The sequence below is a fragment of the Polyodon spathula genome, chromosome 35 (genome assembly GCF_017654505.1).
Source record: "Polyodon spathula isolate WHYD16114869_AA chromosome 35, ASM1765450v1, whole genome shotgun sequence".
In the NCBI taxonomy this organism is placed as follows: domain Eukaryota; kingdom Metazoa; phylum Chordata; class Actinopteri; order Acipenseriformes; family Polyodontidae; genus Polyodon; species Polyodon spathula.
Genome location: NC_054568.1, coordinates 1,513,804 through 1,582,460, shown reverse-complemented (window position 1 = coordinate 1,582,460; position 68,657 = coordinate 1,513,804). Strand labels below are relative to the sequence as shown.

The 68,657-nt window shown below is 44.7% G+C and overlaps 3 protein-coding genes and 1 pseudogene across 3 annotated transcripts in view; 3 read left to right on the top strand and 1 right to left on the bottom strand.

The window, feature by feature from the left end:
* Positions 1-10,487: 10,487 nt before the first annotated feature.
* Positions 10,488-11,729, bottom strand: foxg1c (forkhead box G1c). The gene has a single exon (XM_041234520.1). The coding sequence runs from the start codon at positions 11,727-11,729 to the stop codon at positions 10,488-10,490; it is 1,242 nt and encodes a 413-aa protein (XP_041090454.1).
* Positions 11,730-27,385: 15,656 nt separating this feature from the next.
* LOC121303741 (homeobox protein SIX5-like) lies at positions 27,386-39,255 on the top strand. The gene is made up of 4 exons (XM_041234519.1): positions 27,386-28,487; positions 30,983-31,433; positions 31,615-32,089; positions 33,862-39,255. The coding sequence occupies exons 1-4, from the start codon at positions 27,685-27,687 to the stop codon at positions 34,596-34,598; spliced, it is 2,466 nt and encodes an 821-aa protein (XP_041090453.1). The 5' UTR covers positions 27,386-27,684; the 3' UTR covers positions 34,599-39,255.
* Positions 39,256-39,890: 635 nt separating this feature from the next.
* On the top strand, positions 39,891-42,367 carry LOC121303740 (annotated as a pseudogene).
* Positions 42,368-58,660: 16,293 nt separating this feature from the next.
* LOC121303725 (tumor necrosis factor alpha-induced protein 2-like) overlaps positions 58,661-68,657 on the top strand; it is a gene marked incomplete at its 3' end in the record, with an annotated part of 25,076 nt that continues 15,079 nt past the window's right edge. Inside the window, exons 1-3 of the mRNA XM_041234505.1 lie at positions 58,661-58,746; positions 63,728-64,216; positions 65,469-65,686. Coding sequence (XP_041090439.1) covers positions 63,756-64,216; positions 65,469-65,686 — 679 coding nt within the window. The remainder of the gene's footprint in view (positions 58,747-63,727; positions 64,217-65,468; positions 65,687-68,657) is intronic.

Genomic DNA, 68,657 nt, shown 5'->3' with positions numbered 1-68,657 from the left:
CCCCTCTCTCTACTCACTCTCCCCCTCTCTCTACTCACTCCCTCCTCTCTCTACTCACTCTCCCCTCTCTCTCTACTCACCGGGAGGGGGAGGTGGTGGGGGTAAGAGATAGTTGGTGGGAGGAGAGAGATTGCGTGAGAGGGAGGAGAGATGAGTTTTCTGGGGATAGAGATGAGTGCGTGGGGAGAGAGATGAGTGAGAGGGGGCGAGAATGAGTGTCGAGGGGAGATAGATGAGTGCGGGGGTAGAGATGAGTGAGAGGGAGATGAGTGATTGGGGCCGTAGAGATGAGTGAGAGGGGGGATATGAGTGAAGAGAGGAGAGGAGATGAGTGAGAGTGGGAGAAGAGTAGGGGAGGAGAGAGATGAGTCACTGGTCCTCCCTCTCCTTCTCTCCCCCTCTCCCTCTCTCTCTCCTCCTCTCTCTACTCACTCCCTCCTCTCTCTACTCTCTCTCCCCCCCTCTCTACTCACACTATTCCCTCTCTCTCTACTCACTCCCCCCTTCTCTGTCTCCCTACTCACTCTCACCTTGCCTCTCTCTGCTCACTATCACTGCCAGAGGGACAGATCTAGAGAGAGAGAGAGAGAGAGAGAACGAACGATTCATTACAGAGTTTAATTAATTTAATTACCTTGACCCCGCAATGTGATATGGAGGAGGGAGTGGGTAGAGTTTCAGCCGCTCTGAAGAGAACAGTAGTCTTAACTATACTGATCTTTGAAGTCTTATTAGAGAAGGTGTGTGTGTGTGTGTGTGTGTGTGGTGTGTGTGTGTGTGTGTGTGCTTGGGGGGGGGGGGGGGGTCTAGTTCTCCTCTGGAATTAATTCGTTTCAATAAGCTTTATTGGCATGACAAGAATAAAAAAAGAATAAACAAGTTTTGGTAAAGCAACGTATAACAAACATAAACAAAATAATAACAGTAACACAACAAAAAGGGGAGATGAGAGATCAGGAGAGAAACAGAGGGAAAGAGAGGGGAGAGGGAGAAAGGGAGAGGGGGGAGGGAGGGAGAAGGGGAGAGCTAGCTAGATAGGCCTTGAATTGTTTTACCGAGTTCAACAAGTTACAAGACCTCTCTATTAAGACCTGTGTGCAGGACTCAATGAAACGATACTGATTCACTTGCTTCTGATCCAAGCTCTTGCACTCTCCACTAACTCTCTCCTTGCTGGTCTCCCTCATTCAGCTACCTGCTCCCTTCAGCTCATTCAAAACTGCAGCTTGTCTTGTTTTTTCCCAACCTCACTGCTCTCATGCTACCACTCTGCTTCGCACCCTCCACTGGTTCCCTATCTGCTCACATTCAATTCAAAACCCTTGCTCATGCCTACAACTCTCTTCACCACACTGCCCCCTCCTACCTCCAATCCCTCGTGTCTCCCTACACCCCCTCTCACCCTCTCCGATCCTCCTCTGCTGGCCGACTGGTCATGCTTTCCCTCCACTCTCCATCCTCCTGTGGTCGCTCCTTCTCTTCCCTCGCCCCTCTGCAGTGGAACAGCTACTGGAAAACTTCAGGACTGATCCATCTCTCACTGCCTTCCGCTACCTCCTCAAGACCCCCTTGTTTAGATTAAACTTGTAGATCTCTTCATCTACTCTGCATTGGGCTTGCATGACCTCAGCACTGCGTTACTGGATTCTCTGCTGATATGCTATCCTTGCACTATTGCACTGCTAATATGTCATTGCAGATATAACTTGCTGTGATCCTAACCTGTTGCATCATAACTCATATTGTATTCTAATAGTATTATTATTTGCACTTACTGTAAACAACACTGTATTTAAATATTAAGCCTTGCATTGTAACCCTGTACTGCCCTGTAACACCTACAAGTCGCCTTGGATAAAGACATCTGCCAAATAAATACATAAACAAATAAATACATAATAATAACAATGAATTTGCTCAGCTGAAAAGGTAGCTAGGTGTTTTACAACAGCTGCACAAAACATGTTCTTAACATTGCAACCCACTTCCTTTCTCAAACAGAAGAGCAATCAAACAGCAGCGCTGATGTTAAACTACTGGCAGCAGTCTTTCAGGGATTCTGACTGGCAGTAGAATGTGTACTGGTAATAAGAAACTTCAAAAAGGCTGTCCGTCTGTTTTTAAAGAACGTAAGAAATGTATGAAGGGGAGGAGGCAGTTCCATTCCTAGGAGCTGATTGATCTCAGAACTTCTAGTGGCATCTTAAAGGACCAATCACATGGCATGGCAACCCACTGCGTACCATCCTCACCTCTGTCAGGGAGCGTCTCCTTCCCTCTGTCCTGTGTCTGCTGGTCCTGCGCTTAAAGATTGGTTCTGGTTCAATTTTAAAATAAATCACTTACACTCACACTTGATAGAGCTATATTAACTTCCAGAGTGATTTATCTGAACTGAGCTTGTATTAATAAAATAAACAGTGTAAACTAACAGTGTAAACTTGTGCACACGTTGTGAATAGGGGGCTTTGTCTCATTCTCGTCGCTTTGATGAGTTTGTAGACTGTGTGTGAAGCTAAACTTTACATTTTAACCATTAACAAGACTACTATTGTCATTACTTAATGGATAATGAATAGCAAAATAATAATCATATAATAATAATATAATAATAATAATAAACCTGCAAATTACATTTTATCAATTACAAGACTATCAAGTTATTTTCAATAATTAAAGTAATAATAATAATAATTAATTAATAATAATATCAAATAATAATAATAATAATAATAAACGCTACTACATGCAAATTCGTAGCTGCAGTACATTTGCATGCAAACTGGCCACAGTATTGTATTTCCTTGAAAAAACTAAGAGCTCCGAGATTGTATCTGTGTAATATAATCAGGGGTCTCGTTTCAACGGCCCTCTATTCAAACTTCTGCTTTCAAACAATAACGTTACCCTGGATCCCTGAAAGGGAAGACGACCACCAATGGAATCATGTATGGGAGATGCCTGCCCATTGGGTAGATCTTTATATCAGAGATCTTTATATCAGAGCTGCTGATAGGCCCCTTCCTGGGATGACGCACTTGGTCCCGCCCACCGGGGATTAAAAATGTCATCATGAGGAAGCCATTTCCGTTTTTCCATCGAACCTGTGAGGGCGACCGATGTGACCTCGCTGGTTGATGGTCGTCTTCTCTTTCAAGGAACCAGGGTTACGAGAAGTAACCTAACGTTCCTTTTCAATTAGAAGACGACCACCAGTGACCACCAAGGAACGGCAGCATATGAGGGACGCACTAGCACTGTCTAACCCAGGGGTTAGCGATGTGAACACCCTCAAGGACCCTCGTGTCTAATGAAGGCAGGGCAGGGTCTACCACATTAAGGCGGTAGAACCTGGAGAAGGTATGGGGTGTAGCCCCGCTAGCCGCAGTACAAATATGGGACAGCGAGGCCCCTCTGAAGAAGGTAGCTAAATGACGCAGAACCCTTGTCCTATCCACTATCCGCTCTGGGCAGAGGAAATTCAATTTCTTATCCTCTGTTGAAGAAAATGGGGGTGGATGGAAGGACTCCAGTTCCACAGACTGATTAAGGTGGAAGGCTGTGATCACCTTGAAGAGGAAAGCAGGGTTGGTGCGCAGAGACACCCTGCTGCCATCCTCCCAAATACGCATGTAGGAGCTGTGCACAGACAGCGCCTGCAGCTCACTGACCCGCTTAGCGGAGGTGATAGCCATGAGGAAGATGTCTTAATAGACAGGTACTTCAGCTCTATGGAGTGTATGGGCTCAAACAGGGTCTTCATGAGGGCCTCCAGTACAATATCAAGGCTCCATTGAGGGAGAATACTCCTCTTGGAAGGATGTAATCACCATGTGCCTTTAAGAAACCGGGTAGCCAAAAAATGTGGACCCAGAGATATTGAATCTATGGGGGCATGGCATGCAGAGATAGCTGCTAAATACACCTTCAAGGTGGAAGGTGACCTATCAGCATCAAGCAGTTCTTGCAGAAACTTTAAGATAACTGGCATGGGCCAATTCTGGAAATACTTCCACTTATAGGTGTACAACGACCTAGTGGAATCTGCCCTAGCGTTCTGCAACGTACCCACAACTGCATCTGATAGCCCTAGGACTAACTAGTGGTCCCTTTCAGGGGCCAGACCCATAGCCGGAACCTGCCCGGTTCCGGGTGCCAAAGAGTGCATCTTGTCTGACTGAGGAGATCCGTGTGAAGCAGGATCTCCCAGGGCTGGCCTTGTAAAAGTTGACACAGGGCTGAGAACCAGATTCTCCAGAAAGGCCGGAAGCAGCGGTATAGGTGGGAAAGCGTACAAAAACTCTTTGGGCCGTTCGTGCCCTAGGGTGTCGATGGCGAGTGGACTACCTCAGTGGTGGAGGAAGTAACACATGGGGCAATGTGTTGTTTCTGCCGAGGTGAAGAGATCGAACTACGCCCTCCTGAGGGTAGGGTCACCACTCTGAGGGAAGGGGACCGTCCGTCAAGAGGAAGTCCACGGCCCAGTTCACCACTCCGGGACTGTGTGTCGCCCACAGCAAGTTCTTCTGAGCCCATGTCAAGAGCTTGAAAGCCATGCGATGCAACCCCGGGGACTGTGGGCCACCCTGGTGAACAACTGTTGTGTTGTCTGTCCAGATGAAAGCATGTGTACCGCTCAGCACCTGGAGGAAGTGGTGGAGAGCAAGGGAGACCGCCTGCAACTCCAGCATGTTTATGTGCAGGGAGTGTACTGGGGAAACCCTGCTAGGACCAGTTTGTCTGCGCCTTCCATGGAGGCAAGCTGCACGGCCTGATTCAGCATGCTTGGAGCTGAGGCCGGACGCTCCCAGGAGGAGTGTACCTCTTCCATGAAGTCCGGGAAGGCCAGGAACTTTTGAGGGCGTGGTGTCATCGCCTGCGTCCCAAATATACTGGTGTTCAAGTAATTACAACAACATCAAGTAATTACAACAATAAAACGACAACTTACCTTAAACTTAAGAGCAAATTACCTTCAAGAAAATATGTTTCTTTTTACCGAACATTTCCTTTAAAAAATATATTTATTGCATATTGCATCTAATTACGTTAAAACTGGAATCCCATGATCCATTGCAGGGCCGATTGTAAACAGTAGTGTTTAAACAGTGTTATTTGTGTTATTGTGTGTTAAATGTGCTGTTGCACAATCATATGTCAGTTTACATGTCCTTTGTGTTCCTTCACCATTGTGTGTGTTTTGTTCATGTTTTGTGTGCTCACCATCTCTTGGTAGGTCAGATCGTGGAGGGGCTACCCCTCTATTCCCCTTACTTGTATCTCTTTACAAATACGAAGTATTGATGCTGTTTTTATATGGTATATTACTGGCAACCCTTTTTACCGTAAAAACAGGGTTTGTTTTTTGGGCGTTTTTTTTTTTTTTTACATTTCTATTCCAGAAAGAGGCTCGATTGCATTTCTGAGCCTTTAAAATGTCAGTCGTGTAACTGCAATGGCAAAACGATTCTGATAAGCTGACACTTCGGGAGATTTCTCTACTGTAAAATACAATGAAATAAAGTTATAAAATGTTCCCGGACATTCCTGTACAATCCAGTGATTAATGTTTGCCTGTCGGCTCTGGCGCATTTTTAAAATGAATTACGCAGTTTGAATCGCATCAGTGTTAAACAAATCACCTTGCATTATATTCAAGGGATTTTACCACTTTTAAGCATTTATAAACCGTATTTTGGTAACATGTTCTGTAAGTATTTTCTCTAGCAATTTAAATAAACCCGCAAGTGTGTTGCATCTGCTTTGTGTTTGTATCTTAAGCGTTTGTTTGTTACAGTACACGGGTCATTTCAAAAGGAAACAGACCCAGCTGGTAATAACGCAGAACTGTGCATCTTTAGGGTACCCTCTTACACGACACAGACTGCAAACACTGTACACAAAGTGTGGGTGTTTATAACGCGTCGGTATCGGAAAACTGCGAGATTGCACTGCAAGAAATACCCCCCCCCCCCCCCCAAGAAAAAAAAAAAATAACGAGAAAAAAAAAAACAACAAAGAATAGCCTATAGGAAATTAAAACTGTATTTATATATATATATATATATATAATTATCTCTATAGATATATATATAATATATATATAAATAAGATATCTATATGCTTTTGACGAAAATAAAATCTAAAAATCTATTTGGCGTGAAAACTGTACGAAATCCCATTGCACGAGTTTAGGATTAAAATTAAACCTTTTAACATATTTTTTCATTTTTAAATATTTATAGACTCTCTTACAGGGCTCACGAAACGAGTTTAATCTTCATTAATGAAAGATGTAGCCAACGACGCCGGCTGAGTGTTTGTAGAGTGTATGTTGTGCAGCGAAACTGTACAAAATATTAGTCAACTCACGGAATTAAACATTGTCCTATATGTAAAAGAACTATATAATATAATACATAATAATAATAATAATAATAATAATAATAATATAATAATAATAATCTGAACGTATTAATCAGAACGCAGCATTTGGAGTGTTTTGTGTAACTGTGCACAACATCAAACAACAAAATGATTTTTAATATTATTATTTTTATTTTAAACACCGGACGCTTTATAGCAGCCCGTCAGGGGGAGGGAATGCTGCTTTTCTGTTATTTCATTATAACACTTCCCGACCCTTCAGAACTCACATATAGCATTATAGTTTCAACACGGAGACCCCAACTTACAAACGCGTCACTCATTACAAGATTATGAATGACATGAGAAGTTATTTCAAAGGCTGCACTTCAGAAGCCCATATTCACAGAGCTTTAAGCAAACGCAATGTATTGCTATAATGAAAACGCTGTTAAAAACTTCACACGATCGACGCGAGTGTTCATTTCAGCGCACCGCACCTTTCCTTTTGCAAATAATAACCTCATCCTGGAAATGATTGATGAATCTGGGCCCAAATGTTTTAATAGTTAAACATAACTCTCATGCAACAGCAAATAAACTCAGTTCTACTGTTTAATTTGCAGATAAAAGAGGCTAAAAACAATTAAAATACATACAAAGATGGTTCTTTATTTGAATTGTTTTAGGATATATTTAAAACACACAAAATCCACATTACAGCATGCAGTACATAAATATTACAATTAAATCGTGTTCTATTCCACAAATTAAACTTAATTATATATATATATAATATATATAATAGTATATATTATATATATATGATTAGATTATATTATAGATATATCTAGAGACGAAACTGCGCTTATGTTTTAGATTTTTAGATCTAAACAGCACTTTTGACATGCTACACTGTAACGTGCTCAAATTGCACGAGTTTATGAATTTGAACATAAACCTAAAGTAAAAAAAAATTTCATGAAATATTTTGAGAGAATGTCCCGAGTGCTCTGCTCACGAATTAGACGTAATCTACTTTCTGACATCGTGCGCGCGTATGTGTGCAGCGAAAACTGTAGCATTATATGTAATACTTGGTAATTAAAGATATTCTCAAAACAAATATTATAATAATAATAATAATACTAATAATAATAATAGTATAATAATAACAATAATAATAATCTGAACGTATTAATCAGAACGCAGCATTTGGAGTGTTTTGTGTAACTGTGCACAACATCAAACAACAAAATGATTTTTAATATTATTATTTTTATTTTAAACACCGGACGCTTTATAGCAGCCCGTCAGGGGGAGGGAATGCTGCTTTTCTGTTATTTCATTATAACACTTCCCGACCCTTCAGAACTCACATATAGCATTATAGTTTCAACACGGAGACCCCAACTTACAAACGCGTCACTCATTACAAGATTATGAATGACATGAGAAGTTATTTCAAAGGCTGCACTTCAGAAGCCCATATTCACAGAGCTTTAAGCAAACGCAATGTATTGCTATAATGAAAACGCTGTTAAAAACTTCACACGATCGACGCGAGTGTTCATTTCAGCGCACCGCACCTTTCCTTTTGCAAATAATAACCTCATCCTGGAAATGATTGATGAATCTGGGCCCAAATGTTTTAATAGTTAAACATAACTCTCATGCAACAGCAAATAAACTCAGTTCTACTGTTTAATTTGCAGATAAAAGAGGCTAAAAACAATTAAAATACATACAAAGATGGTTCTTTATTTGAATTGTTTTAGGATATATTTAAAACACACAAAATCCACATTACAGCATGCAGTACATAAATATTACAATTAAATCGTGTTCTATTCCACAAGATTTGAGTTCAATTCTTACGTTTACAGATCGACACCACGTTCAAATACATATAGAAGTTACCCTTATAAAAATGACCTACAGTAAACGTATAGCAATGTAATAAAGCGTATGCATACACTATCGTAAATGCACAGCATAACCGTGGGAACAGCATGGGGGTGGTCATTTTAATAAGTCATAATTTTAATATGTCTAACTGAAAGCCGCGGGTATTGCCATGCAGTAACAACAAATACAAATGAAAAGACGCGTGCATGTCCGTGTGCTTATTAAAATGCAATCTGAATATGGACTGTAAACACGTATTGAGGAATACACAAACAAACAAACAAACAAACAAACAAACAGCACTGTTCTCGTGGCTTTTAAAACGCTAAACCATGCGTGTTTCACAATAACAAAAGCGAGCGTCTGCAGGGAAATGAATGAATAGTTTTACAAGTTTACTCTCATGTATTCCCCGCACTGCTGTAAAACTCGCTTTAAAAACCAAGAACAGACATTTAAAATGAGGCAGGTGTGTTATTTCAAACATACCCCGTGATAAATTCGTAGCATATATATTTTTTTAGATTTGGAGAGATTTGTTCAAGTTTGAAACGATGCTGCTTTTAAAATAAATTGTGCATATATTACAAAATACTCGCATTATTATTATTATTATTATTATTATTATTATTATTATTATTATTATTATTATTATTATTATTCCACCTTAGAATTCCCTGTAGTTCGGTTATAAACAAAATAAACAACATCATACAAATATTAACGGGACCTTTTGATTTTTTGCTCCAGTAAAAACTAAGTAACTTTTTGTATCAAAATAATAATTTAAAACAAACAAAAAAATTATTTCGGCTGAATTCTTTGAAACTAAAACTCAAAATTGGGGAAATTTCAGTAAATTTTAATAATAAAAACAATAAATAAAATGATACTACAGTCTCCTTTTGTAAGCGTTTTCGCAAAGTTAATATTTACTAGACTTTATTTAGACTGGCTTTACCTCGAATATTGCAAGTTTATCAAGTTTAATAATAATTTCGAATATATATATATATATATATATATATATATATATATATTTATTATATATAATAGATATATACTTAAATATATAATATATATTACCACGATTTGCCTGTATTTGTTAAAGTCTGAAATGCAGTAGTTTATTTTCATATTGATTCACAAATTAGGGGTCCAATCGACTCGCCAGAGAGATGAATTACACTGTGTAACAACTGTGTTTTTTTTTTTTGTTCCTGGGTAGTAAGTGTTATTTCCTAATTGCTTATGCCTCAAAAGTATAGAAAATGGCTATTATTCCCCACAAACTTTGCTTTTGTGACCAGGACAGGTACATTTCAAAATATCACTATTTCCAATGAGAAAACGGGCGCTTTTGTGTCTTTTCGTTCACATAAAGTCAGAAAAAAACAACATATGAATCCAAATTAACATGTATTTATACTAAAGTAATACAAAAATGACTTCAAAAGATTTAGAAGTGAGTAGTTTTTCGAGATTTACGATTACAGTGTAAATTTACAGTATAATCGTAAATCTCGAAAAACTACTCACTTCTAAATCTTTTGAAGTCATTTTTGTATTACTTTAGTATAAATACATGTTAATTTGGATTCATATGTTGTTTTGTTCTGAACGAAAAGACACAAAAGCTCCCGTTTTCTTATTGGAAATAGTGATATTTTGAAATATCACTGTCCTGGTCACAAAAGCAAAGTTTGTGGGGAATAATAGCCATTTTCTATACTTTTGAGGCATAAGCAATTAGGAAATAACACTTACTACCCAGGAACAAAAATTGTGTTACATAGTGTTATTCATGCATTGAGAAGAGAAACACGCAATATTAAGTTGAAAATGAAGAGAGGTTCAATCACATTGAGTTACCAGCTCTAAGGAAAACCTTGCAGTTCTTGACGGATTAGCCATCTGGATCGCTTCCCAAGGCAGACGCTGCGAACACTGGGCTACTGTTACAGAGGGACGCGTACTGAGTCTCTGGCCGCTTCAGTTAAGTGCGACTAATCTATTTGTAACATCACAAGATTTCATTTATGTTCAGATTTAAAAAACAAAACAAAAAACTGGGGCATATTTTTTGTGGAGCGACAAGTTTTGAAATTAGAAATTATTATACCCAAGTCCAATAGTGGCGTAAAATAATTTAGCTAGTCTTTTTCTGTTCTTTCGCATAGTAAATAATAACCCAGCCCGCTATTTAGAAAGTCTCAGTGCAAAAGCGAGTTTATCGAGCTGGTCTGGTGATTTTGTGTGAAGCAACCCGGGAAGTCACCGGCTGTGCTCGACCCGCTCCAGCAATGCAGGTGCTGTTCCACCGGGGAGCCCTTCGGAGGCGAGGACTGGAGAGGGGCAGGCGGGGGCTGTGTCCCCTGCACGGCTGGGTGGTGTGGGACGTGGTGAGAGAAGAAATAACTGGCCTGCCCGGCCGCCAGGAGGTTGAACGAACACGGGGTCATGGAGGTGGGCAGCGACAGACCGCAAGGCAGCGAGGACGCGGCGAACGAGGCGGCGGCGGCGACCTGGTGACGGTGGTGGCTCCCCCCAGCGGTACCCGTATAAGAAGACTCGGCCGCGCCTTGCAGTAGCCGGTCCACCCCGGCGGCTGTGGCGCTAAGCTGGTGTGAAGTCTGGGACAGAATCGAGGTGGCGTAGGAGCTCGGGTGTCCGAAGTAGGACGAGCTGTATCCGAGAGTGGAGCCGGGGTGGTGGTGAGGGTGAGGCTGCTGAACGGACAGGAAAGGCGGGACCGGCCAGTAAAGGGACCCCGCGAAGGCCAGGCCAGCGGCGGCAGCAGCAGCGGAGGACGACAGCCTGTTCCCCTGCTTGAAAGCGAGCTTGGCTCGGGAGGAGGAGGTTGAGCGCCGGCGGAGTTTTCCAGTGGTGCCGCCGATGAAAACGTCGTCGCTGGAGGGGTCCAGCATCCAGTAGTTGCCCTTCCCAGGATCGTCGTAGTGGCGCGGCACCTTGAGGAAGCACTTGTTGAGACTGAGGTTGTGGCGGATGGAGTTCTGCCAGCCCTGCTTGTTCTCCTTGTAGTAGGGGAAATTCTGCACGATGAACTGGTAGATGCCGTTGAGAGTCAGGCGCTTCTCCGGGCTCTGGCGTATCGCCATCATGATCAGCGCGTTATAGCTGAACGGGGGTTTGTCACACTTGGCTGCCTTCTCTCCCGCTCTGTCCTGGTCCAACCCTTTGGTCTTCTCGTCTCCTCCTCGCTCTTCCTCTTCATCCTCATTATTAATTTTATTATTGCTGTTATTAATATTGTCCCTCTCGACACCCCCCGCTTGAGGGCTGCCTGTGCGCTGGGTCTCCAGTGCCCTGGAAGTATCGCCGTGCGCCCCGCTGTCAGGGGCTCCGCAGCCACTCCCCGCCCCCTCTTGCAAGAGACTCTTGATGCTGAATGAAGACGTGCGGACAGTCCCGGGGGCCTCTTTCAAGCGTTCCATGACCAACATTTCACATCCCACCAAATCAAGCGAATGACAGGAAGAAAGCACGAAGAGAGAAAGAGAAAGAGAGAAAGGGAAGGCGCGCCCCCCCCCCCTGCTGTACGCAGACCCTTACACGCTCGGCAGCGGTTACAGAAAGAGGTACTCTTCATGTAACCCGCTCCATTCAGGTGTCAATCTCTCAGTGTCGTCGCGGAGCTCCTCGTTGAATTTCCTAGCGTCCTAGCACTTTGTAACACAACACGCTCGCATGCTTTCCGACCAATGAGCCGCGGCTTTCAAACCCCCCTCACACCCCCCCCGTGCTCCCAGCGGGTCTGTATCATTCACTCTTCAGAAATGTGCTTGCCAGAGCGAGCAGTTTTTCAAATGTTTTTGGTGTTATGGAAATAGACTGTTGTCAGGTAAGACACGCAGCTTGCTGGGAATGAAGGGGACTCTCTCGCGTGTCAGCGCTTGTTTAAACGGACTCGCTTCTGCCGGTGTTGTATCGGGCTGTGCACAGGCTCAGGTTAGTCCGGCAGTGTTCACGCAACGCTCGAGTGGAATGCGTTCTCACATTAGTTTAAACCCGCTTTAAAACTGACCTTTACATGCATTGCAATCCCCCCGTATACAGGCCTATGTATCTAAGAGCGCAGGAAGAGAGTTTTGCTGGTTAAGCTGAAGATGCATTTTTCGTAAGGTTTGGAACATTATTATTATTATTATTATTATTATTATTATTATTATTATTATTATTATTATTATTATTATTTCCTGTCAACAGAGGACACTGTCGTCAAGTGGACCCTGACCCACTTTACTGTGACTGGACTGTACAGCTAACCCTGCTCACTGTGACTGGACTATACAGCTAACCCTGCTCACTGTGACTGGACTATACAGCTAACCCTGCTCACTGTGACTGTGCTGGACTATACAGCTAACCCTGCTCACTGTGACTGCTGGACTATACAGCTAACCCTGCTCACTGTGACTGGACTATACAGCTAACCCTGCTCACTGTGACTGGACTATACAGCTAACCCTGCTCACTGTGACTGGACTATACAGCTAACCCTGCTCACTGTGACTGGACTATACAGCTAACCCTGCTCACTGTGACTGGACTATACAGCTAACCCTGCTCACTGTGACTGGACTATACAGCTAACCCTGCTCACTGTGACTGGACTATACAGCTAACCCTGCTCACTGTGACTGGACTATACAGCTAACCCTGCTCACTGTGACTGGACTATACAGCTAACCCTGCTCACTGTGACTGGACTATACAGCTAACCCTGCTCACTGTGACTGCTGGACTATACAGCTAACCCTGCTCACTGTGACTGGACTATACAGCTAACCCTGCTCACTGTGACTGGACTATACAGCTAACCCTGCTCACTGTGACTGCTGGACTATACAGCTAACCCTGCTCACTGTGACTGGACTATACAGCTAACCCTGCTCACTGTGACTGGACTATACAGCTAACCCTGCTCACTGTGACTGGACTATACAGCTAACCCTGCTCACTGTGACTGGACTATACAGCTAACCCTGCTCACTGTGACTGCTGGACTATACAGCTAACCCTGCTCACTGTGACTGGACTATACAGCTAACCCTGCTCACTGTGACTGCTGGACTATACAGCTAACCCTGCTCACTGTGACTGGACTATACAGCTAACCCTGCTCACTGTGACTGGACTGTACAGCTAACCCTGCTCACTGTGACTGGACTATACAGCTAACCCTGCTCACTGTGACTGGACTGTACAGCTAACCCTGCTCACTGTGACTGACTGTACAGCTATACCCTGCTCAACTGGACTACAGCTAACCCTGCTCACTGTGACTGGACTATACAGCTAACCCTGCTCACTGTGACTGGACTATACAGCTAACCCTGCTCACTGTGACTGGACTATACAGCTAACCCTGCTCACTGTGACTGGACTATACAGCTAACCCTGCTCACTGTGACTGGACTATACAGCTAACCCTGCTCACTGTGACTGGACTGGACTGTGAACTGGACTGTACAGCTAACCCTGCTCACTGTGACTGGACTATACAGCTAACCCTGCTCACTGTGACTGGACTATACAGCTAACCCTGCTCACTGTGACTGGACTATACAGCTAACCCTGCTCACTGTGACTGGACTATACAGCTAACCCAGTTTATAACATATTTATAGCATCATTAGCTGTTCCTTTAAACACATTTAATCCCGTGCATATTATTGAATAGGCTTGGAGGGGATCATCTTTAACATGAATATGTTACATAGCGTTTACTCTACTAAAACCAATTAATTTATGAAAATAAATACATCCGCAGCAACATTTGAATCAGTTAAAAAAAAAAACAGTTTTTCCCAAACAAAACCTATTCTAAGGTTATTTATAGACGCCTGTGAACGAGACAGTAATCTATCGATTAACAGCATATCAGAACCTGTGAACGAGACGGTAATCTATCGATTAACAGCATATCAGAACCTGTGAACGAGGCGGTAATCTATCGATTAACAGCATATCAGAACCTGTGAACGAGACGGTAATCTATCGATTAACAGCATATCAGAACCTGTGAACGAGACGGTAATCTATCGATTAACAGCATATCAGAACCTGTGAACGAGACGGTAATCTATCGATTAACAGCATATCAGAACCTGTGAACGAGACGGTAATCTATCGATTAACAGCATATCAGAACCTGTGAACGAGACGGTAATCTATCGATTAACAGCATATCAGAACCTGTGAACGAGACGGTAATCTATCGATTAACAGCATATCAGAACCTGTGAACGAGGCGGTAATCTATCGATTAACAGCATATCTGAACAGATGACTGTATCTCAAAACGTATGCATAGTTCTGTATTCATTACAAGTCATAAGCAAAAACATTGTGAATACACAGTTAACACAAATGAATACTGTTTCAACATATCAGTATTGAAAATTGACGTACTTTATTTCATTTATATAAACGAAAATTATTATTATTTTCTGTCTGAGCGCCAGTCCGTCAATAACTACCTTTATTGTCAAGGTTTGTGTTCTAGTCTTAGAAGAACAGTTATGAAATTCTTTCTTTACGTTTAGTTATTATTATTATTATTATTATTATTATATAGGGGGGGATTATTATTAATTATTAATATTATAAATAATATTATCATTTCCGTTATATTCAATTAGGTTTATATCAATATATAAATTAGTTTCTGTATTATTATTATTAGTTTCTGTATATATTCCTGGTAAATTGAAAAGCCTCCTGGGAAAAAAAACTTCCCAGATTCCCATTTTCTGTAGCAAAATAATAATAATAAAAAAATCTGAACATGAAATATATACTCTCAATGCTGCCAATTACAACCCGAATACAATGATCTGAAAGCGGGAATATTTGAGATATTTTGTCACAGAAATTAAATAAATCTTTTTTATTTTTTAATATACTGTAGCCTATTCATAAACTGTTTGATATTTGCAATCATTGTAGATACAAAAAATAATGTGTTAATGATTTAAAATGTGTTCTCAAAGAATGCAGTGGAAAATAGTACTTTACAGCTTAATGTCGAATTATATTTTATTATTATATTATTATTATTATATTATTATTATTATTATTATTATTATTATTATTATTATTCAAAGACAGATTGTAGATCCTGTGGTTTATGAATCCATTTTACATCTATTTCATTCTATTATAGATGCAACATTTTTTTTTGTATTAATGACTTAAAATATATATATTTTTCAAAAGTGCCAATTATCATGAGATAAAGAAATGCCTTGATCAAATGCGCGTGGTGTTTCGTGTTTCTTTCACGCAAGCCTCGGTCACCTGCTCATTATAGAACTGAGCGGTCTGGTGAGACTGGGTTGCAATGCGTGTCGTGGAATCGTTAGCGCACTGCCCTCTCCAGAGCCCTGCGCGTCTGCTCCAGGAGAATCGTCGTTGCAAGCCAAATGCATGGACTGAGCGGCTTCTTCTCCTGCATTGGAAAGCTCGTCGCTTTTTGCACTGTCGCTGTCGTATTTACCGCCCACTTACATGTTGAAATAAAACCTTAAACACAAATGACATAGCTATAATAAAACACCCCTAAACTTCATTATTATTCGCCTTTATCAACATCGAAAAATACAGAGCAGCATAAAAATCAGTTGTGCATTTGATGGGAGGGAAAGCACAATGCAAGAGCCGGGCTCGTTTGCAGTAGTGGTTTGAGAGCTTTTTAACGTCGTGTCATCTCACCAGCACAGGGCAGGATCTGTGACTGCAGGGTGTCACACAACACTGCCCGTCACACGGTAATAACATAAGCAGTCACGAAGTGGACAAATAATTTGAATATTTATCGGTTAAATTGAATGTTTAAGCAAGAGGTAGAAGTTAAAATAATTAGAAACGTTTAATAATATTGATTGTTTACAATTGATTGTTAAACTAAATATAATGTTTAAAACTAAACCAATAAGAGTTGCTAAGTGTGTTTTTTTAAAAACACTGTAAAAAATGTTCTGAAATTCAACGGTCAACTTCTGGTAAACAGTGAAGGTAAATTGCCATCTCTTGTAAAATGACAATTTACCTTAAATTTAACAGCAGCTTACCTTCATACTAAAAAAAACAAGAAATATGTTTATTTTTTAAAAAAATGTTGAAGGTCTATATTGATTGCTGGTGCTCACACAGCCAGCTCCCAGTCCTGAGTTTGTGTTGAAGGTCTATATTGATTGCTGGTGCTCACACAGCCAGCTCCCAGTCCTGAGTTCGTGTTGAAGGTCTATATTGATTGCTGGTGCTCACACAGCCAGCTCCCAGTCCTGAGTTCGTGTTGAAGGTCTATATTGATTGCTGGTGCTCACACAGCCAGCTCCCAGTCCTGAGTTTGTGTTGAAGGTCTATATTGATTGCTGGTGCTCACACAGCCAGCTCCCAGTCCTGAGTTTGTGTTGAAGGTCTATATTGATTGCTGGTGCTCACACAGCCAGCTCCCAGTCCTGAGTTTGTGTTGAAGGTCTATATTGATTGCTGGTGCTCACACAGCCAGCTCCCAGTCCTGAGTTTGTGTTGAAGGTCTATATTGATTGCTGGTGCTCACACAGCCAGCTCCCAGTCCTGAGTTTGTGTTGAAGGTCTATATTGATTGCTGGTGCTCACACAGCCAGCTCCCAGTCCTGGGTTTGTGTTGAAGGTCTATATTGATTGCTGGTGCTCACACAGCCAGCTCCCAGTCCTGGGTTTGTGTTGAAGGTCTATATTGATTGCTGGTGCTCACACAGCCAGCTCCCAGTCCTGGGTTTGTGTTGAAGGTCTATATTGATTGCTGGTGCTCACACAGCCAGCTCCCAGTCCTGAGTTTGTGTTGAAGGTCTATATTGATTGCTGGTGCTCACACAGCCAGCTCCCAGTCCTGGGTTTGTGTTGAAGGTCTATATTGATTGCTGGTGCTCACACAGCCAGCTCCCAGTCCTGAGTTTGTGTTGAAGGTCTATATTGATTGCTGGTGCTCACACAGCCAGCTCCCAGTCCTGAGTTTGTGTTGAAGGTCTATATTGATTGCTGGTGCTCACACAGCCAGCTCCCAGTCCTGGGATTGTGTTGAAGGGCTATATTGATTGCTGGTGCTCACACAGCCAGCTCCCAGTCCTGGGTTTGTGTTGAAGGTCTATATTGATTGCTGGTGCTCACACAGCCAGCTCCCAGTCCTGAGTTTGTGTTGAAGGTCTATATTGATTGCTGGTGCTCACACAGCCAGCTCCCAGTCCTGAGTTTGTGTTGAAGGTCTATATTGATTGCTGGTGCTCACACAGCCAGCTCCCAGTCCTGAGTTTGTGTTGAAGGTCTATATTGATTGCTGGTGCTCACACAGCCAGCTCCCAGTCCTGAGTTTGTGTTGAAGGTCTATATTGATTGCTGGTGCTCACACAGCCAGCTCCCAGTCCTGAGTTTGTGTTGAAGGTCTATATTGATTGCTGGTGCTCACACAGCCAGCTCCCAGTCCTGAGTTTGTGTTGAAGGTCTATATTGATTGCTGGTGCTCACACAGCCAGCTCCCAGTCCTGAGTTTGTGTTGAAGGTCTATATTGATTGCTGGTGCTCACACAGCCAGCTCCCAGTCCTGAGTTCGTGTTGAAGGTCTATATTGATTGCTGGTGCTCACACAGCCAGCTCCCAGTCCTGAGTTCGTGTTGAAGGTCTATATTGATTGCTGGTGCTCACACAGCCAGCTCCCAGTCCTGAGTTCGTGTTGAAGGTCTATATTGATTGCTGGTGCTCACACAGCCAGCTCCCAGTCCTGAGTTCGTGTTGAAGGTCTATATTGATTGCTGGTGCTCACACAGCCAGCTCCCAGTCCTGAGTTTGTGTTGAAGGTCTATATTGATTGCTGGTGCTCACACAGCCAGTGCCCAGTCCTGAGTTCGTGAAGGTCTGTACTGTATTGTTGGTCCCTGATTAAAGTCGCCTTGTTGAAGACGATACCTGGAAAGGGTTTCGATTGCTGAAACCCACGTGAAGTCTCCGAAAAGTCTCACACAGCTTTAAGTCACCTCGATAAATCCTATGAGATATCCCTTTTTAATTTTTCGGTGGCCTATGAGTTTATTCATTTATTTATTTCTCATTCTGTATCACTTCCTGTGAATTCTCTGCTTATGAAGTACTGTTAACGGACGACTTGTGAGAGTGTGTGGCCTGTGTGTGTGTGTGGTGGGCGTGGTTGACGTGGTGTGTGAGAGTGTGTGTGTGTGTGGTGTGCGTTTGCTTGTGTCACAACGACCACTCTATTGTCGGTTGTTTGGTCAGGACTCCTGAACACACAGTGTACGCGTGTGAGAGTGGTGTGTGTGAGAGTGTGTGTGTGTGTGTGTGTTGATTGTGTGTGTGTGTGTGTGTGTGTGTGTGTGTGTGTGTGTGTGTGTGCGTGTGTGTGTGTGTGTGTGTGTGTGTGTGTGTGTGTGTGTGTGTGTGTGTGTGTGTGTGTGTGTGTGTGTGTGTGTGTGTGTGTGTGTGTGAGTGTGTGTGTGTGTGTGTGTGTGTGTGTGTGTGTGTGTGTGTGTGTGTGTGTGTGTGTGTGTGTGTGTGTGTGTGTGCGTGTGTGTGTCAGTGTCCCAGATTTTTTTTTTTTTCCACCTGCCTTCATTGCACACGGTTAATGATACCACGAATACTCAAAAGCGTTTCAAACGGTGCTATTGCACTGTGTGTGCGTAAGTGTTTGTGGTGTGGTGGTGTGTGTCCTGGCGTGCGCACAGACACACTGTCCACACACTGTGTGTGTGTGGAGCACACCAGGGACACACACAGCACACACCACACGCACGTGAAAACCGCACTGGTGTGCTTGTGTGTGGTGCACACTCGCACGTGTGTGTGTGTGTGGTGTGTGTGTGTGTGTGTGTGTGTGTGTGTGTGTGTGTGTGCGTGTGTGTGTGTGTGTGTGTGTGTGTGTGAGAGTGTGTGTGTGTGTGTGTCTGTGCGTGTGTGTGTGTGTCTGTGTGTGTGTCTCGTGTGTGTGTGTGTGCATGCGTGCGTGCATTCGTGCGTGTGTGTGTGTGTGTGTGTGTCACTGTCTGGTGCAGCTGGGTGGCTGTGACTCTAATTGCTTGTGCTCGGCGCTCAGCACAAAGCGAGCGGCAGGGTTCACCTGCCTCACGGGACGGGGCACAAGATGGCTCTTAGCCGACCGTGTCGACGTGAAACGTGATATTATTCCAACAAAAAAGGACAGCTTTTAAATAAACGGCTGGTTGAACTCGTGAATGGAGAAGGTATGTGAGTGACACTCTGTGCTCGTCTGCATGCCGTCTTGAGTTACCAGTGCGGGGAGAGATGGATAGTGGAAGAGTGGGTGAAGGGGATGGAAGGGATATACAACACTGACAGCATGTAAAGCATAGGGAAACATAGTAAAGCACAGAGAGGTGTGATAAAGCATAGGCAAGCATTGCAAAGCACAGAGAGGTCTGGTAAAGCATAGGGAAGCATTGTAAAGCACAGAGAGGTGTGGTAAAGTATAGGGAAGCATTGTTGAGCACAGAGAGGTCTGGTAAAACATAGGGAAACATTGTAAAGCACAGATATATGGTAAAGCATATTAAAAAACGAAGCATGGTAAACTAGCCCTTATAAAAGTTTCCCACAGTGAAATACAACAAAATGTGATAAAGCACAGTGAAAGCTACACGCTGTCAGTGTTTCTCTGCTATGTACGACAGAAGGGACAGACTATCAGGGACTATTTACTGGTTTTGTGAGGAGAGACAGGGTCAGGTCTATTCTTTACTGGTGTTGTGAGGAGAGACAGGGTCAGGTTTGTTCTTTACTGGTTTTGTAAGGAGAGACAGGGTCAGGTCTGTTCTTTACTGGTTTTGTGAGGAGAGGAGAGACAGGGACAGGTTTCTTCTTTGACAGGAACACAGAGAGTGTCTGGGCGTGTGCAGACATCCCTACCAGGATGAGAGGAGACAGTACTGATTCACTGTGGGGTGAGTGGAAACAGCGCTGATTCACTGTGGGGTGAGTGGAGACAGCGCTGATTCACTGTGGGGGTGAGAGGAGACAGCGCTGATTCACTGAACCTACAAGGCCACTGGGATCGAGCAATTAAACAATCCTTTATAGAGATCAAACCCTAACTTTAACAAGGATTGGGAATCCAATTTTTCTGTTCTAGAATGCGTGTGTGCATGTGTGTGGCGCTGCACTGCCATCTAGTGGACTTAATCTTAAACTGCAGCTCTAGTGTTCGCTTTCCAAAAGCATGAATTAAGTAGTTTTAAGTTCATGCTGCTAAAAATACCCATAGAACAGTTAGATGAACTCAGCTGTGAATGATCTCTTATTTTTTTCAGCTGCACAAAAACCAGCTAAAACCAGTTTGCTAGCTGTGCATTTAGCTTTCCAATTTCCAGCGATAATCAAGGTTTTTTCCAATTTTTCTATGGTGAGAAGACACTCTAACCTTGACGCTGCTCGATAAGAGAACTCCGCTCTTCATGCCAACTATCCCTTTACTTTCTGGCACGACTTCAAGACAGGCTCACAGCAAGTTATAAAGTTTTTACTTTCTTAAAACCCATCTTCTATTCTTTTTCTTAAAATTACTTTTTTATAGTTCAATATCATAGTAAGCACATCAGGGATTTCATTCCATTCATCTTCCTCATTCCCCAACTTCTCAATATAGGAATAGAAGAGATGAACTAAGAGAAACCCCATAGTTTTTTAAATGTGAAACAGTTTTTATATATTTTATCATAGCAGGCAGTGTTTAAGCATGTGTGTGCATTTTAGGCTATTGTTCAAACTACTCCTTAAGGCAAGTTTACTATACAAAATCCTACTCCATCCTACTTCACACAGTAAAAAAGTGCTATAGAAAGTTGTCTTTTAATTCTGGGAATCAAGCCCATCTTGATAAGAAACTGCTCAAAGACTGGCCACTGCCCAAAAGCTGGCTATGTATCAAATTATACCAGTTTCTTACTGCATCATTTTATACCAGTTTCTTATATTTTATACCTAAAGAACGCATGATTTTCACAATTATTGATTAGAGTAGCATTAAACATTACATTTGATTACACATTTACATAATTTTCCAAACTAAAAGATTATACAAACACTACAAAAGATTATAACACATATTATTGCATTAATGCATTTCATTTTAAATTCTCCAATCCATGTCCAGGATTTCAGGTCGCTCCCAGCAGGACTCCACTTCGGTCTCAGGTTCGACTCGGGCAGGCTCAGCGAACACGACAATGGGCTCTTGAATCCATCGTCTCGCATCACAGGTGTGGGTCGCTATTGCCTTGATGTCGTATCTACAAGACACTTGTACACGCTTAGTAGGGACACCTTCTTTACATTCCAATTTGCCCAGATGTGCCCATTTTAATAAGTGACCTGTTCCCTCACAATCCATACATACAATTCTTTTTACATCTCGTGGATTCACATTCAAATGGGAGAAAGAGAACCCCTCTGAATTATTACATTCAACAGAAACCCATAGTGTCTTGTTACATGACTGCAGGCTGGACATGGCTTAGGCCCGACTAGGAATGAATCATCTCTGCATCTATCACATCCACACATTTGGAGGCGAGGATTAGTTCTCATGGCATTACTCAGAACCAGCTCTGCGCCTTCCACAAGCATTCTAGATCTATACATATTTCTTGTATTCATTTCCTTTTGTTCACACAGAGACACTTTACTAGGGATGCCATTTATCCAGAATACAGTAGGGGGCCAAAACTCACTTTTTTCATATCAGCAGGCACCCAGCTTATAACTTGTTCCTCATCATCTGTGGGCAAACTTAAATTCTCCATGCAAAAGGATCCAATGTCTTAGTACATATAATACCTGGTTTGAGGCCACCTGTGACATGGGGGTGTGTGATTGTGATTGGTATGGGGGTGTGTGATTATGATTGGTATGGGGGTGTGTGATTACGATTGGTATGGGGGTGTGTGATTGTGATTGGTATGGGGGTGTGTGATTGTGATTGGTATGGGGGTGTGTGATTGTGATTGGTATGGGGGTGTGTGATTGGTATGGGGGTGTGTGATTGTGATTGGTATGGGTGTGTGTGATTGGTATGGGTGTGTGTGATTGTGATTGGTATGGGTGTGTGTGATTGTGATTGGTATGGGGGTGTGTGATTGTGATTGGTATGGGGGTGTGTGATTGTGATTGGTATGGGTGTGTGTGATTGTGATTGGTATGGGGGTGTGTGATTGTGATTGGTATGGGGTGTGTGATTGTGATTGGTATGGGGGTGTGTGATTGGTATGGGGGGGTGTGATTGTGATTGGTATGTGGGGGGTGTGATTGTGATTGGTATGTGGGGGGTGTGATTGTGATTGGTATGTGGGGGGTGTGATTGTGATTGGTGGGGGTGTGTGATTGGTATGGGGGTGTGATTGTGATTGGTATGGGGGTGTGTGATTGTGATTGGTATGGGGGTGTGTGATTGTGATTGGTATGGGTGTGTGTGATTGTGATTGGTATGGGGGTGTGTGATTGTGATTGGTATGGGGGGTGTGTGATTGGTATGGGGGTGTGTGATTGTGATTGGTATGGGGGTGTGTGATTGTGATTGGTATGGGGGTGTGTGATTGGTATGGGGGTGTGTGATTGATTGGTATGGGGGTGTGTGATTGTGATTGGTATGTGGGGTGTGTGATTGTGATTGGTATGGGGGTGTGTGATTGGTATGGGGGTGTGTGATTGTGATTGGTATGTGGGGTGTGTGATTGTGATTGGTATGGGGGTGTGTGATTGTGATTGGTATGTGGGGGGTGTGATTGTGATTGGTATGGGGGTGTGTGATTGTGATTGGTATGGGGGTGTGTGATTGTGATTGGTATGGGGGTGTGTGATTGTGATTGGTATGGGGGTGTGTGATTGTGATTGGTATGGGGGTGTGTGATTGTGATTGGTATGGGGGTGTGTGATTGTGATTGGTATGGGGGTGTGTGATTGTGATTGGTATGGGTGTGTGTGATTGGTATGGGGGTGTGTGATTGTGATTGGTATGGGGGTGTGTGATTGTGATTGGTATGGGGGTGTGTGATTGTGATTGGTATGGGGGTGTGTGATTGTGATTGGTATGGGGGTGTGTGATTGGTATGGGGGTGTGTGATTGTGATTGGTATGGGGGTGTGTGATTGTGATTGGTATGGGGGTGTGTGATTGGTATGGGGTGTGTGATTGGTATGGGGGTGTGTGATTGTGATTGGTATGGGGGTGTGTGATTGTGATTGGTATGGGGGTGTGTGATTGTGATTGGTATGGGGGTGTGTGATTGGTATGGGGTTGTGTGATTGTGATTGGTATGGGGGTGTGTGATTGGTATTGGTATGTGTGAGTGTGATTGGTATGGGGGTGTGTGATTGTGATTGGTATGGGGGTGTGTGATTGTGATTGGTATGGGGGTGTGTGATTGGTATGGGGGGTGTGTGATTGTGATTGGTATGGGGGTGTGATTGTGATTGGTATGGGGGTGTGTGATTGTGATTGGTATGGGGGTGTGTGATTGTGATTGGTATGGGGGTGTGTGATTGTGATTGGTATGGGGGTGTGTGATTGTGATTGGTATGGGGGTGTGTGATTGTGATTGGTATGGGGGTGTGTGATTGTGATTGGTATGGGGGTGTGTGATTGTGATTGGTATGGGGGTGTGTGATTGTGATTGGTATGTGGGGGGTGTGATTGTGATTGGTATGTGGGGTGTGTGATTGTGATTGATGTGGGGGTGTGTGATTGTGGATTGGTATGGGGGTGTGTGATTGTGATTGATATGGGGGTGTGATTGGTATGGGGGTGTGTGATTGGTATGGGGGTGTGTGATTGTGATTGGTATGGGGGTGTGTGATTGGTATTGCGTGATTGCTAAGATACATTATAGGTGATTGGTATGCACCTGTGTTATTGCTAAATGACAATATGGTGTTTCTGATTGTGGAATGTGGGTACTGGGGGTGTGGTGTCCTTGTTTAATTTGAGATCGGGGTATGTGATTTGTGAAAGCTGGTACATGGGGGGTGTGATGGAAGTATGCGTGGGTGTGGATTTGACGTTAAGGTTGTGTGAAGACTTGGTCTGGGGGTGGTGGCTGGTGTAACGGGGGGGTTGGTGACTTTGTGGATTATGGGGTGTGTGATTTGGCAAGATGGGGTGGTTTGGGCGTGTTACCATGGGGGTTAACGAAATTGTGCCAATGGGTGTGTATGATTGGCAATAAATGTGTGAAACGATATATTCTCTGTGCTTTACCATGCTTTCACTGTGCTTTACTACACTTTGGTGTGCTTTTACTGTGGGAAACTTTGATAATGGTTAGTTTACCATGGTTTGTTTATTAGTATGCTGTACTATACCTGTCTGTGCTTCCCTATGCTTTACCATACCCTCTGTGCTTTACAATGCTTGCCTACGTGTTACCATACCTCTCTATGTTTTACAATCCTTCCCTATGCTTTCCCATACCTTTCTGTGCTTTACAATGCTTCTCTATACTTTACCATACCTCTCTGTGCTTTACAATGCTTCCGTGTCCTTTACCATACCTGTGATTTACAATGCTTCCCTATGCTTTTACCACACATCTCTGTGCTTTACAATGCTTCCATATGGTTTACTACACCTCTCTGTAAGCCCGAACGTCAATTTACCGAAGGGTTACTGCAGGCGAGCTCAACGAGTCCTTGGTACATCCCCGGCACGAATGTAGCGCTCAAATGTTTTTTTACCCAAACTCCCTAGTCCGCCGTAACCCTTTTTTTCCTGCAAATGGCGTCTCTCAGTTACATAAATAAATCCTCCGTCCCTGAATTTTACCGTCGTTTGCATCAAACGTTTAGTTAGTGCTTGAAACGAGCTAGGGGCTTATTTTCGTTTGTTTCATGTTGTTGTTGTGTATTAAAGTAGCGCGCAAGCGCTTTTAAAGTCCATTTCTGTGCACCGCCTCTGTTTCTTAGGGGACAACGAACGGGTGTGAGTGCAGCTCGGTTTACTATATAACTATATATAAAGCTTTTGTGTAATGTATGCACTAATTTATTTTACAAAGATAATATATTTACAGATTTTTTTAAAAACTTTATTCTATAAATTACAGCTCCGTAGAGTACCTTACATCAGCAGTGAACTGATGGGCTGCTGTCCACGTCCTGTGATGTTGTACATGCAGTAGTTTATCACAATTTCATATAAAAAATAAAATCAATAAAAGTTTACAAAACGATTAAGATTATACCCCCAAATAATCGCAGGCACAAGCGAGGTGTAGGTGGAAAACCATTAAACTTAAAACAGTCAGTGTCTGCATCACCACCGTGGTTTGCAATCTCATAAACTTTTCTCGCCCCATCTTTTTGGTAATTTGAGACACAAACACAGTAGATAAAAGCCCGGAAGGTGTTTGGACCAAAGATTACGATTATAGAATTTAACGCGGCCCAAGCGAGATTATGCGCCTACGTGTTACCATATCTCTATGTTTTACAATCCTTCCCTATGCTTTCCCATACCTTTCTGTGCTTTACAATGCTTCTCTATACTTTACCATACCTCTCTGTGCTTTACAATGCTTCCGTGTCCTTTACCATACCTGTGATTTACAATGCTTCCCTATGCTTTACCACATCTCTGTGCTTTACAATGCTTCCATATGGTTTACTACACCTCTCTGTGCTTTGCAATGCTTCCCTATGCTTTACCAGACCTCTCTGTGCTTTACAATGCTTCCCTATGCTTTACCAGACCTCCCTGTGCTTTACAATGCTTGCCTATGCTTTACCACACCTCTCTGTGCTTTACAATGCTTCCCCATGGTTTACCAGACCTCTCTGTGCTTTACAATGCTTCCCTATGGTTTACCATGCTTTCACTGTGCTTTATTACACATTGGTGTGCTTTTTTGAGGGACACTGATAAGCGGCTGTGCTGTGTCTTGCTCATTGAAATCTTGTGTGTTCTAAATAGGGGTGCTTATCTGTGGAGTTGTACAGAGATACTTCAGCAAGCCATTGTAATGGATTTATGGGCTGCAAAGGCCTCGGCCGCACACATCAGAAAGAGGTTTTGAATCGTTTGAAATGCCACCTTGTTCAGGCTTGCCCTGCTATGGTGGTGTGGCTTTATTAACCAGGCCAAATATCCAGGGGCAAGAAACAGGAAGAAACAAAGATAAATAATCCAATAAACAGAATAAAACAACACACAGTACTGGTGGCAAGTCTGAGCTCAACTTCAAAACCCCCTGCAGGCAAAGAAACCCAAACATTACAAACTAGAGGGAGCTCTGCACAGAAATCACATGAGGTGAGGGGAGGGAAGGAGTGGGTTCGATAGCTGGACCATCAGAGAATATTTCAAGCTGCACTCTGACCAAACTGAAAAAACATCCCTGTAAAATGTAAACCGAGCCTGAGAAGTAACTTTGTAACTGCAGTTATAATTTTTCGAAGTGATACGTTACTATAACTAGCTAAAATTAAGTCCAAGTAACTGTATATAGTGAGCAGGGAGAGGGTTAAATTCCTCCCTGCCTAAAAATATGTATGTATGCACGTTTTGGTTTAATTGTAAAATTTTAATTATTGTTTTAATTATCACCCGCAGCTGGTAATTATTGCAAATTAATGCCAGGTGCAGGGTTTCAAAAGTGTGCAGTCAGTCTGCTCGAGGCTGCTGTGTGGCGAGCCCGATTGTGTGTCGTAGTCCTCAGAGATACTGTGTGAAGCCTTTGTTTTGTGGTGTATTTTGAGTTCAACGTGTGGGGTTTTGTTTGCTCTGTTTTATACCAGGTAAACGGCTTCGCCGTCCTGCGAGTTAGTCAGGGACCTGCATCAAACGTTTAGTTAGTGCTTGAAACGAGCTAGGGGCTTATTTTCGTTTGTTTCATGTTGTTGTTGTGTATTAAAGTAGCGCGCAAGCGCTTTTAAAGTCCATTTCTGTGCACCGCCTCTGTTTCTTAGGGGACAACGAACGGGTGTGAGTGCAGCTCGGTTTACTATATAACTATATATAAAGCTTTTGTGTAATGTATGCACTAATTTATTTTACAAAGATAATATATTTACAGATTTTTTTAAAAACTTTATTCTATAAATTACAGCTCCGTAGAGTACCTTACATCAGCAGTGAACTGATGGGCTGCTGTCCACGTCCTGTGATGTTGTACATGCAGTAGTTTATCACAATTTCATATAAAAAATAAAATCAATAAAAGTTTACAAAACGATTAAGATTATACCCCCAAATAATCGCAGGCACAAGCGAGGTGTAGGTGGAAAACCATTAAACTTAAAACAGTCAGTGTCTGCATCACCACCGTGGTTTGCAATCTCATAAACTTTTCTCGCCCCAGCCGGGGAGACGAGTTTGCAAAGTTTGGAAACCATGGGCGTGACGTTTCAGTCACTTCAAAAACACACAGACACTCACAAGCTGGGAGGGGAGGAACTTAGGAAAAAAAAGAAAAAAAAACTTCGGCTGAAAATGGCTTCCTTTCCTTTGGAGCCTGCAGCCCAGAAAGAGAGTCCTTCAGCAGAGCCAGCCGCCGCGGACCCCGGGAGCCCCCCAGACCAGGCGGCGGGGTCGCTGGACGAGGCCTCGGAGCGGCTGCTGCAGACTCTGCAGAGCTCCTCCGGGCTGAGTTTCTCCGCGGAGCAGGTTTCGTGCGTCTGCGAGGCGCTGCTGCAAGCGGGCAATGTGGAGCGCCTGGGCCGGTTCCTCTCCGCCGTCCCCCTCTCCGAGGAGCTGCTACGTGGCAACGAGACTCTGCTCAAGGCCCGGGCGCTGGTGGCTTTCCACCAGGAGGAGTTCAAGGAGCTGTACGCGCTCCTGGAAAGCCACCCCTTCCAGGCAGCCAACCACGCGTTTCTCCAGGACCTGTTCCTGCGAGCCCGCTACAAGGAGGCAGAAAGGTCCCGGGGCCGGTCCCTGGGCGCCGTGGACAAGTACCGTCTCCGCAAGAAGTACCCCCTGCCCAAAACCATCTGGGACGGAGAGGAGACGGTGTACTGCTTCAAGGAGAGGTCCCGCAACGCGCTCAAGGATTGCTACAAGAGCAACAGGTACCCGACCCCGGACGAGAAGCGCAACCTGGCCAGAGCCACCGGGCTGTCCCTCACGCAGGTCAGCAACTGGTTCAAGAACCGGCGGCAGCGGGACCGCACGCCCTCGGGGGCCAACAGCAAAAGGTAAGGAAACAAAGAGAGGGGCGAGGGCAGGTCGCGCACCCCCCCTGTTGAATGATATTGAAATTAACAAACCGATCGATACACATCAGTGGCGCAAAACAGAACCCACAACTTGTACTTTTAAAGTACAAAAAATAAACTGTAACACTGCTGTGCATTAACACCGTGTGTAAGAGCCTTTATTAAAAGAAACTGACTACAAACGGACATATCTGAAATAAAAGAAAACTATTGGGAAGTAGTACACACACATATATATATATAATTGTGAAGAATGCTTTAAGTGTGTGTACACTGCTGTAGTTACAATTAACAACACAAGCCACCGGCAGTTTAAACGGAGGAGGCTGAACAGTTTCACGATTCTTGTTGCCTGTTTAAAATAAACACGATTCTTATCATTGGTATTATTAAAAGCAGAGCAGATATGTGCCTCAACCCCTCCAGGTCACTCTCCTATTAAATATATATGAAAACCCCCAGTTTCGCCAGTGTGTCACCCCACTCCCGTGTATTTAAACACTTTGTCTTCGTGTTTGCCTGCTGGGATAGCCACGCTGCCTGGCTGCGCTCGCAATGTTACCGCGGGCGAGTCGCAAGCTGTGTCGTTGTATTAAGAGCAAACGTGTCCTGATGTTGTGAAATGTGAGCCGGCTGTCCCGGCCCGGGTCATGTTTCTGCCTTCAGCTTGTGAACGAGGCGAGCCGGGCCGAGAAAGCTGACACCGCGCCCCCCCGTAGAGGGGACGCGGGGAGGGAGGGTGACTGCACAGCGTCGACTGCTACGATTTAACTGGGGACGCAGTTTATAATGATGGCATTACAGCTATGGGAATAAGACTCCAATTGCATAGCATTTTGATCCATTCCTGGTTTCAAGATGAGTTCTTACACACTAAGCAAACTCCTACTAAATATGGAATTGGTGACAATACTTAGCAACAGGAGTCTTATTTCCGTCCTTTAACTATTAGGACTACTAACAACACTACTACTGCTATTAATAATAAGACTGGTGCTATTGATGTAATAATACAAACACAATAATAAGTCAACGATTAGCTGGAATCAATTCTTCCCACCCTAAAATATGTTTATTTTCATGCAAAAGTATGGGTAACTTCAACAAAGACTGACAGTAAGCATTAGGATATATAATCTTAGTTATCTAATATTTGGGAATACCAGTTGGTGTGAAATGTATGTTAGACATTTTTTCTCCCTGAACTGCAAGTCATTGCTAAATTCACACTGTAATTCTCTTCTGCCCAGAGTGTAATACAGCTGTGGCCAGAAGTTTACGATCGATAATAATAATAACAATAATAATTCTATGTGTTCCCGCCCAAGTTTAGCAGACGCTTATTGTAAATGGCTTCTTAAAATTTCCTGTTTATGCAACTTATTTTGGAGCCCTCCCACTGCAGGGAAGAACATTTTGAATAAAACATGGATAATGCACCACAGCACCAGAAGCACGAGAGAAAGAAACGTTTTGACCTTCGAAGGTTCAGAACACATTACCGAAGGAAGCTTCGAACCTTCAGTGGTACTCATTTGCATAATGTTCTGGCGACGTCACCATAGCTACTTGTTTATATTTGATTGAAAATCCCCCAAAAATTCCTAACAGAGGGATTGCAAGACATTTCTTTCAATACAGCACGCTTTGCTGTCCTGATGGCGAATGAAGAAATTAAAGGTTTGCCTCTGAAACGAGCTGCAGGGGGGAGGTGCGGACGGTGCTCAGTTTTCGAAATTAAAATGATTAGTGCTATCGTATATTTTGTATGTTTCAAACATATTTTACCATAGCACTTCTCTTACACTGTATTGTACAGTAGGTAGTCTGATTATCAAGTCTCAGGGTTTACCTGTGAAACTCCCTGTTTTTCACAATTTTGAGAGTCTCACTGCCGTGCAATGGATTATCACGTTTGTGCATATTAAGTTTATTGTTTGCGAGGCTGCAAAACCCTTTATACATGATACAGAGGTAAATCCAATACAGCTGCCCAAGTGTATTTATTTCATTCTGGGGGAGTGGGGTGGGGGGGGTGTCACCATGAAGAGTACATTGCCCATTCTATATTCCTGTAGTTTCTGCGCAAACTCCCCCCTTTCTCCAAAGATAGAATTGCCTTGTTGTCTCAAACTGACAGTTTCTCTGAGGGAGCTGCCTTTGTTTCTGTACACAACATGTCGTTACGAAGGAGAGGCTGTCAGACTGTCACTGTCTCGTTCACGCAGAAATTACCACAGAATTAAGAGAAATGGACATCAAGGAGAATGGAATTATTAAAGTCGAAAAATATAATAATCTTTAAGATGCCAGTGTCTGATGGAAGAGACAGTGTGGACAGTGCATGTTAACTGGTAGAAGAGACAGGGTGGATAGTGCATTTTAATTGATGAAAGAGACAGGGTGGACAGTGTATATTAACTGTTGACATGCATTGGGGCCTGTTTTAAGTGTCTCCCTCTCTCTTTCCACAGTGAGTCAGACGGCAATCCCAGCACAGAGGACGAGTCCAGCCGGGGGGCGGAGGAGCTCCCAACACTCCCAGTGCTCCAGACCAGCGCGGGCCACATCCTGCTGAACGGGGGCCTCCTGGGGCCTGGGGCCCAGCCTCTGGTGCTGAACGGGGGTCCAGGGGGGGTGATCATCAACGGGCTGGCCCTGGCGGAGGGGCAGACCCTCACCCTCAGCCCCGTCGACAACCCCCTGCTGCTGAACAGAGCCAGGCCACCTGAGGCAGAGGCCCCACTGTCCACGCTCTTGCTTACTGCTGGGGAGGGCAAGGGCTTGCCAGCCACCTCCTTCAGGGAGCACAGCCCCGCAGGCCTCCAGAACGGGGGACACCCTGAGATAGAAGTGCTACAGACGGGCATGCAGAGCCCCACCCCCACATCCTCCTCCTCCTCCTCCTCCCCCTCCCCTCCAGCACCCTGACTGTCACCCCTACCTGGGGATGGAAAGTGTCAGGTCGACCCGTTGAGTTCTGGAGACCTGTGGACACGCCCAGCGGGTCCCGAGGGGTCAGGTCGGTGCCATCACGTCGACGGTGAGAGGCCACTTGGGCTGTACCTGCTGTCCCTCCCGCAGGTAGTCCCCTCGATCGATCCAGGGCATTCCTGTCTCCCAGCTCCCGCCCTCATCCTCCTCCTCCCCCTGCGCCCAGATTGTCCCGGCAGCCCCAGTCAGCCCTGCGCTCCTCGGCCAGCCCCAGAGCTTCCATCTCACCGCGGGGCTCCAGGGCGAGCAGGAAGCCCCCCACACTCCCACCCTGGGACCCCCCCAGACCCTCCACACCCTCCAGACACTGCCACAGACCCCCTCGCAGATCGTCCCCGTCTCCCTTCCCGCTCTCTTCTCCTCCACCCCCTCTACCCCGCTCTCCTCCTCCTCCCCCTCCACTCCCCTCTTCCTGCCACAGGTGGTGCCCTGCTCCCAGACTGTCTCTCTCTCCTCCCCTGCTGGCACTCTGCAGATCCTGGCCAGCGCTCCCAGCACTCCCAGTCCTCTCCAGTTACCCGGTGGAGGCTCTGCTGGGGTGCAGCTCATTAACCCAGGCCTGTTCCAGCTGTCCTCTGGGGCTCAAGGTGAGTCTCCCTTCCCTCCTCCCTCCCTCCCTGTTTGTTCGCTTGACTCTAGTTGAATCTCAATAACACTGATGAAGGCCTGAACTGAAGCGCTCAGTTTCTGCTAGTTTCAGTAACACTGATGAAGGCACTAGAGCCTAAATGCTTGACTCGGTGTAGTTTCCTAATCCTGGTGAAGGCACCAGAGCCTAGGGGTGTAAATAGTTTAGAGCTTAAACGTTAATGAAGTGTTTAAACGTTTTTAATTTTTCTTAATCGTTTAAACTTCATAAAAAATGTACAGGTCACATATTAAGAAGCAGGTGTGTGCAAATAAAAGCTACTCGGTTTTTTAAAATTTTTGATTGCTTCCTACCTTTGTCATGTGGCATCATTCTCATTCCCCTCCCAATGTATCTAGCATGGAGGAGCTGGGTTCTCCCCAGGAATTCTGTACAGCCGGGCGTTATAGCCGGGAGCACTTTTAACGGAAAAATAAACTTGCCTTCCCTTAAATATAATACGACAAAAAAATTGAACAATGTGTTGTGTTAGAAAACCCTGCATTCCATTGTCATCATTTTTGCTTTGAAAATAATTGTTAGAAAATGTGGATAAAATTAGGGCTGAAAACATAACACGGTTGATTATTGAGATGATCGCAAACGGCGTGCAACCAATTTCAACTTGAATGTCTTTTGCTGAGCGGATTACAGAAGGCTGTGTTTATTTCTTTTTTGCTATTCTGTGACAGAGACTCGTGATGTTAATAGGTTGGTTTTTTTGTTTTGTTTTAAACAGAAGATTGCTTCTATTATGTTATTTTTTGGTCTTTTTTATCTGACTGTCAGTCAGATAATTATGATTTGGTGTGATACTGTACTTGGGATAAAGTCAGTTTGGTGTGAAGTTCTTGTTTCTTCAATACAGTAAGTAGGATAGATTAGCGATTTGGATTGTAGCCCTATTTTGAATAATGACACTGTATAACATTTCTGTAATGAAATCAATGTTCTCGCCCTGGAATCCAAACAGAACCTTATCGTACCCCAATGCTAATATTGTTTCACTATTTTTATGCATTTATTTATATATAGGGCTTAATTGAATAATTTATTTTAATTTAGTTGTTTTCATGGGCTTTTAAATAGACCAAGCCTTTATTTTTCACGTACAGACGAGATCACAACATGTTAATGAACGGTTAAAGCTAGAATGAACAATAAAGCATTTTGCTGGACACACTGTTATGACGAGTAACTGTATTTAAATTAATAAAGAGGAGTCGCTTTGGCATTTCAATGAAAAAGTAAGACTCGCCATTTAAAAGCCTATTTAGTGGTTTCACAGAAAATAAAAAGTAAATTAAACCAATTTTACTATTAACGGGTTTCTCGGTTGTGATTGAGATACACAAATGGATTAACAGGTTTCAATTGCATTTAAGAAAAGTAGAAAAGTACCTGTTTATAGGCAATTAATTTATAGAAAGCTATTTATTTTAAAATGTTCAGAGCCCTTACAGCCAATGCACTTCCACCAAGATGGCAGACTTCCAGTTTTCTCCTGCTGATGAGACTACAAATCGAGGGGGGCGCGTACTACCCCCTTTTCAGAAAGTTTTTATTTTAATGTTTAAACTATATATGTTTAAGCGTTTATTAAATCAAACAGAATCTAGCTCTCCCATTAGAGCCCAAACGCTTGTCTGCTTGACTCAGTTTAGTTTCATGACCCTAATGAAGGCACTGGCCTGTACGTTAGCCTCAGTCTCCTCTCCCTTGCTGTTCCAGGTAACCTTCTTCTGAGCAACCCAGCAGGGGGCAGCACCTTCCTGACGGGCGTGTCCTTCCAGCCTGGCAAGCTCCTCCTGACTGCCACCTTCCCCGCTGGGATGCTGCTCCCCTCCCCTGCCCTGCCCCTCAAACAGGAGCCAAGCTCCGGGGGTCTCCTCCTCACCCCGGTCCTCTCCCCGAGCCCAGCCCCCGTCTCTGGGGTGATCTCTCTGACTCCCTCCTCCTCTTACTCCAGCCCCTCCTCTGTCTCAGCATTTCAGACAGACGGCTCCGTCACCTTCATAAACTCTGCTAGCCTGTACCCTGCCGGAGCTCCCTGCACACTCCCCCCTCCTAGCCCTGCCGTTGGACTGGGGGCACCTCTCACCCCAGTAAGCACCATCAGCCACCACCACCACCTCCCAGTCTCGAACTCCCAGCTTCCCCAGGTAGTGTGGAGCCTACCCAGCTCTGCCCCCTCCTCCCAGCTGCCCCAGGTAGTGTGGAGCCTGCCCAACTCTTTCCCCTCCTCCCAGCCTGGTGCTGCTGCTGTGTTGGAGCTGAAGAAGGGGGATCACTTGGGTGTGGGTGAGGGTGAGGATGAGCATGAGGGAGAGCCCAGGGGTCTGCTGAGCCTGGCTGGGGGGGAGGAATTACTCCTGGGGGGTGCAGAGGAGCCTGAAGACATGGAGTGCGATGCCAAGGTGCTCACTCAGCTGCAGCCTGTCCCTGTCGACGTGGATCTGGGGCTGTAGGAGGGAGACGTCTCCACCCAGACTGGACTTTATCTGGGATTAGCTTTTTGAAGTGCAGTTTCCATTGAGAGGGCCCCAGGGGTGGGGACTGAACAGATATTCCTTCGTCGGGAGATTGGCGAGTTCTTCACACTTATCCATGGGATTGCAGTCCGGACTGACATTGGATAAACCTGGGGATGTGAACTGAAGAAAAGTCTCTGTGGTGTTGGGATTATAATCCAGATTAAGCGCGAGTGTCTGAGATGAACGAGAGCGGCCAGCAGTAGTGCTGCATGAATCGATTAGCAGGATGAAGCTCTCCACAGAAATCAGATGCTGACAATTAGGTGAGAGTCACTGGTGTCAGAGGTTCAGAGTGAAGAAACAGCTGCTTGGGTTTGTGGTGATCTCTGCTTTTCTTGCTCTGTGGAGAACAGAAATCCACACAAACCCAAGCAGCTGTTTCTTCACTTGTTTCACTTGGGATGGTAAATTAGCCCTATCAACACCAGCGACCCTCACCTGTGGAACTCGATCTCAATAAGTCGGTTCTTGTCGCACTAGCCACAACAATGTAAATGACTATTAAAAAGGACCTGGCCATGTGAACTGAAGAGGATTCATCATGTACGGATCTGAATCCTGATTTACAGCGTTTAATCTGAGATTAGCAAAACCTGTTTCGCTAGAGTCTCCATCTCTGCAGAGCTGGGTAACAATCCAAAGAGGACTCCCTGTCACAGGGGATTTCAGCACGGATTTACTGTGTGCATCTCAAATGAGTAAAACCTTTTCACTACAGTCCCTTCCAAAAGGATGTGGATATATAAACTGGACAGTGGGGAGCTGGGCAGAGTAGGAGCTGCCACTACACTATAAAGGACAGAATCCATTGAAAAGGATCACAGGAGTGTACATGAAAGGTGTTTCTTTACACAAATACGATTATGGTCGAGATTAACGTCAGATAATCTGAGATTAGCAAAACCTGTTTCACTGCAGTGTTCATCTCTGCAGGTCTGGGTTGTAATCGCGATGGGGTTTCAATCTGGAGTAACGGCGAGCATACGAGATTAGCAAAGCCTCTTTGAAAGGGACCTGTTATATAAATTAAAAATGATTGATCATGTATGGATTTAGAGTGGGAAATCTGAGATTTAGCAAAACCTGTTTCACAGCATCCTATTGAAAAGGACCTGGAAGCATAAACTGGAGAGGAGTTGTTGTCTGTCCTGATGGGCAGTGAATATGAGCGAGAGCTGCCACCACTGACAAAGGTCCATTTCAATAGATATGAGCTAAAGAGGTCCTTTTACACAATAGGATTAGGGTCCAGATTAACATTGGATAATCTGGGATTAGCACTACAGACCCCAATGCAGGGTTTAGCACAGTCCAGATTAACACTGGCTCCCCCACTACTACTCAGTGCCCTTGGTTTTCTTGCTTTAAAAAAATGTTGATGTCCCTAAACAGATCCTCGACCCCTCTTCAGATTCACGCAAGAGATTTTAATGAGCGAGCGAGACAGCTAGCATACCGTCCCACAAGGTCAATGGGAGAGACTGGGTTGGGACATTTCCGATTCGTTTTACTCGAGTGCGCAGCGGGACACGGTCTCCCTGCATTGTTTGATTGAATCTCCCATTTTAAAGGAATCTCTGTTTGCTTGTCTTCGTGTCTGTCCGTGTGTGTGTGGCTGCTGTCAGTTGCAAAGTGTTTCTCGACTAACCTTGGAAAAGTCTGTTATGCAAATTACATTAGAGAAGCAGACCGTGTGTGTGTGTGTGTGTGTGTGTCTGTGCTCTGTGTGTTTTCACAGTTCAGATCAGTCACGGTGAGTCAATTGCAACAAACTTGTAGATGTAGTACGGAGGTCTTTTTTTTTTTTTTTTTTTTTTTTCCCCAGAAGATTTCAAATAATTTCATGTCATGTTTGGTTAGGGTTATGGCTCGGTTTCATAAAGCTGGCAATATATTTTGGGATTTTTCATATTTGTTCCAGTTTGTACAATACCACACGTCTTTAGTTTACAGACATTGCTGGACTAACTTAGGAACATGTTTTAAGGCCTGGTCACACAGGCGATTTTTGTCGCCGGCAGCAACAGGAACACATTCATTGCCTGCATGTCGCCTTGCAGTTTGCGGTGGGCACACGAGAGACAGGCCTGCCGTCGACAAGCTGGCAACACACAGGCAATGCACACTTTTGTCACAAGACATAACCATGCTGTGAAGGAAGACTACAATATAAAAATTTAACAATCCAGTAGTTCCTTCTTAAATAAAAATGTGTACATTAGTAGAATTATTTAGTTAGTAGGTGTACATGGTTAAGATGCCAAACATTATCAATATATCGGTATCGTTATCCTAAACAGGGCTTTTGAGAGCAAGAAGGCAGACCTGAGATCTTTTAATTTTCTCCTCTTTGTTTGCAGTTAAAATGAAAGATGATATGATTGGGGGTGAATGTAGAATAACAGCCATACTGCATACACTGCAAATGAATTAAAAAACATTAAAAAAAAAATATGGTACACGTTTTATTATAAGAATTTTATTTTAAATATGCTATTGTAATCGTGGACATTAACATCCGCTTATCAGGGCTTCCAAGTGGCGCATCCAGTGAGAAGATCTCACGTAGAGTGCAGGAGGCGCCCTATAGTCTGGACTTCGCTGGCTTGAGTCCCGGCTATTCCTTTGCTGACCCAGGAGGGCAGTAGCGGTTACTGTAGGTTCGTTGCAATTGAGAACATTGTTAGTATGCAGCTAGGGACTCTTGAGCTGCTTGGTTCGTTGCAATTGGTATTAACTTGCATACTGGTTTAGTATCGTCCTCCGTACTAACCACGGGATCATCCCCAGAGAGTACGCTGCTTTTGGTTTGTTGCAATTGACCCAGTGATTTTAATCCTGTACTCCTTTATCCTGCCTGTCTCTCTCAGCTGTCCACACGTTTACTACAGTAGGACTAGAGAGGAGCAAACACTACCTGTAAATATCAACAGCACTATGCAAAGACACTTCCAACTAGCTTTCTAGGGATTTTTGTATTATTATTATTATTATTATTATTATTATTATTGTTGTTGTTGTTGTTATTTTGTTTCTGTTTGTAAGTGAAACTGAATATTCCTGTAAATATCAGTGCCTTCCACACCCCCTGTCCCATGAAGTGGGGTGCACTGTTTACTCTGTTACATTTCTATAAGGAAAGGGGGATGATGGGGAGGAGGTGGGTGGTCAAACGAATTTTAAAGAGGCTGGACCAAGGCTTTCAAATCCACAAATCCCTGGAATTCGAGATCAATAATATATAAAAAAAAAAACAAAAGCAAGCTGTATTCCAGACGGTAAGAGGCGGGGCGGATGTGAAAGCCAGCGCTCCTGTAAGGGGCAGACAGACGGCAGCGTTTCTATCTTGCTGAGAGGAATGAGAGAGTCATGGTACTGCAACCCGCCCCCATAGCGGGTTCAAGTTCATCTCGTGTGTGCTCTCCTAAGGAAAATGACTAACCACACCCGCCCCCCAAAATAATGAATTAAAACTCCCAAGCTCAGATATAAAATGTACTGCTCACAAAAAGTTAAGCATATTCTTAGAATGTCAAATATTCAAATGAAACAGTTTGTGTATTGCCCCTGCTTCAAGACCATTGCCCTGCTGAGCATAATGGGCAAACCTGCCCCACTGTTAAATGAGGGCACCTGAGACAGAACTGTGCAAGGTACCTGCTGATCATTGACTGTGTGAATTCAGTGCTGTAGCTGGAGTCACGCCTGTCTGATGCCATGAATCGAAAGCATTGGACATTGCGCAGTCTGTGGTCAGCAGTTTGTGGATGAAGTACAGACAGACTGGTCGGACAGCCAATGGACCTCAAAATGGGCGGCCAAAAGTGACCAATGGCAGACAAGACTCATCAATTCAGGGCTGAGACATCACATAGAAATGGCTCAACTCTGTCAAGGTGTTGGGTCCAGTGTATTGACCCAGACAGTCAGAAATCACCGACACAGCCGTGACATGTTGCTGCTAGAGGGGGTCCAGCCGCTATTAACTGTTGTGTGAAAATAATGATGCAATATTCCTTTCAGCGAATTCACTACCGAACATTAGCGATTACATTGGGTTTTCACTTGTACAGTCTTTGATTTTTGTGAGCAGTATATATTGAAACAGGAAGCCAGTGTCTCGAATGCAGCATTGTTTGACTGTCGTAGCTAACACTCTGTCTCAGATCTGTACCTAGAAACTCCGGGTTTCAGTTCACAGCTCACACTGGTGTCCTGAACGAGTGGTTTGCATTTTGTCCTTTTGAGAAATTTGCAGATGATGGGGGCTAAGAGGCACAGACAAGCTTCTCACTTCTTTTATAGAGAGAGGGGCCCAGGCCTGACCCACAGACAGGGTGTGTTCAGGTGTATGATTCCTCGCTTTCTCTCTGCATATGGAGCTCTGCCTGCCTGCCTGTTTTTATACTTTGCTGTGCTCCCCAACCCCCCCCCCCCCCAGCACCGTGACACCAAAGATCAGCCAGCCGCTTCCGTTTCTGAACAAAGGGAAAGAGGTACAATGTGAATATTTTTATGTCTTCCAGTTTTGTACTCAAAGGTTATTTTATTTTTCTAAACCATTTACTGTATTATTATAATAAAAAGTAAACACTACCAGACACAGCCTTGCCTGTCTGTGTGTCTGGCTGTGCGTGTGCGTGTGTGTGTGTGTACCTCTACAAACCAAGTCACTTGGACTCTGAACTGCTGAGAGCGTGAGACTATTTTAATTAGATGTTACCATATCGAGATATTTATCTGTCGATACAAGACCGATCCGTTTATCTGTGTGATCTAACTGATATGAGGGACTCTGTCCAGTTGACCTAAACTTAATTAAGCTGCTTTTCTGCAGACCTCATTTCACTATGAAGGGAGAATGAGAGGAGGACTGAGTGAGGGGAGGGGGATATTGTAAGATCCCCCAACTGCAATTAGAATGTAATTTGAGGATTTTTAAATGCTATTATCGCACCAAGCACCCAACAACAAAAAACAAAGAAAGTTCCACTCCAGGCTTGCTCCAGGCGCTGTCATGCAAAGCCTGATTTGACTGTGAAATCACAGTATTGTCAGTTCATTCAGCACCCTGTACATAGCGTGAGAGGAAGGCAGTTTGCAGGGTGCTGAATGGACTGACAATGCTGTGACTTCACAGTCAAATCCAGCTTTGCATAACAGCGCCTGGAGTGGAGCGCAGGGACAGGATCCAATAAACACCCGGCAGGCAGGGGAGGTGAGGAGATGAGTGAGCGAGAACCGAAGAGGAGCGACGGGCCTGAACCAGAAACCAGGAACGAGGGAGGCGGCCTGGGACACTGCTATACCCGACTGCCTGCCTGTCTGCACCTCTGTCTCTCTCTCTGTGTGCCTGCCTTTCTGCTTCTCTCTGTCTCTCTCTGTGTGCCTGCCTGTCTGCCTCTGTCTGTCTCTTTCTGCCTGTCTGTACCTCACAGTTCCAGTTCAGAAGGGCCAGCAGGTTTGATCCGGTCGGATCGGGCTTGTTTCTCTCCTTGTCTGTGGGACTGAGCTGCAGTCAGCTACAGTTCAAAACTACCTTTTCTACTGAGCTAATCAAACAGTGTCTCAAACTCAGACTCTTCTTTCTGGATGTCGTTGTCCTGCTTGCTACTCTGAAGCAGCTGGAAAAGAGGAGAGATGATAATAATGTGGATCTTGGATTCTGTGTGAGCTACATTGAACTCTGTGTATCACTCCTGAAAGAACACACCTATAAGTAAATAATGTAAATAAGACAGCACAGCCGTAAAATTAGTTTTGTTTCAATATTATTGACCACATAAATAAACCAATAATAATACAAAATCTTGGATCCTATTTGATCTACAAACCCTGAACTAACACTGGACTCAAAAGAAGGATCAAAGAAGAGACAGAAGAAACCAAACAGACCCCCCTCCCCCCCCCATAACCTGGAGCCTGCGATGCCCCCCCCCTGGTGTTCACTGCGGAGCAGGTGACCTACGTGTGTGAGGTGCTGCAGAGAGGGGGCAGCATGGAGCGGCTGGGGCACTTCCTGTGCTCCCTGCCTGCCTGTGATTGGCTGCAGCATGACGAGAGCGTGCTGAAGGCGCGGGCTCTGCTGGCATTTCACTGTGGGGAGTTTGGGGAGCTGTACCGCCTGCTGCAGAGCCAGCCCTTCTCTCCCCACAGCCACCCCGCCCTGCAGCAGCTGTGGCTCCAAGCACACTACCTGCAGGCAGAGAGGCTGAGGGGCTGGCCGCTGAGGGCCGTCGGCAAGCACCGCGTGCGCAGGAAGCACCCCCTACCACCATCTGGGACGGGGAGGAGACCAGCAACTGCTTCAAGGTACCGGCTCACTCTCATACTCTCCATCGCTCTCACTCTCTCTATCCCTTTCTCTATCACACTCTCTCCCTGTCCTGTCCACTCTTTCTCTCCGTCCCTTTCTCTATTGTTCTATCACTCTGATCCTGTCTCACATATACACTCCTCTCTGCTTTCTCTCCCTCTCCTCCCTCTATATCTCTCTGTCCCACTGTCTCATACATACACTCCTCCTCCATTCTTTTCTCTCACCCTCTTTTTCTCAGCCTCTTCCTCTATCTCTCCATTTCCTAACAACTGACTGCTGTTGCCTTCATTCATTATTTAATATAACTCTCTATATAAAAGCATGTCTTCAATGTCTCCGGTGTTGTCTGATACCTGTCTGTCAGTTGAATACGAGTCGGCTGTGTCTCTCTGATACTCTGGATCAGAGCACTGCACTGGCAGAACTGTCCAGTGATCCCCAGCCCTGAGCAACGCTGCGCACTGAAACTGCTGCTTTTGGCTTTGTGAGATTATTTAACAAAGCTTTTAAAACAGCTGCCGATCACAAGTCCCTGTTTAGCAAACCAGGTGAGAGAGCGAGCCAGCCGAGCCCAGTCTGAACATGACAACATGCAAAGTGCTGTGCAGCTTAGCACCACGACTGGGGCGGAGCATTTGTTTCCTGCGCTACCACACACAGACCGCTCACTCACTGCAACCCTGCTGTCAATAATACAGCTCTGGACAAACGTGTTGCAAAAGCTAGAATTTTAGAATTGAGCCATAATAAAACAAAAAACAAAAAATACAGTGTGAATATAATTTCAATCTTTTATTTAACATCACGTAATTTAAAAACTACAACATGATATTGGAAAAGTCTACCAGAAGCCATGATCCTAACAGTGTTTCATGTTAGATTTTGAAATTACACATTTTTCATTTTTTGTCAGTTTTTTGTTAAGTATGTGGAAAACCACAAAGCAGTCTGTAATTCAATATGCTAATGCAACATTATTCGGCAGGTTTCATTCAACTTTATGAAGCAATATTTGTTGATTCTAAAGAGTGATGCTAAACTTTTGACCATAGCTGTAGTCTTGAATACCATACTTTGAACCTCCAGTGTATAAAAATTCTATATATAATGCAATGATTTTTATTTTTATTATTATTATTTATTATTATTTATTATTATTATTATTATTATAGTTATCTCTCCCCTCCCTCTGTCCCTCCCTCCCAGGAGAGGTCATGCAATGTCCTGAGGGAGTGCTACTCTCTGAACCCCTACCCCTCCCCGAGAGAGAAGCGGGAGCTGGCTGGAGTCACGGGGCTGACCGCCACACAGGTCAGCAACTGGTTCAAGAACCGGCGGCAGAGAGAGCGGGCCGCCAACGACAGGGACAGGTGAGGAGCCCTGATAGAGACAGCGGGACACGGACAGGGACAGGTGAGGAGCCCTGATAGAGAGAGAGAGAGAGACACACTGAACTGACAGGGACACAGGTGAGGAGCCCTGATAGAGAGAGAGAGAGAGAGAGAGAGAGAGAGAGAGAGAGAGAGAGAGAGAGAGAGAGAGAGCGGGACACTGACAGGGACAGGTGAGGAGCCCTGCTGCACCTCCTAGTGGTCACTTTTCAAACTGCATCACTTCAGGAATTCAGCTCTAGTGTGGGGGTTGTTTTTGTTTTGTTGGACTAGTTAGTAAATAATGATCCACTGGAGAATGACAGAGAACACACACAGTAGCATAGCAGACATTATACTGAGCCACACTGTCTCCCTGTCTCCCTGTCTGTCTGTCTGTCTGTCTGCCTGCCTGCTTGCCTGTCTGTCTCATTGTCTCCCTCCCTGCCTACCTCCCTGCATGCCTGTCTGTCTCCTTGTCTCCCCCCTTCCTGTCTGTCTGTCTGCCTGCCTGCTTGCCTGTCTGTCTCCTTGTCTCCCTCCCTGCCTGCCTGTCTGTCTGTCTGTCTCCCTGCATGCCTGTCTGTCTCCTTGTCTCCCCCCTTCCTGTCTCCCTGTCTGTCTGTCTGCCTGCTTGCCTGTCTGTCTGTCTGCCTGCCTGCCTGTCTCCCTGTCTGTCTGTCTGTCTCGCTGTTCATACACACTATACACAGATGCTCACAGTCTATAACTCTGTTGTTTACACTTTTGTATTGTCCCTCTCCAGTTAAAATCCAGCTCTATTAGTTTTCTATTCCTGAACAGTCTTTCTTCAGTCCGTTGTGGTTCTCATTGAAGAGGGGAAAGGTTACTCCAGAGAACAGGGTCAGGGCAGGTGATCGATTGAGACGTCCTTTACTTGACTTTGCAATTGAAGATAATCACTTTGCTTCTTGTAAAGCCATTGATGTCACCCTTATAGAAGAGTCCCATAGTAAAAGCAGAGTGTAAGTGTGGTAAAGCAGTAGAAACTCAATAAGCAGGGCCAGGGAGTAACGCATTACATGTCACTCATCACTGTAATCTCATTACATCAGGAACGTGTCACTGTAATGGTTCTATTAACGGAATGTGGTAATGCGTTACATTTTATGTGACATAATAACATAGTTTTGGTTACATTTAAAAAAAGGAGCTAATGCATGAAATCAGAAAGCGCTTCAGCATTGCAAGTCACACCTTACATGTCACTTGAACAGCATCTTGCTAGAAAAGGGAGTCAGAGGAGGGACCGAGCGGGATCTATAGCTGGATCTGCAAAGAATATTACGAGCTGCAGTCTGACCAAACCAAAAAAAAAAACTCTTTAAAATGGTAGGGCTGCTGTGTTCAGCGAGTTTGTTCCTCTGCTCTGTCTGTGTGGTAGGGCTGCTGTGTTCAGCGTGTTTGTTCCTCTGCTCTGTCTGTGTGGTAGGGCTGCTGTGTTCAGTGTTTGTTCCTCTGCTCTGTCTGTGTGGTAGGGCTGCTGTGTTCAGTGTGTTTGTTCCTCTGCTCTGTCTGTGTGGTAGGGCTGCTGTGTTCAGCGTGTTTGTTCCTCTGCTCTGTCTGTGTGGTAGGGCTGCTGTGTTCAGCGTGTTTGTTCCTCTGCTCTGTCTGTGTGGTAGGGCTGCTGTGTTCAGTGTGTTTGTTCCCCTGCTCTGTCTGTGTGGTAGTGCTGCTGTGTTCAGTGTGTTTGTTCCCCTGCTCTGTCTGTGTGGTAGGGCTGCTGTGTTCAGTGTGTTTCTATGTGTCACTCCTCCTTGCTGTTTCCTGATCCTCTGTCTTGCAGGGAGGGGGGTGAGAGAGGGGCGTGTCCGCTGGGCTCCCCTGGGAGTGGGGGGGGTACCCCAGCTCAGACGAGGAGCTCCCTCACCACCCGCCTCTCCTGGGAGGTGGCGCTAATGGGGCCACACAGCACTCACGGGATGAAGGGGCTGGAATGAAGACAGAAATGCTTTGACAAAAGTTTGGAGCCTGAGTCTTTCACAAAGTATTTTTCTAGTCAAAGCGTTTATTTAAAGATGTTGCATTGTTAGTAGAGGGTGCTGACACTCATACTCAGAGTTGCATTTAAGAAGTATTTAGCGTCCAATACTAAACAAATCCATTCATTAACATGTCCATTTCAAAACGAAAGCTGTCCTTCCTTCAGTTTACAACTGCGCACCAATCAATATCGAGTAACTGGGTTCTTTAAAAGCCGACTGGAAACCAGTTTTCCTCTCATACAGGGTGCTGACACTTTCACTGCCAAAATATTCTTCCAATCGCCTTTTAAAACACTTGCTCTGAAATCAACACAATACCTAACATATATGTTTAATACCTGGCAATGAATAATTCTTAAAAGCGATTAGGAGTACGAGCATCAGCACACTGATTCTGTTTCACTTAATTTTTATTTCAAACAGATCCTAATTGCGTTTCATTCTTGCAGTCGCCAAGTTTATCGTTGTGTTTGTTATGTCCGCGCTCTTTGATTTGTAGCAAAGACAAACATCGTCTTTAATTACTAGTCATCTCTTTATTGGATGCAGAGCTAGGATAACAATAACTAATTACATTTAAAGGGAGGTAGAGATTTGCAAAATGAAAAACAAAACGTTCAAGCCCCAGTTCTACTTTATAATACATGTGCAGCACAGTAGAGCCTGTCTAATCCAGCATCGCTGGGACCGGAGAGTTGTGCCGGATTATATATAAGTGCATAGCTACTGTACCTAAATAAAATCAAAGTAGAAATAACCAACTATTTGCACACTTTTAAAACTCTATTACAATCCACACAGTAGGAGCACTGTCCAGGCACAGCTTGTAATCCCAGTTTGTATTCATTTGGCTTTCTCAATTCAGTTTAAAAATAAAAACTTTTACTTCGGATGTATTATACACGCAACGTGCTTGATTAAAAGAGAAGGAGCCTGTGTTCTGGAATCATGCCGGATTCTAGAAGGGTTCCGGATTGTAGAGGGGATCACTCCGTTCATTTCAATCGAATGTGATTGATCTGTAAAGAGGCTGGATTAGACAGGGTTTGCTGTGTGTTTTTTACAATCTGGGCAGGATCTATTGAAATGCTAACATATCTTAAAGCATCATGACAAAGTGAACCTCGCTTTTTCAGAGTTGAGGAGGGGGAAAACCTATAGAGACGTATCCAGAATCAGCCAGGGGCATAAAGGTTTGTTTGTGAAAAACTAATTGACCATCCAGTGTGCTGTGGAGAACAACCATAAAACAATGCTGAAAACACACTGACGGGGCTTGCTTTAGATTCCTCTGTGCTGCTTGTGTGTGTTTATTCAGTAAGTGAAGGTGTCTCCCCTGCCTGGTGCTTACACCTGTCACAATCACCACTAGCACACTGACAGTCGACCTTAGAAACTGGGAGTCAACTAAACATCACTCTGTCCTGTTAATGCCACGCAAATGTAAAGACCGCCTTGCATCGTGTATTGTAATTGAATTCAGCTCTTGAATTGCAACAGGAAGTCATTGTGAAGCGTGCCATTTCAGATGAAGTGCATTATCATATAAAGGACATTTAAAAACACAAACCGCAAAAAACTTTTAAAAAATATATTGCACACACAGCCCAGTGGTATGAAACAGTAGGTTCACAAATAGAGGACCAGACATTATCAAATACATGATTTATACTGGACGCTGTCAAATTGGTTTTCCTTAAACCCTAGTCTCCAATACAAGAGGAATTTATTTCAGTCGTGAATACAATGGGCTTCACAATTAAATGAAGGCACCTGAATACTTTCTACAGGAATACATAAGAAGGTTACTGGTAGCTGATTGATCTCTCAACTTTGTCAAGTTTTGTCTTAAAGGACCCCAGTGATTCAGCATGACTGGATAACCCATTCCATCCCCTCACCACTCTCTGTGTGAAGAAGAGTCTCCTTCAACAACATGACTAGGCAGCCCATTCCATCCCCTCACCACTCTCTGTGTGAAGAAGAGTCTCCTCCAACAACATGACTAGGCAGCCCATTCCATCCCCTCACCACTCCCTGTGTGAAGAAGAGTCTCCTTCAACAACATGACTAGACAGCCCATTCCATCCCCTCACCACTCTCTGTGTGAAGAAGAGTCTCCTTCAACAACATGACTAGGCAGCCCATTCCATCCCCTCACCACTCTCTGTGTGAAGAAGAGTCTCCTTCAACAACATGACTAGAGCCCATTCCATCCCCTCACCACTCTCTGTGTGAAGAAGAGTCTCCTTCAGCAACATGACTAGGCAGCCCATTCCATCCCCTCACCACTCTCTGTGTGAAGAAGAGTCTCCTTCAACAACATGACTAGGCAGCCCATTCCATCCCCTCACCACTCTCTGTGTGAAGAAGAGTCTCCTCCAACAACATGACTAGGCAGCCCATTCCATCCCCTCACCACCTCTCTGTGTGAAGAAGAGTCTCCTTCAACAACATGACTAGGCAGCCCATTCCATCCCCTCACCACTCTGTGTGAAGAAGAGTCTCCTTCAACAACATGACTAGGCAGCCCATTCCATCCCCTCACCACTCTCTGTGTGAAGAAGAGTCTCCTTCAACAACATGACTCCTTCCATCCCCTCACCACTCTCTGTGTGAAGAAGAGTCTCCTTCAACAACATGACTAGGCAGCCCATTCCATCCCCTCACCACTCTCTGTGTGAAGAAGAGTCTCCTTCAACAACATGACTAGGCAGCCCATTCCATCCCCTCACCACTCTCTGTGTGAAGAAGAGTCTCCTTCAACAACATGACTAGGCAGCCCATTCCATCCCCTCACCACTCTCTGTGTGAAGAAGAGTCTCCTTCAACAACATGACTAGGCAGCCCATTCCATCCCCTCACCACTCTCTGTGTGAAGAAGAGTCTCCTTCAACAACATGACTAGGCAGCCCATTCCATCCCCTCACCACTCTCTGTGTGACTGAAACTGGTGCTTTTGATTTCCTACATTAACAAAGGCCTTATCATTGCTGTATGGTTTGAGCCCTTGTAACAGCTGAGCCCCCCTTTCCTGTGAATGTATCTCCAGAGGAGCCCTCGCCCCCATCTCAACAACACTCGGTCAGTACACTGCAGTGTATACAGATAGGCGATGCCGCTGTTGATGCAGGGACGCTCGGCTGGCAGGTGCTTCCATATTCGAGACTGCGTGTTGTATTCGTAGCAGTGCAGTCGGTTGACAGTGCTGGGGCGGGTGTTTTATATTGTTGGCAGAGCCTTCACTAAAGCGCTGATTCGAATGTTTGGAGAAATGAGGGGTCTTGCTGCCATGTATCTTGCAGTGTAAAAGCACAGTCATGGGGCACTGTGGCAAAGGTGTTTATTGAAGTTAAATGCAATGTCCAGAGCCTTATGGCAAACATCTATAAATAATAAATGATGACCCCTAGGTTAACAAGCGCATCCATTCCTCCAATCCTCGAATACTGCGCCGTTTCCCGTCCGAGTCAATGAGCCTGGGTGCCGTAGCTCAGCCCCCTTCCTAAATGACTGACTTCCACCTACCCTAAGGAATAAATTGTCATGCAATTTGATTAAGGATACTCTGCTCCTTTTACATAGTGCCCTCACAGTCAGGACTGTGTTTCGTGGATGGAGATGTTTTTGAGGATGGTTGATAACACTAGCACAGTCAGGACTGTGTTTCGTGGATGGAGATGTTTTTGATGATGGTTGATAACACTGGCACAGTCAGGACTGTGTTTCGTGGATGGAGATGTTTTTAATGATGGTTGATAACACTGGCACAGCCAGGACTGTGTTTCATGGATGGAGATGTTTTTGAGGATGGTTGATAACACTGGCACAGCAAGGATTTATTGTGTTAATAAAAGTTCAGTAGTATCACAATTTCAATGGCTGCTGATCTCCTGCATTTTCACCTGATTGTTTTTGCCTAACCTTCAGAAGCAGAAACACTGTACATTATAAGAGACCAACAGAAACACTGTACATTATAACAAAGACCAGCAGAAACACTGTACATTATAACAAAGACCAACAGAAACATTGTACATTATAACAGACCAACAAAAACACTATACATTATAACAGACCAACAGAAACACTGTACATTATAACAAAGACCAGCAGAAACACTGTACATTATACCAGACCAGCAGAAACACTGTACATTATAACAAAGACCAGCAGAAACACTGTACATTATACGAGACCAGCAGAAACACTGTACATTATAACAAAGACCAACAGAAACACTGTACATTATAACAAAGACCAGCAGAAACACTGTACATTATAACAGACCAACAGAAACACTGTACATTATAACAAAGACCAGCAGACTGTACATTATAAAAAGACCAGCAGAAAACTGTACTGTACATTATAACAGACCAACAGAAACACTGTACATTATAACAACAGACCAACAGAAACACTGTACATTATAACAGACCAACAGAAACACTGTACATTATATAAAAGACCAACAGAAACACTGTACATTATAACTGAAACACTGTACATTATAACAGACCAACAGAAACACTGTACAACAGACCAACAGAAACACTGTACATTATAACAGACCAACAGAAACACTGTACATTATAAGAGACCAACAGAAACATTGAACAGAAACACTTACATTATAACAGACCAAACAGAAACACTGTACATTATAAAAGACCAGCAGAAACAACATTATAAGAGACCAGCAGAAACACTGTACATTATAACTAAGACCAGAACAGAAACACTGTACATTATAAGAGACCAACAGAAACACTGTACATTATACAGAGACCAGCAGAAACACTGTACATTATAACAGACCAACAGAAACACTGTACATTATAACAGACCAACAGAAACACTGTACATTATAACAGACCAACAGAAACACTGTACATTATAACAGACCAGCAGAAACACTGTACATTATAACAGACCAGCAGAAACACTGTACATTATAAGAGACCAGCAGAAACACTGTACATTATAAGAGACCAGCAGAAACACTGTACATTATACGAGACCAGCAGAAACACTGTACATTATAACAGACCAACAGAAACACTGAACATTATAACAGACCAGCAGAAACAACTGTACATTATAAGAAAGACCAGCAGAAACACTATACATTATAAGAGACCAGCAGAAAAACTGTACATTATAACAGACCAACAGAAACACTGTACATTATAAGAGACCAACAGAAACACTGTACATTATAACAGACCAACAGAAACACTGTACATTATAACAGACCAACAGAAACACTGTACATTATAACAAAGACCAACAGAAACACTGTACATTATAAGAGACCAGCAGAAACACTGTACATTATAACAAAGACCAACAGAAACACTGTACATTATAACAAAGACCAACAGAAACACTGTACATTATAACAGACCAACAGAAACACTGTACATTATAACAGACCAACAGAAACACTGTACATTATAACAAAGACCAGCAGAAACACTGTACATTATAACAAAGACCAGCAGAAACACTGTACATTATAAAAGACCAACAGAAACACTGTACATTATAACAAAGACCAGCAGAAACACTGTACATTATAACAAAGACCAGCAGAAACACTGTACATTATAACAAAGACCAGCAGAAACACTGTACATTATAAGAGACCAACAGAAACACTGTACATTATAACAGACCAACAGAAACACTGTACATTATAACAAAGACCAACAGAAACACTGTACATTATAACAGACCAACAGAAACACTGTACATTATAACAGACCAACAGAAACACTGTACATTATAACAGACCAACAGAAACACTGTACATTATAACAGACCAACAGAAACACTGTACATTATAACAGACCAACAGAAACACTGTACATTATAACAGACCAACAGAAACACTGTACATTATAACAGACCAACAGAAACACTGTACATTATAACAGACCAGCAGAAACACTGTACATTATAACAAAGACCAACAGAAACACTATACATTATAACAGACCAACAGAAACACTGAACATTATAACAGACCAACAGAAACACTGTACATTATAACAGACCAACAGAAACACTGTACATTATAACAGACCAGCAGAAACACTGTACATTATAACAGACCAACAGAAACACTGTACATTATAACAAAGACCAACAGAAACACTGTACATTATAACAGACCAACAGAAACACTGTACATTATAACAAAGACCAACAGAAACACTGTAGATTATAACAAAGACCAGCAGAAACACTGTACATTATAACAAAGACCAACAGAAACACTGTACATTATAACAGACCAACAGAAACACTGTACATTATAACAGACCAACAGAAACACTGTACATTATAACAGACCAACAGAAACACTGTACATTATAACAGACCAACAGAAACACTGTACATTATAACAAAGACCAGCAGAAACACTGTACATTATAACAAAGACCAGCAGAAACACTGTACATTATAACAAAGACCAACAGAAACACTGTACATTATAACAGACCAACAGAAACACTGTACATTATAAGAGACCAGCAGAAACACTGTACATTATAAGAGACCAGCAGAAACACTGTACATTATAACAGACCAACAGAAACACTGTACATTATAACAGACCAACAGAAACACTGTACATTATAACAGACCAACAGAAACACTGTACATTATAACAAAGACCAACAGAAACAATTGAACATTATAACAGACCAACAGAAACACTGTACATTATAACAGACCAACAGAAACACTGTACATTATAACAGACCAACAGAAACACTGTACATTATAACAGACCAACAGAAACACTGTACATTATAACAGACCAACAGAAACACTGTACATTATAACAGACCAACAGAAACACTGTACATTATAACAGACCAACAGAAACACTGTACATTATAACAGACCAACAGAAACACTGTACATTATAACAGACCAACAGAAACACTGTACATTATAACAGACCAGCAGAAACACTGTACATTATAACAGACCAACAGAAACACTGTACATTATAACAAAGACCAACAGAAACACTGAACATTATAACAGACCAAAAGAAACACTGTACATTATAACAGACCAACAGAAACACTGTACATTATAAAAAAGACCAGCAGAAACACTGTACATTATAACAGACCAACAGAAACACTGTACATTATAACAGACCAACAGAAACACTGTACATTATAACAGACCAACAGAAACACTGTACATTATAACAAAGACCAACAGAAACACTGTACATTATAAAAGACCAACAGAAACACTGTACATTATAACAAAGACCAACAGAAACACTGTACATTATAACAAAGACCAACAGAAACACTGTACATTATAACAGACCAACAGAAACAACTGTACATGATAACAGACCAGCAGAAACACTGTACATTATAACAGACCAACAGAAACGCTGTACATTATAACAGACCAACAGAAACACTGTACATTATAACAGACCAGCAGAAACAACTTTACATTATAACAAAGACCAGGAGAAACACTGTACATTATAACAGACCAGCAGAAACAACTGTACGTTATAAGAAAGACCAGCAGAAACACTGTACATTATAACAAAGGCTAACAGAAACACTGTACATTATAACAGACCAGCAGAAACCAGTACGCACCCCCTGAGTAATTTGGCCATGAGGACGCGTTTGTGCACCAGTGAGTGTTTTGACAGCCCAGGCTAACCTCATTATAATCACAATATCAAAACGCTACTGTTACACAATGTGAATGAAAAGGGTTTCATACTACAGCTAACGGTATGCTACTGCTACATTTTACAAATAAAAAAAAATACATATTTTAATATTATTCTTTTAGACACAGACTCCAAATAACATTGATTTAGTACAATCCCCACACAAATCTGATCGGCTGAGTTTGAGAATGAAGATAAACTCCACAGGGCTATGCTGCTGCTGTGCTAGGGGTGTAGGGAAGTGTGCAATGCCTGCAGTTCACACGATGGCCAACAGAGGGGGGTATGGCTCCAGTTCAGCGACCAAACCCGGCATTTTACTGCCACTGCTGAAGATGCTGGTCTTCTTTTTCTCTTGCTGGGTTCCTCTTTCTCTCTTACTGATTTAAACAACGGCAGCATGCAGATCAACCGAGAAGGGCACGAGAGGACAGGAGAGGAGAGAACACGAGAGAAGAGAAGAGAAAATAGAGAAGAGGAAGAGGAGAGAAGAGAGGAGATTAGAGGAGAGAGAGGAAGAGAAGAGAAGAGATGAGAGCTGGTTACCTCAGCTCTGTTAAGAAGAGGAAGAAGGAGGTCAGTGTGCAGTAAGAAGGTCAGTGTGCAGTAAGAAGGAGGTCAGTGTGCAGTAAGAAGGTGGTCAGTGTGCAGTAAGAAGCAGTAAGAAGGGTCAGTGTGCAGTAAGAAGGAGGTCAGTGTGCAGTAAGAAGGAGGTCAGTGTGCAGTAAGAAGGAGGTCAGTGTGCAGTAAGAAGGTGGTCAGTGTGCAGTAAGAAGGAGGTCAGTGTGCAGTAAGAAGGAGGTCAGCAGTGGTCAGTGTGCAGTAAGAAGGAGGTCAGTGTGCAGTAAGAAGGAGGTCAGTGTGCAGTAAGAAGGAGGTCAGTGTGCAGTAAGAAGGTGGTCAGTGTGCAGTAAGAAGGAGGTCAGTGTGCAGTAAGAAGGTCAGTGTGCAGTAAGAAGGAGGTCAGTGTGCAGTAAGAAGGTGGTCAGTGTGCAGTAAGAAGGAGGTCAGTGTGCAGTAAGAAAGGTCAGTGTGCAGTAAGAAGGAGGTCAGTGTGCAGTAAGAAGGAGGTCAGTGTGCAGCAGTAAGAAGGTCAGGTCAGTGTGCAGTGTGCAGTAAGAAGGTGGTCAGTGTGCAGTAAGAAGGAGGTCAGTGTGCAGTAAGAAGGTGGTCAGTGTGCAGTAAGAAGGAGGTCAGTGTGCAGTAAGAAGGTGGTCAGTGTGCAGTAAGAAGTGTGCAGTAAGAAGGAGGTCAGTGTGCAGTAAGAAAGGTCAGTGTGCAGTAAGAAGGAGGTCAGTGTGCAGTAAGAAGGAGGTCAGTGTGCAGTAAGAAGGAGGTCAGTGTGCAGTAAGAAGGAGGTCAGTAAGAAGGTGTGCAGTAAGAAGGAGGTCAGTGTGCAGTAAGAAGGAGGTCAGTGTGCAGTAAGAAGGAGTGGTCAGTGTGCAGTAAGAAGGAGGTCAGTGTGCAGTAAGAAGGTGGTCAGTGTGCAGTAAGAAGGAGGTCAGTGTGCAGTAAGAAGGAGGTCAGTGTGCAGGTCAGTGTAAGAAGGAGGTCAGTGTGCAGTAAGAAGGTCAGGTCAGTGTGCAGTAAGAAGGAGGTCAGTGTGCAGTAAGAAGGAGGTCAGTGTGCAGTAAGAAGGTGGTCAGTGTGCAGTAAGAAGGAGGTCAGTGTGCAGTAAGTGGTCAGCAGTGGTCAGTGTGCAGTAAGAAGGTGGTCAGTGTGCAGTAAGAAGGAGGTCAGTGTGCAGTAAGAAGGAGGTCAGTGTGCAGTAAGAAGGTGGTCAGTGTGCAGTAAGAAGGAGGTCAGTGTGCAGTAAGAAGGTGGTCAGTGTGCAGTAAGAAGGTGGTCAGTGTGCAAGAGTGTGCAGTAAGAAGGTCAGTGTGCAGTAAGAAGGTGGTCAGTGTGCAGTAAGAAGGAGGTCAGTGTGCAGTAAGAAGGTCAGTGTGCAGTAAGTGCAGTGTGCAGTAAGGTGGTCAGTGTGCAGTAAGAAGGTGGTCAGTGTGCAGTAAGAAGGTCAGGTCAGTGTGCAGTAAGAAGGAGGTCAGTGTGCAGTAAGAAGGAGGTCAGTGTGCAGTAAGAAGGTGGTCAGTGTGCAGTAAGAAGGTGGTCAGTGTGCAGTAAGAAGGAGGTCAGTGTGCAGTAAGAAGGTGGTCAGTGTGCAGTAAGAAGGTGGTCAGTGTGCAGTAAGAAGGTCAGTGTGCAGTAAGAAGGTGGTCAGTGTGCAGTAAGAAGGTGGTCAGTGTGCAGTAAGAAGGTGGTCAGTGTGCAGTAAGAAGGAGGTCAGTGTGCAGTAAGAAGGTGGTCAGTGTGCAGTAAGAAGTGCAGGGGCAGTAAGCATGGTCGGTGGCAGTAAGAAGGATGGTCAATTCCTGGGGCAATGAGGAAAAAGGAGGCAGGAAGCAGAGCGTGCACATACTTCAGAGAGGAGGAGAGTGTAAGCAAACTGAGAGAGAGACTGAGACTGAGAGAGATTGGGATGGGGTACAGATAAAGAAATAGAGAAAGAGACTGAGAAAGGGAGAGAGGGAGCAAGAATGTCCTGACCTGCCGCCTGCCTTCAAGACAACACAGGTAAGACTGAGGAGAGAGGGATGGTTTGGACTCTGTTGGGGGTGTAGTGGGAGTGAGACTGGGATGGTTTGGACTCTGTTGGATGTAGTGGGAGAGAGACTGGGATGGTTTGGACTCTGTTGGGTGTGTAGTGGGAGAGAGACTGGGTTGGTTTGGATTCTGTTGGATGTAGTGGGAGAGAGACTGGGATGGTTTGGACTCTGTTGGGTGTGTAGTGGGAGAGAGACTGGGATGGTTTGGATTCTGTTGGATGTAGTGGGAGAGAGACTGGGATGGTTTAGACTCTGTTGGGTGTGTAGTGGGAGAGAGACTGGGATGGTTTGGACTCTGTTGGGTGTGTAGTGGGAGAGAGACTGGGATGGTTTGGATTGTGTTGGATGTAGTGGGAGAGAGACTGGGATGGGTTTGACTCTGTTGGATGTAGTGAGAGAGAGACTGGGATGGTTTAGACTCTGTTGGATGTGTAGTGGGAGAGAGACTGGGATAGTTTGGATTGTGTTGGATGTAGTGGTAGAGAGACTGGGATGGGTTGGACTCTGTTGGGTGTGTAGTGGGAGAGAGACTGGGATGGTTTGGACTCTGTTGGATGTAGTGGGAGAGAGACTGGGATGGGTTGGACTCTGTTGGATGTGTAGTGGGAGAGAGACTGGGTTGGTTTGGATTGTGTTGGATGTAGTGAGAGAGAGACTGGGATGGTTTGGACTCTGTTGGGTGTGTAGTGGGAGAGAGACTGGGATGGTTTGGACTCTGTTGGATGTAGTGAGAGAGAGACTGGGATGGTTTAGACTCTGTTGGATGTGTAGTGGGAGAGAGACTGGGATGGTCTGGACTCTGTTGGATGTAGTGGGAGAGAGACTGGGATGGTTTGGACTCTGCTGGATGTAGTGGGAGAGAGACTGGGATGGTTTCTGTGCTCTCAACGACACTGAGGCTGTGGCTCTCTGCTCTACATGCCCTGTGTTAAAGTTCAGTGGGAGGCCTTGCACTGACCTCTCTGCTGGCTGCAGGTCATACTGCTTTGGATTCAGTGTTTCAACACAGCAGAAGAAACATCAGTGTTCTTTGAATATCTACCTGCCTGCCTGCCTGCCTGCCTGCCTGCCTGCCTCTCTCAGCCTGTGATGTCAGACCAGGGTTTTATATGAGGAACACTTAACTGTGTGTGTGTGTTTGTTTGGGTCGTTGTGTGTTTGTTTGGGTCTCTGTGTGTTTGTTTGTTTGGGTAGGTGTTTGTTTGTTTGGGTCTGTGTGTTTGTTTGGGTCTGTGTGTGTGTTTGTTTGGGTCTGTGTGTGTTTGTTTGGGTCGGTGTGTGTGTTTGGGTGTGTGTGTGTGTTTGTTTGGGTCTGTGTGTGTGTTTGTTTGGGTCTGTGTGTTTGTTTGGGTCGGTGTGTGTTTGTTTGGGTCTGTGTGTGTGTTTGTTTGGGTCTCTGTGTGTGTGTTTGTTTGGGTCGGTGTGTGTTTGTTTGGGTCTGTGTGTGTGTTTGTTTGGGTCTGTGTGTGTGTTTGTTTGGGTCGGTGTGTGTTTGTTTGGGTCGGTGTGTGTGTTTGGGTGTGTGTGTGTGTTTGTTTGGGTCTGTGTGTGTGTGTTTGGGTCTTTGTGTGTGTTTGTTTGGGTCGGTGTGTGTTTGTTTGCGTCTATGTGTGTGTGTTTGTTTGGGTCGGTGTGTGTTTGTTTGGGTGTGTGTGTGTTTGTTTGGGTCTGTGTGTGTGTTTGTTTGGGTCTGTGTGTGTGTTTGTTTGGGTGTGTGTGTGTTTGTTTGGGTGTGTGTGTGTGTTTGTTTGGGTCTGTGTGTGTGTGTTTGTGTTTGTGGTGTGGTGTGTGTTTGGGTGTGTGTGTGTGTTGTGTGTGTTTGTTTGGGTGTGTGTGTTTGTTTGGGTGTGTGTGTGTTTGTTTGGGTCGGTGTGTGTTTGTTTGGGTCTCTATGTGTGTGTTTGGGTCTGTGTGTGTGTTTGTTTGGGTCTCTGTGTGTGTGTTTGTTTGGGTGTGTGTGTGTTTGTTAAGGTCGGTGTGTGTTTGTTTGGGTCTCTATGTGTGTGTTTGGGTCTGTGTGTGTGTTTGTTTGGGTCTGTGTGTTTGTTTGTATCAATGCTGTACCTGTGCAGAAGAGCCAGCATGCTTACTGGTGTTTAGCCAACTGGAGAGTCAAATCCTGCATCACTGAGCCTCTCCTTTACTCATCAAACTGTGGCACATACTGGAAAAAACAAGCTGCAGCTATTACTGCAGACATTCAGCCTGTGTGATGTAAACATGGCCCCTGTACACAGGATAGGGAGAAAGGACACTGTGTACATTTGCCTGCTTCACTTTCTTCTTTTTCCAATAACACTGATGAAGGCACTGGAGCCCAAACGCTGGTCTGCTTGACTCAGTTTAGTTTCAGTAACACTGATGAAGGCACTAAAGCCCAAACGCTGCCCTGCTTGACTCAGTTTAGTTTCAGTAACACTGATGAAGGCACTAAAGCCCAAACGCTGGTCTGCTTGACTCAGTTTAGTTTCAGTAACACTGATGAAGGCACTAGAGCCCAAACGCTGGCCTGCTTGACTCAGTTTAGTTTCAGTAACACTGATGAAGGCACTAGAGCCCAAACGCTGGTCTGCTTGACTCAGTTTAGTTTCAGTAACACTGATGAAGGCACTACAGCCCAAACGCTGGTCTGCTTGACTCAGTTTAGTTTCAGTAACACTGATGAAGGCACTAAAGCCCAAACGCTGGTCTGCTTGACTCAGTTTAGTTTCAGTAACACTGATGAAGGCACTAGAGCCCAAACGCTGGTCTGCTTGACTCAGTTTAGTTTCAGTAACACTGATGAAGGCACTAGAGCCCAAAAGCTGGTCTGCTTGACTCTTTCTGAGCTTTTCGAAATGGTGGATGACGAAATGAAACGAAAGTAAACATTGCTTGAAAAATGTGAAACCTGTCTCGCCCTTACCTTTGCTTTCGAATTACATTTCGTACTTTATACCTCCTTTGGCACAGAGAGGTCTGGTAAAGCATAGGCAAGCATTGTAAAGCACAGAGAAGTCTGGTAAATAATAGGGAAGCACTGTAAAGCACATAGAGGTCTTGTAAAGTATAGGGAAGCATTGTAAAGTACAGAGAGGCCTGGTAAAGCATAGGGAAACATTGTAAAGCACAGAGGGGTATGGTAAAGCATATTAATAATAACACAAAAACATGGTAAACTAATATTTATAAAGGTTTCCCACAGTAAAAGCACAGCAAAGTGTGATAAAGACCCAATGAAAGCATGGGGAAGTATCTCAAAGCACAGAGAAGCATGGTAAACCAGATTAATAAATAATGCACACCAGGACAAACTGTGGTAATTGCACAGTATAACCATGGGAAAAGCAGGGGGGTTTGCACTGCAAAAATACTATGCAAATGTACCATGATAAAGTTTTATAAGGGTGAAGTCGACTGCCTCTATTAATTGCTGCCCCTATAATACCAGCCTCGGAAACAGGAGGGGCTTTGAGCAAAGCAACGTCTCCAGCGCTGTGCAGGAGGTACTGCTCTTTTTCTCTGCAATTCAGAACCGCTCAGTGGACTTGCTGGGAAGCTGGATTTTTAAAAATTATTTAAATACTGTACCTCGAAGTAAACGTTTCTCCTTTTCCTGTTCTCAAGGTAAAACAACACAGGTCTTTGTGGTCTCAGTATTTTCATTCTTTGGAAATCAAACACACACACACACACACACACACAGAGGCAGACAGCAGGCACTTCCAAGTTTGGGGGTTTAACTTTTAGACAAACATCCCTCTGCATAATTAATGCTCTAACTGCTGTTGTTGCAGCGGGTTGCTCGGTTCGCGGGTCACTGCTGTCCGTGCAGGTCCAGTGGATCTCTCAGCACCTGTTTATCGAGGACGCGTTGCTGTCGGCTGCCTGTGCGCTTTGTGAGGACGGGCGGGGGAGGGATGACGTTTACTTGGGGAAAGTGAGAGCTGCTTGCCTGTATCAGAGTTCAAACTGCGGGACACGGAGGAGGGCACAGCACGGTCTCTGTCAGGACTGAAATAAACCCGTTTCTGGGGGCATTGGAAATCAGTTAACCATGGAGGCACTAGGTGGTGTGTGTGTGTGTGTGTGTGTGTGTGTGTGTGTGTATATATATATATATATATATATATATATATATATATATATATATATATATTAATTGCCTATAGATATAAATGTCCACTATAAAAAAGTCTGAAGATGATATACTGTGTTCGACTGCCGAGAGTTTACAGGTGAAGTTTTTTCAGACTGCATTATCACAAGCTGCGCATCTTGCAGGAAATCAAGGATTTAATACGTTCACTGAACAAAGTTTAGACTAGAGGTACTTTTCAATGTAAGACTTATTACGTATCGTTCCGTATTAATATATACTCAGCAAATACTTCTATTCAAAACGTTTGTCACTGAAGTGTTAGGGTTATTTCACTATTCTAAAGGTAGCACGATTCAGTGTTTGATAGTTCTGCCAGTGTCAGAGTCATTTAAATGTGTAAGCACCGGTAAAATGACTTCCCGTTGAATTTGTGCGGAGAAGGTATTGGGGTACAGTCGATACCTCACTCGTATCGGCGAGTTTTTCAAACCCTGCCTGTCTCTGCTTGTTCGTGTGAATTAGTGGATGTTAAGGTTCGATCGCGTGGCGTGTATGGGTGCAATACTTCTTGAAGGTAGCCTAATGGTAAATCACATGCTTGTAAGAAATACAATTCAATTTCAATCACATTAGCCTGTTATATACAGTGTTAGCTAATTTCACTGCTTTGCCTCAGTGTGTGTGTGTGTGTGTGTGTGTTAAAAGCATCAGAAAGGGAAGTACTGTCTCCATTGACAGGTATTGCACCTGTCTGTCTGTCTGTCTGCATTGCCAGTGTAGTGGCCGTCTGTCTGTCTGCATTGCTTTGTAGATGATTTGTGAAGGGCTAGTTAAATATATTTTAGAAAGCTCTCCCTCTCACCAGTCCTCTCTACCTACCATCTCACTGGATGTTGCAGTACTTCCTGTTCTGAGGATTTCCTATAATATCAGGGGGTTCCCAGGGGCATGAGTCTGACAATCTCACTCCTTACTGCAACCTCTCACTGCCTCTCTGAACATATCAACCCTCCCCCTCAACCTCACACTGCCTCTCTGAACATCTCAACACTCTCCCTCAACCTCTCACTGTCTCTCTGAACATCTCAACACTCTCCCTCAACCTCACACTGCCTCTCTGAACATCTCAACACTCTCCCTCAACCTCTCACTGCCTCTCTGAACATCTCAACCGTCTCCCTCAACCTCTCACTGCCTCTCTGAACATCTCAACCCTCTCCCTCAACCTCACACTGCCTCTCTGAACATCTCAACACTCTCCCTCAACCTCACACTGCCTCTCTGAACATCTCAACCCTCTCCCTCAACCGCACACTGCCTCTCTGAACATCTCAACACTCTCCCTCAACCTCACACTGCCTCTCTGAACATCTCAACATCTCAACACTCTCCCTCAACCTCTCACTGCCTCTCCGAACATCTCAACCCTCTCCCTCAACCTCTCACTGCCTCTCCGAACATCTCAACACTCTCCCTCAACCTCACACTGCCTCTCTGAACATCTCAACACTCTCCCTCAACCTCTCACTGCCTCTCTGAACATCTCAACCCTCTCCCTCAACCTCACACTGCCTCTCTGAACATCTCAACACTCTCCCTCAACCTCTCACTGCCTCTCTGAACATCTCAACCCTCTCCCTCAACCTCTCACTGCCTCTCTGAACATCTCAACACTCTCCCTCAACCTCTCACTGCCTCTCTGAACATCTCAACCCTCTCCCTCAACCTCTCACTGCCTCTCTGAACATCTCAACACTCTCCCTCAACCTCTCACTGCCTCTCTGAACATCTCAACACTCTCCCTCAACCTCTCACTGCCTCTCTGAACATCTCAACACTCTCCCTCAACCTCACACTGCCTCTCTGAACATCTCAACCGTCTCCCTCAACCTCTCACTGCCTCTCTGAACATCTCAACACTCTCCCTCAACCTCACACTGCCTCTCTGAACATCTCAACCCTCTCCCTCAACCTCTCACTGCCTCTCTGAACATCTCAACACTCTCCCTCAACCTCACACTGCCTCTCTGAACATCTCAACACTCTCCCTCAACCTCTCACTGCCTCTCCGAACATCTCAACCCTCTCCCTCAACCTCTCACTGCCTCTCTGAACATCTCAACACTCTCCCTCAACCTCTCACTGCCTCTCTGAACATCTCAACACTCTCCCTCAACCTCTCACTGCCTCTCTGAACATCTCAACCCTCTCCCTCAACCTCTCACTGCCTCTCTGAACATCTCAACACTCTCCCTCAACCTCACACTGCCTCTCTGAACATCTCAACCCTCTCCCTCAACCTCACACTGCCTCTCTGAACATCTCAACACTCTCCCTCAACCGCACACTGCCTCTCTGAACATCTCAACACTCTCCCTCAACCTCACACTGTCTCTCTGAACATCTCAACACTCTCCCTCAACTGTACACTGCCTCTCTGAACATCTCAACCCTCTCCCTCAACCTCACACTGTCTCTCTGAACATCTCAACCCTCTCCCTCAACCTCTCACTGCCTCTCTGAACATCTCACTTTCTCTTTTCCTGTTTTCCTCCTCTTTCCCCCCTCTCTCCCTCTTGCTCCTTCCCAGACTCTCTCCCTCTCTCCCTAATCCTCTCTCCCTCACTCTCTCTTGCTCCCTCTCTCCTCCCCCTAATATCTCCCCCTCTCTCTCTCCCTCTCCCCCTCTGCCTCTCCCATGCTCTCCATCCTCCCTGTACAGGCATGTTTGGCTGCATTGCTCAACTCTGAGCACGCAATCTCTTGAGATCTGGTACTTTTCAGCTGTTTGTTTACTGGAAGCAGCCTTGTTGTAAGGACAAGCGTTCACCGAGTCAGCAACTGAAACCGGGATTTAAACTTAAACTCAAATTCATACGGCATGCCAAGCCGTACAGACCTTGCCAAAGTGAATGCAGCAAAAGCACAGAAATACTCAGCTTGTATTTCTGTCAAACAGTCCTCAATACCAGGTGTGTGAAAGCTGTACTGTGCACTTCCAGTGAGGAGGCTGCAGGCTGCAGTGCACTGCACACAGATTTCTGCTGCCTCATTCTTGTCTCCAAAAAGATTTGTAGTTTTTACTCAGCTCAGTCCAGATGGTTGTCATTCGCTAGGGAGACCGCACTGTGGTTGATCCCCGGAGCCAGCATTGCAGCCGTTGTGTGTGCTGATGCTCTGGGGAAGCAAAATAAGCTGATCCCTGGAGCCAGCCTTACACTTCAGCCATCAACACCAGGCAGAAGGATATCTGCATCATCAGATTTAAGGAAACACAGATGGATCACTTTAGTTTACAGTAAAAGAAGCTATGTGTTAGTTGGTACTTATCTTGGCGAGCGCTGAGTCCCATATCAGCATGAAGTTTTAACACCTACTCTCATGTAATGGAAATCTTAAAGAAACCTTCTCTTTCTGCCAGATTGATAGAATATGTGTCTCTGACTTCTGTATTTTGTACAGAGGATGCAGTGTGTCTGATCCAATCTCTCCACTGTCGTGCTGGCTAGAGTCGAGCCTCTCTGGGCTTCCAGTGTAGCGTGTGTCTGCCTGTTTTAATCCGCAGCTTGTGGTCACTGATTCTGGAGTTGGTTAGGATCTGCCTGTGTTTTGGGTTTTTAATTATGATGAGATAATCGGCTCGGGACAATTTCTTGTTCTTGGAACTGGAACAATCTTGTTTATTTTGAGTTCTACCTGTGCTTTTCCAATGGGATACCAAAGCAGTACACTATTAGAAAGGGTATCTCTGACCTGCTAAACTGTTCAGCCTGTTCTTAGCTGTCTTGTTGCAATGTTTTGTGTTCAGTTCTGTGTCCTATCTGGAATAACACTGCACTTTGGCTTTGGGGCTGTGAGATGCATATCTTTATAGAGAGCTGGATCACACGATGGAGTGTTTGAATGGTTTATTTATTGCAGGAATGTACACACAGCTGTTTTCAAGAGGCTCCAGTGTCTTTGCCTCTGCTTGTGCTTGTTGTTTGCATTTCTATCTGAAGTGATTCTGGGAAATTTCACAGAAACACGTCCATCCAGAATATAAGTAATTAGACAGGGGAGAGGAGAGGCTTTGGGATTGAAGCAGTCACATGATTATTGCTTTTTGCTTTATAGCTGCTCAGTCAAAGGGCGCTGTGTTATGAAATTCCATCTGATTATGATTAATGCAATCCTTCAGTGATAAAGTCCAGACAGAGATGCATGCCTTTCTTTCTGCCTGCTTGCCTCTCTGGCTGTCTGCCTGTCTGTCTATGTGTCTGCAATGTGTTTGTTTCGTTTTTTGAACCCCAGGCTCTCATTCCTCACTCTCGAGTGAATGTGTCTGTGTTTGTGTGTCTCAGTGAGTGTGTCTCAGTCAGAGTCAGCTCAGTCACTTCACAGTGTGTCACACATACAGAGTCACTCGCACACAGAGTACAGTGTCAACACTCACACAGAGACACAGAGTCACTCACTTGCACATGTGTGTGTGTCAGTGTGTGTATGTCTCAGTGAGTGTGTCTCAGTGTGTGTCTGTCTCTGTGTCTCAGTGAGTAAATGTGTCAGTGTGTGTATGTCTCAGTGAGTGTGTCTCAGTGTGTGTGTCTCTGTGTGTGTCTCAATGAGTGAATGTGTCAATGTGTGAGTGTGTCTCAGTGTGTGTGTCTCAGTGTCTGTGTGTCTCAGTGAGTGAATGTATCAGTGTGTGTGCGTGCCTGTGTAACTCTTGGTGACATGTCGTGCAAGGGGGGGGGGGGGGGGGGGGGTTATCTCATCCTCATTTTAAAGCTTCTTTCCAAAAACAAGCCGCTGAGAGCTTTAGTTTCAGAGGGGTCCTGGCATCTTTTCTGGGCTGGATATTGAGTGTGTTGTGGTAGGAGTTTGGACCTCTCTAATCCCTCCTTCTCTGATCTCTCACTCTCCCTCCCCCTCTCTCCCCCTCACTCCCCCGCTGCTCCTATCTCCAGACTGTTTCTCCCAGAGCTTGGAGCTACAATGCCAGTCCTGAAGAACCTATCTGGGAAGCTCCGAGGCTCCAAGCACAGCAGGAATCTGGGAACGCCGCCGACTGCCCCAAGAGCGCTCATCCTGGGAACAATGGATGGGGGGGCAAACCCCTTCGAGGAGGAGGGGGGTGAGGGGCGGGCCAACCCCTTTGAGGAGGAGGAGGGTGGTGGGGCGAACCCCTTCGAGGAAGAGGAAGGGGGGGAGAGCCCCTCCACACCCTGCCCAAATCCCTTGAAGGACGAGGAGCGCAGCAGCCCCCTGAGGGGAACCCTAGACAGGATCCGGGGGGTCTCCTCTCTCAAGACTCTGGGGAAGCTGGGCAAGGGGCTGCGCAGCTCCATCAGGGGAAAGGGGACCCCCGGGGAGGAGAAGACCCCCAGCAGGTCCTCTGAGAAGGACACGAGGAAGAGCAGCCCCAGGAGCTCGGAGGAGCTGACATCTATACTGAGGTAGTGTGATACAGTGTGGAGCAATACAGTACAGAGCAAGACAATACAGTGCATCACATTACAGTACAGTACAGTACAGCTCAGTGTAGTGCAATACAGTACAGTATAATGCAGTACAATACAATACAATATAATACAGAACAGCTGAGGGGCTGGTATCCATACTGAGGTAGAGAGTGTAGCCGAGGAGTAATTACAGTACAGAGTAATACACAGTACAATGCAAAACTGCAAAGCAGCACAATACAGAACAGAGCAAACTGCACAGTACACAGAAGTACTCCTTTGAAACATGCATACTGTCTTTAAGCATGTTCCCAGCCATGTGCTGTTTCTATCTCACAGCAGTGTGTGTGTCTCTGTGCATCACTGTGTTTGTCTGTGTGAGTCTCTGTCATTGTGTGTGTGTCTCTCTCTCTCTCTCTCTCTCTCTCTCTCTCTCTCTCTCTCTCTCTCTCTCTGTCTCTCTCTCTCTCTCTGCATCTCTATCTCTAGCAGCTATGTAAAGACCTCCATATCACTGAGGTCAGTGCAGCTCAGTATACCTGGGAATAGCTCTGTTATCAGCTGAGAGCTGCATTGCTTTATTGTTTTATTGTTTTATTGTGAGCTACAGAGCAGTTTCAGATGAGTTTTGACATGATTCAGAAAAGTGTTTCTCCAGATTCACTGGAGTTAATCAGAGATTTCACTGCACTGCAGTTAGTATTCCAGCTGCCTGCCTGTAGCTGTGGGGCCACCCTGTAGAGTTGAGCTCCAATGTGGAATAGACAGGATAATGGAGTAATATGGAGACCAGCTATTTTACATGACTTTCTTATTTCATTGGAAATGATTGGTGGTGCCATTGGATTGCCATTATAGTGCCATTAAATTACCATTGCTGTACCATTGGTTTAGGAAATGCTGATTGCACTGCTATCAAGTATCTGTTTTCAATTGGTATGCTTCTGAAAAGATTCCTTAAATCTTAGTGGAAGTGCAGAGGTGGTCTAACTGCACCGCGAGGTGGCTTGTGCAGCTGTGACTGATGTCCCCTCTGTAGCACACAGTTACAAAGGGGCAAGATATCCATCTACACATCTCCAGTGGTCAGAAACATGACAGTGTAAACTGAAGCATTTTAAACACAGCGGACCCTGCCTAACACCCCTCTCTGCCCCTCCTTCTCCTTTCCCCCTCCGCTGTCCCTCCCACTCTCCCTCTCCCCTGCCTTTCTCCCCCCTCTTTCCCTCCCCTCCGGTGTGTGCAGCCGTCTCCCTGGGAATGGCAAGCCGAGCACCCCAGAGAGGGAGGGGGAAGAGGGGAACCCCAAGAGGAAACTCTCCTTTCTGAAGATCGGCCTGGGGGGTAAGATCCGGCGTGAGGCCCAGGCCGAAAAACTTTCCCTGGAGAGAGAGGGGGAGCGAGTGGAGGAAGAGAGAGAGGGAGAGAAGGAGGAGGAGAAGAAGGTCAGAGAACCACTTTCAGGTGAGACAGAGCTTCAGATATGAAAGAAGGCCTTCTATATAATCGTCTTGCACGCTTTGCTGTGCCTGGAGGTGGGTCTGTCATACCAGGAGTGAAACAGAATGAAACACACTCTCAACACAATTAGGGAGGGACACTCAACCCTGATAAACAGATTATAAGAGACACCCGACACACCACAGATTCATTTATATAAACCTGAGGTAAAGGGAGAGGGGAGAGAGAGGAGGGAGGGTCTGTCACACACAGAGCGTGGTGTGCTGTTACTGTGGGGAACCCAACTGAATCTGTGACAGGACAGTATAGGACTTTGAGTTAGAAAGAAGCCTCTCTGAATGGCTGGACTGGTGTTTCATGGGAAGCATTTACTGAAAACTAATTTCCTTGTCGGGTATTTCTTCTCATCTTGATGACGGCATGCTGCCAGACTGTGGTGTGCTTGTTGTGTGTCCTGTAGAGCGCTGGCTGCAATCCTCAGGGCTCAGTATCTCTGCGCTCCAGAGATCTGTTTACACACCCTGGGCGTGCTGAGAGGAGAGGCTGCCTGTGAGCTCCAGTCCTGGGGTGTGCAGCAGGAGAGCGGAGGAATTGGGCCTTCACTAGCTCTGAGCTCTCAGGCTGCAATGGCAATAAGCCACACAGCATCTGGAAGCAGGATGACACAGAGGGGAGAGAAACACTGTTGGTAGCTGTTCAATACCACTCAGGCAGAGAGGATAACTAAAGTGTATCTACACTGATGAAGGCACTAGAGCCCAAACGCTGGTCTGCTTGACTCAGTTTAGTTTCAGTAACACTGATGAAGGCACTAGAGCCCAAACGCTGGTCTGCTTGACTCAGTTTAGTTTCAGTAACACTGATGAAGGCACTAGAGCCCAAACGCTGGTCTGCTTGACTCAGTTTAGTTTCAGTAACACTGATGAAGGCACTAGCTGTACTGGGCTGCTTGTCTCAGAGGTCTTTTGGACTCTGCAGTGGTTTGTTTGAAGTATCTGAAGAGAGTCAGGGATGCTTGTTCTGTGTGTTTATATTGGGATGTCTTTCCTGAGTCTTGCTGGGAGGTGTTGACAGAGACACAGTGGAGACACACCAGCTCCTCTCACTTCCTCCTTCTCCCAGGGGGACTCTGCGTGTGTCAGTGTGTGAGTCACTAAGTCATTATTATGTATTATAGAAGTCTCTCATAATAAAAGCAAACATGTGGCAAGCACAGTAAAAAAAAAAAAAAAAAAAAAAAGAAAAACGTGGTAAACTAACCCTTATAAAAGTGTAAAAGTTTGTTATAAAAATATAACCATGATAAAGCCATGGTAAAATTGCACAAATACCATGGTCAACTAGGGCTTTCTGTGTGTGTGTCTGTCTGTGTGTGTGTCTGTGTGTCTGTGTTGTGTCTCTGTAATATGTATCTGTGCTATGTCTAGGTGTGTGTCTCTGTGTATGTCTCTGTGTGTGCTGTGTCTCTCTGTGTGTCTCTCTGTGTGTGTCTCTGTGTGTGTTTCTGTGTGTGTGTCTCTGTGTTTGTCTCTGTGTTGTATGTCTGTAGTATATCTCTGTATGTGTCTCTTTGTGTGTTTCTCTGTGTGTTTCTTTGTGTGTGTCTCTGTGTGTGTTTCTCTGTGTGTGTCTGTGTGTGTGTCTCTGTGTGTGCTGTGTCTCTTTGTGTGTGTCTCTGTGTTGTGTGTCTGTAGTATGTCTCTGTTGCTCTGCCCTGTTTGTCCTGCTGTGCTATGTGTCTTGTTTCGTTGATTTACTGCTCTGCTGTGTTGAGGGAGGAATGATTGTCGCACTTTGGACCGTTCAACGTTTCTACCAGAACCAGAGGATGTAATAAAACCTTGTTGCTCTAATCAAATCGCTTGCTGGTATTAATGTATCACGGTTCCAATCACCCATCAGTTATATCTTACAGGATATGACAGGCTCTGTATTAATAGAGGGGATCGTATCTTACAGGATCAGATATGACAGGCTCTGTATTAATAGAGGGGATCGTATCTTACAGGATCAGATATGACAGGCTCTGTATTAATAGAGGGGATCGTATCTTACAGGATCAGATATGACAGGCTCTGTATTAATAGAGGGGATCGTATCTTACAGGATCAGATATGACAGGCTCTGTATTAATAGAGGGGATCATATCTTGTGGCAGTGTGTGTGTGTTAATGAGAGATGGCACAGGGCATCAGGCAGGGCAGTGTGTGTGTTATTGAGAGATGGCACAGGGCAGGCAGGCAGGGCAGTGTGTGTTAATGAGAGATGGCACAGGGCAGGCAGGCAGGGCAGTGTGTGTGTTAATGAGAGATGGCACAGGGCAGGCAGGCAGGGCAGTGTGTGTGCTAATGAGAGATGGCACAGGGCAGGCAGGCAGGGCAGTGTGTGTGTTAATGAGAGATGGCACAGGGCAGGCAGGCAGGGCAGTGTGTGTGTTAATGAGAGATGGCACAGGGCAGGCAGGCAGGGCAGTGTGTGTGTTAATGAGAGATGGCACAGGGCAGGCAGGCAGGGCAGTGTGTGTGTTATTGAGAGATGGCACAGGGCAGGCAGGCAGGGCAGTGTGTGTGTTAATGAGAGATGGCACAGGGCAGGCAGGCAGGGCAGTGTGTGTGTTAATCAGATGGCACAGGGCAGGCAGGCAGGGCAGTGTGTGTGTTAATGAGAGATGGCACAGGGCAGGCAGGCAGGGCAGTGTGTGTGTTATTGAGAGATGGCACAGGGCAGGCAGGCAGGGCAGTGTGTGTGTTAATGAGAGATGGCACAGGGCAGGCAGGCAGGGCAGTGTGTGTGTTAATGAGAGATGGCACAGGGCAGGCAGGCAGGGCAGTGTGTGTGTTATTGAGAGATGGCACAGGGCAGGCAGGCAGGGCAGTGTGTGTGTTATTGAGAGATGGCACAGGGCAGGCAGGCAGGGCAGTGTGTGTGTTGATGAGAGATGGCACAGGGCAGGCAGGCAGGGCAGTGTGTGTGT

Excerpts from the sequence above, each read along its gene's own strand:
- foxg1c (XM_041234520.1), bottom strand. The coding sequence starts at position 11,729 with ATGGAACGCTTGAAAGAGGCCCCCGGGACTGTCCGCACGTCTTCATTC.
- LOC121303741 (XM_041234519.1), top strand. The coding sequence starts at position 27,685 with ATGGGCGTGACGTTTCAGTCACTTCAAAAACACACAGACACTCACAAG. Across the intron at positions 31,434-31,614 it reads CCTCCCCCTCCCCTCCAGCA|GGCATTCCTGTCTCCCAGCT; the intron begins CCCTGACTGTCA and ends CGATCGATCCAG. Across the intron at positions 32,090-33,861 it reads GCTGTCCTCTGGGGCTCAAG|GTAACCTTCTTCTGAGCAAC; the intron begins GTGAGTCTCCCT and ends TTGCTGTTCCAG.